At 32.6% G+C, this 70,700-nt stretch overlaps 4 protein-coding genes and 3 pseudogenes across 4 annotated transcripts; 5 read left to right on the top strand and 2 right to left on the bottom strand.

Moving 5' to 3' along the window:
- The first annotated feature begins 5,986 nt into the window (after positions 1 to 5,986).
- LOC146900357 (uncharacterized) lies at positions 5,987 to 6,824 on the top strand. Its single transcript, XM_085738580.1, has 2 exons — positions 5,987 to 6,014; positions 6,244 to 6,824. The coding sequence occupies exons 1-2, from the start codon at positions 5,987 to 5,989 to the stop codon at positions 6,675 to 6,677; spliced, it is 462 nt and encodes a 153-aa protein (XP_085594706.1). The 3' UTR covers positions 6,678 to 6,824.
- Positions 6,825 to 10,010: 3,186 nt separating this feature from the next.
- Positions 10,011 to 18,163, bottom strand: LOC146900356 (endoribonuclease Dicer homolog 2-like). Its single transcript, XM_085735928.1, has 22 exons — positions 18,075 to 18,163; positions 17,812 to 17,989; positions 17,568 to 17,681; positions 16,865 to 16,999; positions 16,663 to 16,747; positions 16,471 to 16,535; positions 15,698 to 15,838; positions 15,478 to 15,606; positions 15,258 to 15,390; positions 15,062 to 15,161; positions 14,769 to 14,964; positions 14,528 to 14,688; positions 14,196 to 14,414; positions 13,837 to 14,051; positions 13,437 to 13,708; positions 12,938 to 13,332; positions 12,709 to 12,812; positions 12,354 to 12,547; positions 11,812 to 12,021; positions 10,993 to 11,400; positions 10,633 to 10,911; positions 10,011 to 10,501 (listed from the first exon to the last, which is right to left on the bottom strand). The coding sequence occupies exons 1-22, from the start codon at positions 18,149 to 18,151 to the stop codon at positions 10,148 to 10,150; spliced, it is 4,164 nt and encodes a 1,387-aa protein (XP_085592054.1). The 5' UTR covers positions 18,152 to 18,163; the 3' UTR covers positions 10,011 to 10,147.
- Positions 18,164 to 19,079: 916 nt separating this feature from the next.
- LOC146900355 (uncharacterized) lies at positions 19,080 to 23,471 on the top strand (annotated as a pseudogene).
- Positions 23,472 to 31,342: 7,871 nt separating this feature from the next.
- TKI1 (TSL-kinase interacting protein 1) lies at positions 31,343 to 38,121 on the top strand. Its single transcript, XM_085739412.1, has 14 exons — positions 31,343 to 31,497; positions 32,009 to 32,200; positions 32,295 to 32,380; positions 32,466 to 32,513; positions 32,651 to 32,760; positions 33,991 to 34,075; positions 34,174 to 34,453; positions 34,594 to 34,728; positions 34,821 to 34,972; positions 35,076 to 35,314; positions 35,886 to 36,246; positions 36,578 to 36,988; positions 37,073 to 37,207; positions 37,510 to 38,121. Exons 2-14 carry the CDS (start codon positions 32,068 to 32,070, stop codon positions 37,729 to 37,731), a joined length of 2,397 nt encoding a protein of 798 aa, XP_085595538.1. The 5' UTR covers positions 31,343 to 31,497; positions 32,009 to 32,067; the 3' UTR covers positions 37,732 to 38,121.
- Positions 38,122 to 47,400: 9,279 nt separating this feature from the next.
- Positions 47,401 to 49,260, top strand: LOC146900353 (uncharacterized; annotated as a pseudogene).
- Positions 49,261 to 58,343: 9,083 nt separating this feature from the next.
- Positions 58,344 to 65,202, top strand: PHO1;H1 (EXS (ERD1/XPR1/SYG1) family protein). Its single transcript, XM_085739350.1, has 14 exons — positions 58,344 to 58,824; positions 58,930 to 59,233; positions 60,220 to 60,595; positions 60,876 to 60,924; positions 61,028 to 61,099; positions 61,654 to 61,786; positions 62,584 to 62,704; positions 62,836 to 63,085; positions 63,225 to 63,329; positions 63,443 to 63,487; positions 63,687 to 63,839; positions 63,929 to 64,207; positions 64,643 to 64,779; positions 64,895 to 65,202. Exons 1-14 carry the CDS (start codon positions 58,603 to 58,605, stop codon positions 64,986 to 64,988), a joined length of 2,340 nt encoding a protein of 779 aa, XP_085595476.1. The 5' UTR covers positions 58,344 to 58,602; the 3' UTR covers positions 64,989 to 65,202.
- Positions 65,203 to 70,409: 5,207 nt separating this feature from the next.
- The window catches only part of LOC146900351 (uncharacterized), a 2,541-nt pseudogene continuing 2,250 nt past the window's right edge, over positions 70,410 to 70,700 (bottom strand).

Here is a 70,700-nt window from a genome sequence, read left to right as displayed (position 1 = left end):
TATATGTTCCTTGTTTTGATCACACGGTTGAATGCATATGTTGAGTTAATATTTATATTCTAGGTCTGTTTGTTACGGTTAAGCTATTAATTTATGATGATAGATATATGTTCTGAATATAAATTCATATGTTGAGTTGTTTGGTAACATATTTTTCTCAAATTTATCCTATGAAATATTTGATATTTGTTTTCTAACAACGGAAAATGCTATTTCTCTCTTCTACAACACATTGTATTTGATCTCGTTGTAGAGTAAAGATGATCTTACCCATAATAATTTTTTATATTCTTCTCTAATGTAGAGTAAAGATGATCTTACCCATAATAATTTTTTATCTTATTCTCTAATTACACTCCACTTTTGTTCATCAAGAACACACTACACCAAAAACTCGTGAATATATACTGAATTGAAAGTTTTATTTTCTTATCAAATAATTGAATCTCAAACTCATGTATAATTTCCCGACGAGACAAAAATTGATTCAACATGTATTCACAAGAGAAGATGCGAGCAAGATCGGATTACTTATCTAGTTATATGGTTTTACTTTTAGTGTGAAATATATAGTCACATGTATTAGGAAAAACCTGAATCCCACATCGGATAGATAAAAGTTTATATAGAGGAGGCAATCCTCACCTTACAAGCCGGTTTTGTAAGGATGAGTTAGACCCCAAATTTCAACAACATGTATAGTTGGAAAATGTTTTGTGTACACCTCATGTGGGGGTATATACACCTTAAAACAAAGAGAAAAAAGTGAAAAAAGAGTGATTTTTTTTAACAGCAATAGTAATTTTATTAGGAAGGACCGAGAAGTGAAAAAAGAGTGATTTTTTTTAACAGCAATAGTAATTTTATTAGGAAGGACCGAGAAAAGTGCAAATAGTACTTGAACCACCAAACCAGGGATTCTCAACCTTGCAAGAGAAAAAAAAAACTACCTCATAAAAAAGAAGACACATGAGAGCAAGGTTGTCAAAATCGAGATTTTACCTCTGGTTGAAAGACAAGATAAAAATCAACAATCGTAAAATCGCAACCAAAATCGAAAGATTTTACTCAACTACTTTGGTAGAATCGATTTAAGAAATTATAAAGTCGTAATCAAAATCAATGAATTTTACCAACAAAAATAATACTAAATATATGTTAAAAATGGTATATAGTCATAAATGACTTAATTTATAAGAAATCATAAAATTGCAATCAAAATCAATGGATTTTTCCTATTTTGGGATTCTACTATGGATTTGAGTAGTTGAAGGTGAAGAAAGTCGCAAAATCCTAGATTTTAAGATTTAAGTCGGGATTTTGACAACAATGCATGAAAGGGTACGAAAACCAATCATAGTACATACAAGGAGCCCCCTTCATCCTAGTAAGAAACCATTTTCAAGTACTGGCTTTAATATCATTAACTGAATCATGTCTCGAAACTTCCTTATTATCTGTAAAAATTCTACCGCTCCTAGCCTCCCAAATTTTCCAAACAGTAGTATGCGATATAAGTAGTAAACCATGCCGACGTTTCTTGTTGAGAGAATAGGTAGAGAAATAAACACAAAGAGTGGTAATAGAGTCGAGAAGTACCACACCCGTTCACACCCATTCATATTTACTTATCATTCTTTGTTGGGATCGATAGTGTGTCTGTGTAGAGGTCGTGTTTGAATGCTTTTGAGCAGGGTATTTGGGCTTGCCCTTCAGCGTCTTTGATCTTGGATGTAGTAGGCTTGGTTCATCTCCACTTGGGGTTGGGCACTTCGATGAGGGGTGTTTGGATTGTTCGTTCATCTACTTGTTTTTCTTTATGGGGAGTTTTGGCGGTTGCTCAAACATAGAATTGTGCTATCATATCCTCCTGCAATGATACTCTTCATAGTTGATCAATTTGACAGGTGTTACCTCCACCATGATATAAAAATTCTATGTTTGAGCAACTACGTACATTTGAAGTCTCCCAAATATGCATCAAGGAGGAGTGTTGAAACATCATGCACATTTCTAGATATTTCTAGAATACAGTAGAGAAAACTAGAATAACATAAAGTTGCTACATGTTTCTAGATTGTTCTATTAATGTCTAGGTTAAGTTAAAGCCTAGAAACATCTATAATAATCTTGTGTAGATAAGGCAAACAAAGGCCTAGATTATTCTAGTTCTAGAAACATCTACAAGCACCTATAAATAGGCTTATATGGGTGTAATTGTATTCAAGTCTTTAGGCCTTTGAGATGAAATGTCAATAATATCATAGGCTTCACCATATAATATTCTCTCCTCCTACAATGAGCTAATTCATAATGTATTTCCTCTTGTCCAATGCTCCTAAACACTCCACCACTTTAGCTCAACTACGCTATAATTTTCTAACAAGAAGGTTAGTTTTTTTATACCTAAACCCTTTTCATTGTAATGTTGTTTGCTTGGATTGATGAGTTTTTTTTTTTTTTGTTTATGTAGCTATCAACTTGAAGCATTGGATAAAACGATTTGCGAAAATATTATAGTGTACTTAGAGACTGGTTGTGGAAAGACTTTGATAGCCATATGAGCATGATGGCTATCAAAGTCTTTCCACAACTAGTCTCCAAGTACACTATAGTATTTTCGCGAATCGCTTTATCGAATGCTTCAAGTTGATAGCTACACACAAAAAAAAAAAAAAAAACTCATCGGTCCAAACATTACAATAAAAAGGGTTTAGGTTTAAAAAACTAACCTTCTAGCAAATGGAAGAGTATCAGGCATGATCTGCTCCTGATAAGAGTCATCTATTTCCATCAGAGCTTCTTCCATTGTATTTGATGAACCTACATTAATCAACTCAATAATTATAAAAAATTCAAAATACTAATATAAATATGATCAGCAATTGACAATAACATGGACTTCAGACACAACACTAACTCGTAGACAACCCTAATAATTTCTGAAAATATAAATGATCAAATGGACACCAACATGGATCAGACACAACACTAACTTTAATCCATCTGATCTTAAATAGAAAGAAACAAAAACGCCAATATTAAAGAAAATTGTTGAAAGTGAAATTAAAAAAGATCATACCATTGCCTGTTGAGTGGTTGGTTACTACCACACCAGCAAAATACAAATGAATGAATAACTAATGAAAAGCCCTAAGTCAAAGACGAAGACACATGACAAAGAAACAAAACAACACGGCTAGGTATTAGGTTTTTGTACTACAGACAGTACTTGCACACTATTTATTGTGTGATTCCTAGTACGTAGGTGATGCATAGGGTCTGCGTGAGCGCGAATTCATCATGTATTTTTTTTAATGCGTATTAATCGTATATAGAAAAAATATCACCATTATATATGTTTGATTTTAGTCAATAAGATAAGATTGAATAAACTTTTTGATATTGTCAGATATTGTTCGATCATGTTTCCATTTGAATGAGATTTACTTGTTTTTTTAGTTAATGATTTAAATGATCAGAAAAGATATACAGCCATGTTAAAATCAGAAAAGATATACAACCTTGTTACAATTGAGTATTAGTATTTCTTTGGCTCAAATTTTGATTTCATTACACAATTAAAGTGCCTTTAGTGTTGCATCCTTTTAAAAGAATTTCGAGTTTAATTCTTTTTGTTTAATACAATCCAAAACATTAGAAAAAGTCTTATTGTTTAATGCAATCCAATACATTAAAAAAAGGGTTGATAATGTTTTCTAGAATCACAATGAATTGAATAGTATTAATCGTGACAGTGGGAGGCATGTATATAAAAACTAGTATGGATACATGTGTCAAGCAGGAGTTAGAACTTCGTCATATTTAAATTATTGGATGAAGATGTTGTATCAGTGCATCGATCCACTTCAGTTAGCTCTCCCATGAGGTCCGACGATGTTATCATTGCCCGGTTCGATGAATCAGTCTAATTCTCATCGCCATCCTGGGATTATTAGGTTTATGTCTCAACAAGCTCATATAGCAGACGCCACAACAAGTAGCGCTCAACCATCATATGCATCAACCACCGTTAAAGCTGTGATGCATACTTTATCTATGGCAATTTCTGATGATCAGTTGTACATGGACACTGGAGCCACTTCTCACTGCAAATAGAGGTAATCTCACTTTTTTATTCCAATGTGAGCAATATATAATATTATTGTCGGTAATGGTCATAATATTTCAGTTATTTGTCATGTAAATGCATAGCACCTAATTCTCATCATCTCCTAACCCTAAACAATGTCATACATGCACCTCAGTTGATCGAAAATCTTGCTTCTATCAAAAAATTTACAATTGATAATTATATGTCGTTGAATTTTATCCTTTTGGTTTTTTAGTGAAGGATTTTCATATAAGGATCCTTTTAATGAGACGTGATTAGCTCAGGTGACCTCTATCCAATTACCACAAGACCAGCCACTAACAACCCATCATCATCCACCTTTGTCACTCTATCCAAAAAATTATGGCATAACCGCTTAGGACATCTATGTTGGAACAAAATTGGATTTGTATAATACTTTTAGAGTTTTGATGATAACAAAGTACTAAAGAATAATTAGATATGCTAATATATATTCAAGTGAGCAGGACCATAAATTAAAATATATAGTATAAAATCAAGTTTTCATCCTGAAAGAATATATATATATATATACAAGAGCATTTGGAAACAAGGGAAGCTGAAGATCTGCATCAGACTTTGTAGACCATCAGACTTTGAAGGCTACCGAACTCTAAAGATCACCAGACTCTGAAGACCATCAAACTCTGAAAGACATAAGAGTCTGAGGGACCCAGAAGCCACGTCATACTTTGTCCTCTTCTAAAGTTGTCTCTATTAGACTCAGATAATACAGTTTGTCTTTTTCTGATCACGTGCAAATAGAAACAAAGAACTTCAAGGACAAAAGGAATGAACAGATAATTCCAATTGCAGTAAAGGAATTTTAAATATCCTATCAACAACATTATCCATATCAAGCAATATTCCAACATTCTTTGATTGAATCTTCTCAAAGACTCGTAATGCTCTAACACTCTCCAAGGTCTCTCAAATCCTTGCCTATATAAGGAGTTGAAGACTTAGAAGAACAATAACAAGACTCTGCAATTTTAAATGTGCCCTTACTCTGTCACATTCAAAAGCGCATAGAGCACTTAAGAATTTCTTACTAAGTTCATATATTAGAAATTCTAAGTCTTTAGAGTCAGTTCTATTTTGTAATTTATCACACCTTTGATTGTATATCAAGTGTAAGAAAACTCTTTTATTTGTAAACTCTGAGAAGTCTCTTTCAGTTCTGATTGAGCATTTGGAAGTCTCTTGCTTGTGTGCTTGAGCATAGAAAGTCTCTTGGTTGTGTCCTTGAGCATTTGTGATCAGTTGTGATTATAGTGAAAATCCATTGAAAGTGCAGGAGGACTAGACTACTTCTGGATTGTAAGAGGAACCAGTATAATTTCTTTGTGTTTGCCTCTCTCTCTCTCTCTCTCTCTCTCTCTGTCTCTCTCTCTCTGGGATTTTTTTCGATCTCTTTTTCCATGTTGCTCCTTCCTTTGGGATTTTCTTCTCGGCGGCCTTCTTCGTCGCTGGTTTCTTACCAGCTTCTCTTTTCTCTGTGGCTTTCGCCATCTTTGAAGGATTTTTTTTTCTCAGCTGTGTTTTGTTTATATATAGGTTTGAGTTTCTGCGATTTGATTGGGTGATTTGGTTTAGGTGTAGATTGATGATGTGGACGGTTAGATCTTTTGAATGGTCTTTTAGAATTGATCATACGAAAGATATATCAAATCCAAATCTAAACTAATTATTCTAGCCGAAAAAATCTCAACACATTACTTTCTTGTCCAGAAAGCAACCTCAAAAACAAACCCTAACCTCATTATCTACAAATAGGCTTGCAACCATATGAAAAAGTGCACAAAAAAAATCCAACGAGAAGTTCAGCCTTCAGAAGAAAAAGAAACGATCATGTCTTCCTCCTTCTCTGCACAATCAGGTATGATCATATGAGAAATATAATTTTAAGAAAGTTAGTATATGCTTTGTGACTATGGTGTTATCGATCGTAACCATTATTTAAATTACACGTTGATTAGAATTCTAGCATGAAGAATTTAAGGCTTTAAAATCATTATTTTGATTTGTAAAATTGTAAATAGTTTTATATTAATTCATCATACATATACAGATGACTTATAGTATTATTTTTTATTCACAATGTTTAGAACCAGCAAGTTGCTATTATGGACTATCTGCACAATATCAAGAGCAATATGAATATCTTCAAAGCATGAATTACAATCTAGAGGTGCAGCGCCCCCAGCTCATGCCCACCGATCGGTTAAATTTTCATATCGATGTTCTCTCGCATTCAGTTGATTCTAACTCAGTTACACGTCTTAACACCTTAATCCACAATTATCAAGAAGTTAGCTGCAAAAGGTTCTTTCGAGAGGGTAGAGATTGGTTTCAGTCTATCTTGTTCCACCAAGACTTTCCCTCTGATTCACTTGAGCAACTAGCACCGAAGCTCGTGTCAGAAGTTCTTGAATTGTTCGATTTCGATGAGAAATTATTTGGCTCTGATCTGGCTAATGGAGTTGGACCTTCAGATGCTCGTCGGTTCACTTTGCATCTTAGAATTGTCGTGGAAATATAATTAGTTAGATATTAGATATATAGTAGCCATATTTTGCAAATTAAAAGCTATTATGTTCCTTGTTTTGATCACACTGTTGAATGCATAAAAGCTATTATTTTCCTTGTTTACATCAAACTGTTGAATGCATATGCTGAGTTGATAATATATTCTGGATCTGTTTATTAAGGTTAAAACCATTAATATATGATAGATATGTTCCACATATAAATTCGTATGGTAACACTATTTTTCTGGAATCTTTCCTATGAAATTTTTGATATTTGTATTCTTCAACACATTGTATTTGATCTCGTTAAGAGGATCTTACATATAATAATTTTTTATCGTCTACTCTAATTACACTCTCCTCTTTAGTTCATCAAGAACATACTGCACCAAAAACTCTCGAATCTATGGTAATATACTAAATTGAAAATTTTATTTTCTTATCAAATAATTGAATCTCAAACTCATGTATAATTTCCCCGTCCAAAATTGATTCAACATGTATTTATTAAATCACGAATGTCAGCACAAAAAGAGAAGATGCACATTGAAAAGAGCAATATTGGATTAGTTAATTTTTTTTTTTAGGGAATATTGGATTAGTTATTTAGATATATAGTTTTCGTGTGAAGTATATATCTGGTCTTATTTAGATACACCATCCGTTCCTTTTTAAATGTTTTTTAGGATGAATTTTTTCGTTTCTACTTAAATGTCTTTTGCTATTTTAACTTTAAAGGTACGATTTATCAATTATATCATTTGTCAATTACTTTTATCTTTTTCAATAAAACTAATTAATGCTATCTATTTGGAAAACCATTTTTATTAAACAAAGTTTGTTTGTTTATTTTTTAAACAAAGTTTGTTTCTTGTTATCATCAAATGTAAACAAAATTTTGTTACAAACAATGGTTCCAAGAAGTGTTAAAATTTTATAAATTAGATGAGTAGCAATTGTTAAAAATTTCAAGTGCAAAGTAAAAGAACAAATTTGAGAGAAGAAAAATGTTAAAAATTTCAAGTGCAAAGTAAAAGAACAAATTTGAGAGAAGAAAAATAAAAGACTCCATAAATAAGTGGAAGACTCGTTGGAACTGCTGATGAGAGGTGAAGAGGGGGAAATATTTAGAAAATTGACAATTGTTTGTTATGAGAAAAATAGTGCGCAAAAAAATAGGAATTTGTTGGAGAAAAAGATAATAACTAATGTTTGTTACGAGAGAAAGATAACCTATTAATTTTATTTGAAAGATAAAGTGTGTGCAAGAAAATAGGAATTTCTTGGTGGATTAAAGTGTATACATAAAGTGTGTGCAAAATACATATCCTAATTATATTTGATGTTAATTTTCTAAAAAGAAACTTAAAAAGGAAGAGTATATGGTTTTCGTGTGAAGTATATATCTAGTTACATATATAGTTGGAAAATGTTTTAAGTATACCTCATGTGGGTGTATACACCTTAAAACAAAGAGAACAAAAGAAAAAGAGAGTGATGCTATTTTTTTTAGGGTTAATAATGTCTTACCGCCTTGTAATATAGGTCAATTCCGATTTACCCCAAAGAAATTTTCGGATTGATCATACGAAAGATATATTAAATCCAAATCTAAACTAATTATTCTAGCCGAAAAAATCTAAGCAAATTATTTTCTTGTCCATAAAGCAACCTCAAAAACAAACCCTAACCTCATTATCTATGAATAGGCTTGCATCCATATGAAAAACGTGCACAAAAAAAAATCCAACAAGATAAAGAAGTTCAGCGTTCAGAAGAAAAAGAAACGATCATGTCTTCCTCCTTCTCTGCACAATCAGGTATGATCATATGAGAAGTAGAATTTTAAGAAAGTTAGTATATGCTTGTGACTATCGATCGTAACCATTATTTAAATTAAACATTGATGAGAATTCAAGCATGAATAATTTAAGGCTTCAAAATCAATATTTTGATTTGTAAAATTGTAAATAGTATTATATTTATTCATCATACATATACACATAACTTATAGTCTTATATTTGATTCACAATGTTTGGAACCAGCACGTTGCTTTTATGGATTATCTGCACAATATCAAGAGCAATATGAATATCTTCGAAGCATGAACTACACTCTAGAGGTGCAGCGCCCCAAGCTCATGCCCACTGATAGGTTAAATTTTCATATCGATGTTCTCTCGCATTCAGTTGTTTCTAACTCAGTTACACGTCTTAACACCTTACTCCACAATTATCAAGAAGTTAGCAGCAAAAGGTTCTTTCGAGAGGGTAAAGATTGGTTTCAGTCTATCTTGTTCCACCAAGATTTTCCCTCTGATTCACTTGAGCAACTTGCACCGAAGCTCGTGTCAGAAGTTCATGAATTGTTCGATTTCGATGAGAGATTATTTGGTTCTGATCTTGCTAATGGAGTTGGACCTTCCGATGCTCGCCGGTTCACTTTGCATCTTAGAATTGTCGTGGAATGCAGTGGTCAGTATTCAAGTAAGGTGGTAGTCGTGTAACATGAAAGATTAACAAAAAAATTATTAATAGAGTAACAATTACATATGAAATCATATGTACGATGCAAGTAAAGGAGATATAAATGGTTGAATGTGAAAAAAATTTGTGTAACATCTCAAAGTAATCGGTTATGAAGCATATACACTATGAAACATTCTAATTATCCCATGCAAAAAAATAAAAGCAATCGACAATATAAATAATGAAAATTAATTAAGGAGACTCAAAATATAGCCAACAGTACTTGGCTGCCACTCACACACTATCCATACCAGTTTCAGGGTAATCAAAAAGATCCTAATGGGATCCATCCAATTCCTCAAATGTGCATGGTTGAAAAGAAAATTTCAGTAGGTAGGTATATGCTGGTGTAGATGTTATCAAATAAATGGACAACACATCTTTAACCATGTTAATTGACAACACAAATTTTAGAGAAATCTGAAAACAATAATGCCAAGGAAAATACACCTCTACACTTGCAAGTTGGCTAGAATTTCTTCTCAGAGAAAGTAGTTGTCTCCTTTTATACCTTGCATTATGGAACGCAGTCAGTTTCTGTTTTTGCCGTTTCTTAGCTTTCGGGGTTATGTAAAGGAGATCTCAAAGAAGATTACAATTTACGACTGTTGGAGTGTTGGTACATAGAAGACGGAAGAGGAGAGTTGTTGGTCGATGGCGGTAAAACATAGCCAAAAGAATAGATGAGGTATGTACAAACCAGAAAGGTACGCAATATTTTTTCTGTTGTAGAGAAATTGAAAGATGAGGTATGATATTGTGATTTAAGAATGGGAAATACAAAGGTAATAATGTAATTGAATCTCAAGCTCATGTATAAATTGATTCAACATGCATTCACAATCACAAATGTCAGCACAAAAAGAGTACACGCACATAGAAAGGAGAAAACCTAATACCACAGCTAAAATATTACAGCCCTGTGTTTTTACAATTCCACAAGTCAAGTATATCACTGGCCTTGTGTTTCCTTCAACTGCAAGGAATTCAAAACTCCCTTGCAGGCTAGTCTTGTAGCTGTTTTCTTGTCAGTAGAACCTTTGTACTCATATTGATGAATTACACCATCTGCATTTACCTCAATTCTACAGACAGTAACGCCGTCGTTCCTGGACAAGTCCTTCTCCATAGTATAATCCATTTTCTGGCACAGTTCAGTTAATTCTCTGATCGGATGGATCGTTAATGTATCAGGTGTCACAAGGGGTTCCAAAAGAGGCCTTATGCTTTTCCACACAACCTCCTTGTTGTATCCTGAATCAACAAGTATAGCACCAGCTAGAGACTCTATGATGTCTCCAAGTACCTGCAAACAATAGAAACAATCTTAGATCATCAGATTCACAACATAGAAAAATGCACCAATAATCTGAGTTTTCTCGGCTCAAACACTACTATGACAGTTATAGCGTTATTCCAAGATTTTGACAAACTAACCTTGGGGAATGAAGCCTCGGACTCCCATCCAAAAGTTTGTAATGCAGACTGTTCGTCAAATTTATCAAGGGTAGCTGCAATGTGTTTATGTAACTCCTGAGAGGCATGAAGTACATGTTTATGCAGTTGAACCTTGATGGCAGACATTGCGTAACAATCGTTATTCACAGAAGCTGACCGCATATCAGTTAACTGCCCAGGTGTCATGCCAGGATATTCATTATACAAATGTGTAGTAATGAGATAATCCAACACTGAGTCTCCTAAGTATTCAAGTCTCTGCAAGGAAAGGAATATATTATTTGAAAAATTAGGCAAAAGCAAAACACATATAACAAGAATAATACCAACAGTAAGTACCTGATAGCATCTAGGCACGTCAGGCAGCATGTAAGAACCGTGTGTCATAGCTTCTGCTAACAGCGAACGGTCCCTAAACGAGTACTTCAAGAGGGATTCTAGATAGCTGACATTAACAAGATTGTCTGGACAAGAATTGATTTGCCTCTCATAGGGTGTAATATTCAAATTCACTTTGATGCCAACCCAATCCATAAACAACAATGCAGCCATCTCACCACCAGCGCTAAGGAATGCCCCAATTAGTGCTTCAACAACATCAGCAACAATTTTCCGTTTCAATTTTCTATTCCCTCGAGTATATATTTTTGTCCCCTTGAAAACTGTCTCTTCTAATTTAAAACATCTTGATTTAACTCCAGGAATGATCCAGGTCTTTGGATCAAAAGGCTCATTCCGTATGAAGCCCTGCAACTCAGAAGAATAGATAATCAAAAACAGAATTAATATATTATTCGCAAGTACAGTTTCAAAATAATAATGCAGAATGAATGGCCAAAGAATGCGACATAACTTCATAAGCATTACAGTTTGTAGAACATAATACTTATTAGGGTAAATAATGAATATTGTACTCTTTTCTTTTTGATATTCAGTGCTTCGAGAAAGCAAAAAACTAAATAAAAAATGATACCGACATAATAATCGGCCAAGTTAGAAGCTTATTATAGGATAAAATTATAATAACTATAATCTGCAACCTTCTAAAAACACAATATCAACTAATTAAGAAATCAGTCGAAAGACAGCATCATAAGAGGTGTAAGAATACAAGATTAAAGACTAATCTATTTAAAAAGAGAGGGAGAGAAAGAATACCGGAAGTATAGAACTGCAACCTAACTTACAGAGGGCAGCGTTACAAATGATCTTCTCCCTCTTCACACTTAGAAGACCCTCGTGATGATTTTCATACATATTAAAAAGTTGCTGACTAACAGCATATTTTAAAAAAGAATCTCCAAGTGTCTCCAGAGACTCATAATGAAAGGTCTCCTTGCATGACTTTGTGGTCATTGCTTCCAAGACCTATAATGAAAAATGCAGATACCATCAGTGCAAATATCTCTAAAATTTTTGACAACTAAATATAAAAGCACACATTCAGATAGCGCCAAGACAAATTTACCAAACAAAGCAAGAGGAGAAAGTTCCAAAAGGAACTCTTTACATTCATTATTCAGTGTCTTACCGTTTTCAAGTACAACGTTTGTGTCTAAACTACTTCCATTATTTAATAAATTATTTTGTGAGAAACATACAATAAAAAAGAAACTGTTTTTCTAAGCTTATTACCTATTAAGGATAAAAACCAATAGATACAGAATTCTTAATTCTGGAAAGAAGAAAAACTAGCCCACCTTGAATGTTTGAATCACGTTCTGCGGACAATGATTCAAATGCATCTTTTTAAAGTTCAAAGCTACAAGCAATGACTCAAGTCTATGCATGATCGATGGAATAAATGAAAATGAATACAGAGTTCGGACTGATATTGGTGACATGATTATTGAGCAAAGTTCAGCAGGTAACTCAACAAAGGTCTTGCTCACATCTGAAAAAGTAAAACACAGATTACACATTATTAGTGTTTGACAGCGATAATAGAAGAAACTATATCTTCCGTGTGTTTGTGCAGCCCAAAGGTTTGTATGGTACTCACTAAGTAAAGATCAAGGTACCGCAAAAAACAAAATAAAAATTTAAAGCTCAAACCTCTGTCTTTCGATTTCCTATGTCCATGACAATAATTTTTTACGGGAAACATGTGTCTTGCCTTAAGTAGGCGTTGATGTTCAAAACGCAATCGAATGCCATGTCTGAAACTCGGAAAAGGATAAATTAGAATAATGCCCTAAAATAGATAAATTAACCGGACAATATATAATGCATCAGAGTTGATAGATTATCTTTACACTAACATCTACCACAAAAAATTACTTACTTTTGTTCAAAGTACTTTCGGTACGTAGTTACTTCACCATCTCCTACTTCCAGAGGTGAATTTCCATCCAATTCCATTATACCGGTGGTGATGTAGGTACGACCATTATGAGGAGTAGAAATCAACGCATTCCGCAATATGCAAGGGCAAACTAAACCCTTTTCAGTCCATATATTGGCTTCATGATGCAGACACTTAACTATAGATGGATGTATGGAATTAATAGTTATCCAATCAACAGATAGTGTTTCCTCTATAGCAATAGATGGCAGCAGAAGATAATCAATCTCAAGATCATCTTCCAAACAGAATTTGTCGGAATCAGTTTCCTTGTCCGTTTTATGGTTCATAAGAATTCCAAGGACATTAACTTGGAATCTTTTACACAAAAGAACCTGGAAAATGAAAACAAAGCATAATTGTGATGACTTTTTCCAACACTTGCGAATATGTCAGATACAATTAAAAAAAACCAATTAAAGGAGTAATAGAGAGATACCTGATCCGGCGAGAGATTAATGGATCCTTTGTATCTCAAGTTTACAGACAAGCTACCTCTATCGAAACACATGTCGAATTGCATGCATTCAGTTTCTAGATCAAGCTTGACTCTAGTTGCAAGGAAAATGTCTTGCACAGTAATATCGTAGCTAAAATTTTGTTTTAGCTCGATTAAATAACAATAGTATATTGTGTTACTATTGTTTGGCATACGATTCACCAATTCAAGCGGTACATAACTTGGTTGATCCTCATCATATGGTTCATTCCCTGTAAGATTTTGTTTGATGTCGACGCCATTCATAAAATTAGTATATGGTTAAATAGAAACTTATATTCACGTAATATTAAAAATTAAAAGGCAATAATAATAAAATGAATAGAAGGCATGAAGTTACCAAAGTCCTCCACCTCTGCTTCTTCAGCAACTATAGAAGGAACAAGATTATCTGTCAAAGCTCCAATCATATGAAGTTTTTTGCATGCTTCAAGACATGCGATATTTTTTAAGAACTTTGAGTCACCATGTACATTAATAGCCTGTATAGGACAACTCTTAGGAAGATACAACGTTCCAGTCTGTTTGTCCCACCTTGGAGTCGGTTTAAAGTACCTGGGAGTTTAGACAAAATGGGGTGAATGATGAACGAGATAAAAAAAAAAACTTATAAGAACCAGATTAACGCAAAAGAAAACATATCTTAACGTTCATTAAATGGAGAAGAAATGGAATAAGGGTAGCAATAAACAAACTAACCCATCTGCAGGGAGTCGTGAACAATACAAGTATATCAAAGTAATGCTAGAACTAAGATTGACAACAGCTTCAGTGCTTGCAACACGATAAGCATGCTCATTAAATTCATCACTTTCAAGACTTTCACATGGAAGGGAAGAATGACGCAAGGACTCCTTCCTCATCATTTCCACACCATCAAGGTATTTCTCTAATCGAGAACGTGTAACTGAATCCCCACTGTAATTTTGGAACAAAATATGGAAGTTTTAGTTAAGCTTACCTCAACATATAGATTTGATATTATAACTTTGTCTCTTGAAAAAGGCTAAATATAAATAGCACTTGCCTACCTCTTAACCATCAATATATAATCTGAATTTTGCATTCTGGCACGGCCACGGGACTGTACAAAACTGCACACGGTGGGAGATGGGTCAAATCTAATAACCAAATTGCAACTTTGAACATCTAAACCCTCCTCAAGAATTGATGTCGCAACAATGACATTGACCTATAGATTAAAATGTTTCCTTAATAAGTAACTGCATTTGCTTATTACAATACAGTGGATTATATAAGAAAGTAGCATACCAATCCCATACGAAAATCTTCCACAATTTGATTTTGATTTTTCCTTGATTGGTTTTGTAATTTACTACCGTTTCCTGCAATGAATTTAGCCGTCCAGCTATTGTATTTCGGAAGCAAAGTGTTCAAAAGAACCTCAAGGACAATAGCTGTGATGACCCTTTCCACAAAAACTATGCATCTCATTTCAGTAAAATTCCTGTAATTGTAGTATGCAGTAAGCACAGTATATCAATTAAAATAGATTTATTTATGATACATATAAAATATTTTTGAAATAATCTATTTATGATAACCTGTACTCAAGTAGGCAGTCCATAAGACAGCACACTTTGGAGGTCAATAGCCCCCTTTCCATATCGGAATTCATATTGTCACCAATAGTCCACTGAGGATCTGAGTAAGAAGACACTTTCTAGAATTAATAAAAGAATGCAAACAAAATATTAAATTGAAATATCATGTATTTTCTCAAGATTGTAGAATTATTACCAGATGGTATGTAACTTTGCAGTGTGAGAATAGTGGACGAACAAAAATCTTTCACAATTTGATCACCCGAGTTACCCAAAGATATTTGCAATGTCCAAGTTTCAATTTCAATGGATGATAAAGACTCCGCGGCCTATCATGTAAAACACAGTTGATGTCAATTATACAAACATGAACGTAAAATAGAGCCAAAAAATCACAGCAGAAGAAGGGCAAGAACCTTCAAAGCCAACCAAACACCAAGCTCTTCCAAGCAAAAAACTGAGTGAGTATAAATCCTTGCTATTTTCTTGTGTGCAGAGTCAACAGCTGCTTTTGTGAAATTTGAACTTGTGACGTAAAGCTCGTGCTGAAGAACAAATTAGAGGCATTGCAAGTTAATAGTCAACTATGATCGGACAAAAACATGCACTACTAAAGAGAAACTTCTGAGTACACACCTGTTGTTTTAAACTGCTGAGTTTATTGGCTAATTTTGCGAATAAAGCATATGAAATTACATTTTCATTGTAAGACTGGAATTTTGGAGTTGATGTCGGTATAAATTTGGAGATGACAGCATCACTCACACATGTATAAACCTTCAATTAAAAAAAAATATATCAGAGAAATAAAACATAACAAGAATAAACAGCTATGAAACACGGACACGGGCACGGACACCGGACACGACACGGACACTGACACGCCAACACCGCTAACAATTTGAGAAAATTACATAATTCAGTGTAATTACAAGTGTCGTGTCGGTGTCGGACACGACACGACACGTGTCGGACACCGGGACACGCCCTTATCCGAGGAGTGTCCGTGCTTCATAGGTAAACAGTAATGTTGAGTTGTACTTCAAAACAAAGAAGAGTATTACTCACGAAGGAATAAATTTTTCTAACAACCTATTCAGAGTATTTTCAAATAACAACTCTAGCATACTTAAAGTTCCGATGACTCTAGGCTACACTAACAAGAGTCTGGAGCAGAGGATCTTTAATTGCTCCCTAAAATTAACTAAAACAGGCAAATAACAGCTAAATCTGTCACTTATGCTAGCATCCCTAACAGTAAGACCTATCAATCACCCTGTAATGTATTTTCTCATGGTAATATTCACCGAGAAGATAAGGGGATTAAGTATTGCTACTGAACACAATAAACGTATATAAAGACTAAAGTAAGAAAAATTGTACATAAAGAGAATGAAAGTAAAAACAACCTTTGAATTCATTAGAGTCATTAGTTCCCGAATATTTTTCGACAAGGTCGACTTAGAATTTGCCGCTGTATCAAAAAATAAAAGTGAAGGTAAGGGAAATTGAACACGAGAAAATAACTGACACTGATAAATAAGCAGGAAAAAACTAACAAAGCAAATAAATGAATAGAAACTTTCTCTAGGCTTGTATACCTTTCGACTTAATTGGGGATGCAGTCATCCCAAAAATTCGAGGAAGCTCGGTGATACCAGATCTTAATTGATGGTGATAAAATTCCTGCACGCAATCAGACAAAACTAACATATTACGACCAAAATATATGACGGTAATAAGTTCAAATACACAAAGAAGTTAAAAGAAAAGGCAAGTAAAGAGTATATAACACAAACTTACAGTCATGATACAAGCATATGGGTGTCTACCAGCAGCATGATGGCATTCATCCATTATTAAAACCTTTATCATTTTCAGTTTGATAAAGCTATGCCTCAAGCAAGAAAGCAATATTGCAGGAGTCATAACAAGCACCTGTACATTCCAAAGCATTACCAGCAGTGATTACCAATCAGTTAAAGATAACTTTAAGAAACATAATAACAAATGATAATGTGTATATTCTAGTCAACTGAATATTAGAAAAACAGAAACTGGATGTCTTGTTTTTTTGCACACCTAGCCCGTCTTGTGCTTTGGTTTGCGCCGTTAATATATTTTAGCCGTTTCAAAGAAAAAATGTACATAGAGATTGAAGCCACAAAAACCATCTATGAGTAGACTACAAGCTTTCCAACAAATACAAGACAACTTGAAAGGAATGAATTCCAGAAAGAGCAATATTAGTTAGTTGGTTAAATAGCTATATGTTTGTTTAATATAAGGTAAGATTTCATTGACATAAACAAAATTAGTAAGAAAAAATTGTCTATTTCTTGTTTCATTGGAATCTGCATAGTACAAACGAATAAAGTTTAGATGAATATTTCATATATGACACAAACAGATAGTTCATGTATATGCAAAGATGCAAACCAGATTAATATTGATATAAAATAACAATGACGTATCCTAGTCGCCATTGAAATGCAAAGACTCTCACTTCATGTTTCTCCATTTGTTCTTTCCATATAGCTCCATCCCAGAAGTCAACACCCATGTCTCCCCAATACATTCCAACTTTCAAATCAGTGTGATTTCTCAAAGCCTGAGCTTGCTAGAATACACAAGTAAATAAACAAACAAGCACAGTGAATCCTCAATCATCACATAGAAATCATTCATCAGAGAATGCATCTGAAATTCGCAAAGTTATTATAAAAGAGATGAAAGTGGCAGCATAATACTTGAGAAACCAAAACAACTTTGGGAACCAAAAAAACAGCAATGTAAGGAGAAGGCTTTCGAAGGTGATAAGCGTAGCTTCGAAGAAGCATGATGGCTATCAAAGTCTTTCCACAACCAGTCTCTAAGTAAACTATAGTATTTTCGCGGATCGCTTTATCCAATGCTTCAAGTTGGTAGCTACATGCACAGAACAAAACAAAAAAACTCATCAATCCAAGCAAACAACATTACAATGGAAAGTGTTTAGGTTTAAAAAACTAACCTTCTAGCAAATGGAAGAGTATCAGGCGTGATCTTCTCCTGATAACAGTCATCTATATCCATAAGAGCTTCTTCCATAGTATTTGATGAACCTACATTAATCAACTCAATAATTATAAAAATTCAAAATACTACTCTAAAGATGATCAGCAATGACAATAACACGGACGTCAGACACAACACTGACTCGTAGACAACCCTAATAATTTAAGAAAATATAAGCGATCAAATGGACACCTTCAAAATACTACTCTAAAGATGATCAGCAATGACAATAACACGGACGTCAGACACAACACTGACTCGTAGACAACCCTAATAATTTAAGAAAATATAAGCGATCAAATGGACACCAACATGGATCAGACACAAAACGAGTCGGACACCACTTCAATCGAAAATTGTTTTTGATTGAAGTGGAATTGAAAAAGATCATACCTTTGCCTGTTGAGTGGTTGGTTACTACCACACGAGCAAAATACGGATGCATAAGAAAAACCCTAATGAAAAGCCCTAAGTCAAAGACAAAGACAAAGGACAAAGAAACTATTTATTGAGTGATTCTGTTTGGACCACCGTGTTTTTTTCTTTCGACTGGGGACCACCGTGTGTTTCTTATCAATATTAAAATCAATTATGATATTTTTGTCAAAAAATAAAATCAACTATGATTTTACCAAATAAGAATGTATAAACTTTTTAATGTTGTCAAATTTTGTTCATGTTTCTACTTGAACGAGATTTAATTGTTTTTATAAGTTAACGATTTGAATCAAAGAAAGATATACATCCTTATTAAATTCAAGTATTATTTCTTTGACTCAATTCATTACACAATTGAAGTGCATTTACCGTTGCTTCTTTTTAAAAGAAAAGAAAAAAAAGAATGTAATCTTCTTGTTTAATTTGAACGAGATTTAATTATTTTTTTAGTTAATGATTTGAATCAAGAAAGACATACATCCATATTAAATTTGAGTATTATTTCTTTGACTTAGGGATGGCAATGGGTACTCAATGGATATAGTACTATAGTACTCTTCCCCATGCCTGTGTTTGTAAAAAATGCTCGTACTCGAGCATGTACCCTCGTGGGTAACAACTTTAGTGCTCTTTCCCGTACCCGGTGGACACCTAAGTGCCTATACCCGTACCCATTACCCACACTTTAATTATAAAAAGACAATAAAATACATCACAATTGAAATAAAACTATGCTCCAATTTTTTTTTTAAAACAACTCATAAAATAGTAGAAATCGTAGTATTTAACCAAATAAAAAAAATCCAAAATATTCCTCGAAAATTAAAATAAAAACATTCAAAATACATATAAAAAAAGTGCATGATAAAATAAACATCAAATTGATTTTAAATCATAAATTTGTAGCTCTTGAGCTTATGAAGGTAAGGATGAAACGATCTGTTTAAATTTATCCTTAAATAGCTAAATAAATTCAAGGCTTAGTTGCAGTTTTAGCCCCCTAACTTTTTCAAAGTTGCGATTTTGGCCCCCTAAGAAAAAAAAAACTACAAAACCGCCCCCTATGTTTTGCAACTGTGGCAGTTTTGGCCCCCCAAGGCCAATTTTGACTCGGTCTACGCTGACGTGGCATCCTAAGTGAGGTGCCACGTGTCATTTTTTTATTTTTATTTTGGGTTAATATGTGTTTACCCCCCTGTAATTTGGGCGAGTTCCGGTTTTCCCCCCTGTAATAAATTTTGTTAAAATTCAGCCCCTGTAATTTGAAGATTCCGTCGAAAACCCACCTGGTCAAACCTGGCACACGCCAGGCGCTGATGTGGCGTGCCACGTCACCTTTTTCTGATGACGTGGCACGCTGACTGTATAATTATTTTATTTTTTATTTTTTTATATTGCACACGTGGCATTTTTTTATTTTTTATTAAAAAATATTTTTTTTAATTAAAAAAATATTATATTTTTAAAAAAAATTAATTTTTTTTTTTTAAAAAACGAAAAAAATTCTTAAAAAATAAAAAAATGAAAAAAATTCTGAAAAAAATAAAAAAAATACCGAAAAAATTAATAAAAATGAATACAAAAATCTGATAAATTTTAAAAATAAAAAATAAAATCTGGAAAAATTTAAAAAAAATGAAAACATTCGGGAAAAAATAATAAATTTCGAAAAATTCATATTTCCAGATTTTTTTCAATACCGGAAAAATGAAAAAAATTCTTTTTTTTACGGAAAGTACTTGTCTTTCAACCGTATAACATGATTTATATACCGGAGTCAATCAATATACATTGTATCCTGTTATTAGGACATGATTTTTATAAATATGATTAATCTTGAAAATTTTGAAAATGATCAATCTTGAAATTTTTGAAAAAAGATTAATTAGCTCTTTGGGACTGGTTGTTTCTTTTCAAAAATGTCCTCAATTTTCAATACAAATAAAACATGTAACACATCGTAAATATTAAAAAAAATTCCAGATTGTTTTTATTTTTCGAAAAAGAAGTTTTTCAAATTTTCTCAACAAAAAAAAATCTTGAAAATATTTTTATTTTTAAAAATCTGTTTACAAATTTATTTAAAAATTTAGGAAAATTCAGATTTTTTTTTCAATTTTTTTTTACGATGTGTTACAAATTTGAGAATATTTTCTAATATTTAAAAATTGAGGATAAAAACAATCTGGAAATTATTTGTATTGAAAATTGAGGACATTTTTGAAAAGTACTTTCTAAAAAAAAAGAATTTTTTTCATTTTTCCAGTATTGAAAAAAATAAGGAAATATGATTTTTTCGAAATTTATTAATTTTTTCCCTAATGTTTTCATTTTTTTTTAATTTTTCCAGATTTTATTTTTTATTTTTAAAATTTACCAGATTTTTGTATTCATTTTTATTAATTTTTTCGGTATTTTTTTATTTTTTTCAGAATTTTTTTCATTTTTTTATTTTTTAAGAATTTTTTTTCGTTTTTTTAAAAAAAAAATTTTAATTTTTTTTAAAAAATAATATTTTTTTAATTAAAAATAATATTTTTTTAATTAAAAAAATTATTTTTTAATAAAAAAATATAAAAATGCCACGTGTACAATATAAAAAAATAAAATAATTATACAGTCAGCGTGCCACGTCATCAGAAAAAGGTGACGTGGCACGCCACATCAGCACCTGGCGTGTGCCAGGTTTGACCAGGGGGGTTTTCGACGGAATCTTCAAATTACAGGGGCTGAATTTTAACAAAATTTATTACAGGGGGAAAACCGGAACTCGCCCAAATTACAGGGGGGTAAACACATATTAACCCTTTTATTTTTGCCTTGAGGGGCCAAAACTGCTACAGTTGCAAAACTTAGGGGGCGGTTTTGTAGTTTTGTTTTTCTTAGGGGACCAAAATCGCAACTTTGGAAAAGTTAGGGGGCTAAAACTGCAATTAAGCCTAAATTCAATCATTGTACACCAAAAATAAATAAAATATTTATTATATTACATAAATATGTATATGCGGTTTGCGGGGTTGGGTAGTATAGTGCCCTTACCCGCACTCATACCCATCTAAATTTGCGGGTAGTTACCCGGACCCAAGCCCATACCCATAAAAGAAGGGTTTTACCCTACCCATTACGGGTATCCATCGGATCTGGGTCCAATTGTCATCCCTACATTGACTCAATTCATTACACAATTGAAGTGATTTTACGATTGCTTCTTTAAAAAAAAAATGTAATCTTCTTGTTTAATTCTTTCTGTTTAATGTAATCCAATACATTAAAAAAAAGGGTTGATTATGTTTTCTCATAGAATCACAATGAATAAAATGGTACTAGTATTAACGTGATAGTGGGAGAGGCTCGTATATAAAAACTTAATTGGAAACTATCAAGCACGGGCTAAAATCATTTTTAAACAAAAAAGGTACGGACTAAAATTAGTCATACTTAAAAGAAAGAAAGTTGTGATATATTAATTGTCAGTTAGAGTCCAACATTGAATAGAAAAGTGAAGTTAGAACAACACATACTTAAGAGAGAAGATTCGTATACATAACGTCGTAAAATATCCTTTATTATAAAAGTTAGAGTTGATTAGCTAGCATGTTTGCCCTAATCACTAGCTTTTTTCCCTCCTAAGCGTATATCTAATCTCAGCCGTTGATTCAAATTCATTGTTAATCTAATCTCAGTCGTTGATTCAAACTCTATTTTCAAACTACTCATTTCCTCTTTCATACAGATACGTCATAATGGCCATTGAAAACGTAGCTAATGCTAATCAAATCACCATAACTCTTAACGATTAGCTACTCCTACCATTCTCATCTCCTACCATTATCATCTCCTATCATCTCTTATTTTTTGTTTCGTACATATTTTTCAACTTGCACTAATTTCTTTGAATCTTTGATCTTTTTCAGCTCCATTAGATCCAAATCCTATAATTGATCTGGACAAGTTTGATAACAGATTGCGAGTTCAATATAGAACTCTTCGACTTGAGTTTCGTGTAACAGATGTGTGTGCAAGATTACTAATATTGTCTTTTTATAGATGCGACAATTCAAATTAAAAGTTCATTTGATTAGCATTTTCACTTACTAATTTCGGTTGTATATGTTTAACAGGATGCACTTATGTTGCCAAAAACCTTTGTCTCTGATTCTGGTGCATCGCTAGGTGATTACGCAACTTTTTTCAACCTTAACAACAACCAGTTTGAGGTTATGGTTGAAAGGATATGTGGTAGTGTGTTTTTAACTACTGGGTTCAATGCCATACACGACTTTTATGATGTCCGTTTGGGTGGAACTATTGTGATGGTGTTTACCGGTGCTGGATAGTTTGGGATTAATGTGATTGATCGATCAGGACGTGTTGTGGATCCTCCTCTTTTTATTCCTTCTATGAAATTTGAGATTGAGAAAACTATCGTGCCAGCCTTTGCATATGAAGGTGTTCCGGTCACAAGTGAAATCCTCACTTTCCATCATGATGAGAGAAATTTTCAAATCTCGTGGGAGAAGTATTTAACTGGTTTTGATGTCACTTCTGGATTTATGGTATTTTGATTTTGCATTACATTGCTTTTTTTGGAACATTTCTATCACCTCATTTAAAAATTTGGTTTTACAGTTGTAATTTTTATGCAGATGCTTATTTACAAGGGCATGTGTGATTTATCTATCGGGAAAAGACCACTTCATTGGCAATGATTGATGACTGTGGAAACAAGTGGAATTGTATAACTATATTTGGATCCAGGCCACATCACCACATCAAACTTGGTGGAGGATGGAAAAGAATGATACTGGCGCGCAGACTTGATGAAGGTGTCATGGTTAAAGTTGGATTTCCACATGCTGACATGAACGACACCGTATACATTCATGTCAAGCGCCCAACTGTTGTGAGAGTTTGATGTCTGCATGCCAATTGATGGAGTTCAATTTTTAGGGTTTATGTAGTTGGATCCATTTTGATGTTTTCGAATTATATTTTCGTTTTAATGAAATTTATGTTATTGTCTTCCCAGTTTAATGTGCTCTCCTTTTGAATTACAATCTAATTTATGGTTGATAGACTACAATAATATGAGTCATGAAGCCTCCATCAAGTAGTGATTGTTATTTTAATACTTACATTTACGTGCAAAGATGTCTTTTTAAGGAGACACATTCATTGTGCAATATAGGAGTACTGTCATTTTCAACTTAAGTTATATTAGATGACATTCAGCTTATGGTTGTAAAAATGCAATCAATTATGTTGACATGATCCGAACAAATTTAGGAGATATATTGTAAAGAAAATTCTATACATGTTAATAATTAACTAAAAAACTTCATCTTCCTCATGCAAGTTATTTATTGATTCGCATGGCTCATCGTCACTTTTGACATGTCCATATCTACCATACTTCAGTAGAGGTCATTCTTGGAAAAATACATTTAATTTTCTTTATGCACCAATTTTCTACCATACTTTTGGGTCATATATTCGAATAAGAATTGCTTTTATGCAGTATGCACTAATTGCTCTGCCAATTAATACCTATTGAAAGCATTTATGACTGCAATGATTATATTAACAAAAAACTTTATTAGAAAATACATTTAATTTTCTATATGCACCAATTTTCTGCCATACTTTTGGGTCATATATTCGAATAAGAATTGCTTTTAATTGCTTTTATGCAGTATACAATAATTGCTCTGCCAATTACTACCTATTGAAAGCATTCATGACTGCAATAATGATATTAACAAAAATCTTTCTTAGAAAAATACATTTAATTTGCACTAATTGCTTTTATGGCTACAATAAATAGGTATTAATTGCTCTTAATAAGAATTGCTTTTAATAGAAAAACTTTCTTCAAATAAGAATTGCTTTTAATTGCTTTTATGCAGTATGCACTAGTTGCTCTGCCAATTACTACCTATTGAAAGCATTCATGACTGTAGTGATGATATTAACAAAAAAACTTTCTTAGAAAAATACATTTATGGCTGCAATAAAAAGGGATTACTACCAATAGAAGACTATGGTCATTCACATTAAAAACACGCGAGTGAATATATCAAGCTATAATTCCTTTAGTATTAAAAGCACTAATAATTACATTTAATGACAATGATCATATCCGTACTATTCGCATATCAGTTGAATCCTCACTAATAATCGACAATATGATTAAACACTATCAATTGCAGACAGGCTGACTTGCCTTTTATATGTTCACTCGATCATTATTGGCAGTCCATTTTAGGGCATGCCATGCGCACAAACTTAAATGACATAGAGGGAATTGAAAGTTTGTTTTCATTAGCTAGCATGTTTTCATCACAGTTACCTCATAATGTAGTAGAAACCATCCTTAGAAAAAAACAATGGTAATAATTCAATAAAAAGGTTAAAAATTATATATATATATATATATATATATATATATATATATATATATATATAGAACGAAACTTGCGCGTACTTATTGCTCATTATTGATATTTCATTGTGAATAAAAGAAACTTATTGCTCATTATTGATAATCGTTATTTTATTATGAATAGATGGTAAATTAGTAAACCTGTGTCAATCATTATGCATTACTAGAACGCCGACTCGTGCGTCGCACGGGTCTTTTAAAATTACAAACTGTAGTATATTTTGAACAATCGGTATTTAGTTTTTTTTAATGAGAATAGATTTCTTTTAATGATGAAGGAATATAGTTTGTTATTAACATATGAAACTATATCATATTTTTTGTATTAATCATCTGGTTCGAAGAAAAAAGGAGATATGGTAATCTGGAGTTCGGTCGAAAAGTAAGAAAAGTTTGACCAAAAATTGTCCTCCTAAAATCAAATTCAAGTTCTCTTGAACAATTCATTATTTATGGAATTCATTAACCATTCAAATCCAATTGTTTGATTTATGAAACATTATCATATGACATTTACGATTGCAATGAGAATAGAAAATATAGAGGTGGAAGACAATACATTAGAAGAATCGTCTTTAAAAAAAAAAAAATTGATGGAGAGCATGAAGATCCATTCACTATGCTCGTTTACAACACAATCTCAAACATCTGTGTTCCACCATCATCGATTGGTGTGACCTATATTCTCTTTTCTCTTCTCTTTTCACTTGACTTGTTTGATGGAGTAATCACAGCTTTCAAACAATCCTATACAAAATGATAAAATTAAAATTAAAACAAACTTTGAATTTCCTTTGTGTGTGAGATGGACACAAACTTACATCATAGCCTAAAAGCAGAGTTGGATTATTGTAGAACCATTAAATATTCGGTAAAGCACCCAATATAACAACATAACATTGATTTCAAATAAGAAAAGAATACACCAAGTCGATCAATATCATAGTTGATTCTTAGAATCTCCTAACAATATGAATATTAATTGATACCACAACATATAGGAACAGATAAACAAAATATTAAGCACTAAACAGAACAAACAAAACTATCATGCAAATGTATGGAAGGAGGACAATAAACATTGGCACATTGCAGCAACGTTTAAGAGTATGGCTTTGTACAAAAAATGTATGACATAACACAACCAAGATCCTTAAAGCACAACTTACACCAGGTATTGAGGAGAGGATGAGGATATAGGACGCCGAAGTTTGGCTCACAAAAGACTCATGTCCACATTGTACACACCAGACAAAAAACATATTGAGCTATCAATTTCTTTCGAAAGGATAATCACAACTAACTATTATAACACCTTTAGATCCTATTAGAGAATCAATGTCAACTGGTCAACACAACTACTATTAGTTACTATGCACATCGTTTTACAAATTTTTCTTCGCATGCTTCTAGTTTTTGATAACCCAATTCTTTTGAATTTCTTTTTAAGTTATGAAGATACTTTTTTATGGAAGAACACTATAGTTAAAACTATTAACTCCTCAATGATAGCTGTATAAACAAAAGTAGAACCAACAGAGTCCTCAAAATAGTTTCTAAAGAGCAATACATATTACAATATTTGACCAAAAAAATAAAATATTTGTGTGACAATATTATGGTCTTGGTCACACGGCTAAAGCATAGGATCATAATAAATTACTTTTAAGTTAAATAAATATGCATAGATATAACATGGCTTATAAAAACATACACGTACATAAGTTAAATGGTTAACATATGATAACTTTTGTAAATGTATTTTGCATCACATTGACTTCAAGCATATGACAGTCATAGCTATAAAGGCTAAAATTGTTTCCATAAAAATAGGGGAAAAAGACTAAATAAATTCAAAAGCAGCAGAAATGTTTCTTAATTAAGCTAGAAATGAAGCAAAAACAAAAAGCAAAGATTATACATGGAAAAGGGTAAGAAAGGCATATCATTAAACTTTCGATCAGAGGACCTAATGAAAATGACAGGCTGATACATAACTATTGCAAAGGAGTTAACATATATTCAAGTAGAGGAAAGTAATATAGACATACCATAGTCCACAAAAGACTTGATGGAAATGAGTCATTACAACAGTCATGTTTACCAGAAACTTCATTGAGGTATCAAATATCCAATAAGTTATGTTCTTGCCAACCATGTCCTTGATAATAATGCCAAATTGACTGATGCCAAAAAAAACATAGGGATCCCATTAAAATCATGTAGTGTTTGCCATCCATTAGTTAAAAAAATATGACAGCATGGTTAGCCAAGCATTTAGCCAACATGACAGCACCCTTAAAAAAAATCAAAAATATCAACAAATATGAAAAACATCGTATAACATACTATTAAGAATTTAAATGATGTAAGTCACCAAAACAATTTACCAATGACATATAATAATAGCGAAAAGATTCAAGTCACCAAACATTTAATTAGCACACTTTATTTCATATGGTACAAAAATTTAAAAAAAGTAACCTAGAATTGCATACTTTGTTATATACTTGGTTCTATATATGTACAACAGCAGAAGCTAATAACAACAATGACATTCGAAACTTAATAGAACCAATGTTAAATAAAAAGGATTCAAGAACAAACACTTCAAGATGATCATCTCATCACTTAAACAATATAAATTCATGTTTATATATGATGCAAACAACCACACTCTAATAAAACTCATACACAACACAAAAATTACAACATTTGAAGAATTATTGTATAAGGCAACTGGACATGATGAGTTTATACTTACTTCTTCAGTATTGTACTCAACGTAATACAATACTTGATCCACAACTTGTTAACTAACTTTTCTAACTCAATGACTGGAAGAATCCTCATGTGATTACACGAAAGAACCTCAACCACCATCAAAATCCTCCCTACCTGCTCCAGCAAATCTGCAATCCCTTGCGGTCGTATCAGATTCAATTATATAACTGATATAGCAAAACCGCACAAAAATCTGAAACCAATTTAAGATTATTTAAGAAAATAATGTGAAAATAATGACTAAAACTGAAACCAATTTAAGATTATTTGTGAGGAATTGTCACCTTCCGCCACCGACTTCGCTCCATCTGATCACACATTCAAGAATTCTGGTAAACTATCACTCCTCATTCGATTCTGCTCCATCTAATTACATATTCTTGTAAACTATCTTTATTTATTTTGTAAATATCACAGAAACAAATTTCTAAACTCACAGTTCTTAACCAATAATCAATTGCACCATTCTTGATGGCACCAAACATTCATCATCAATTCCCAAACCATTCCGAAAATCAAAACTCAAAAACACAACAATAAACAAATGTCGTGAAATTTACTAAGAGAGGAGAAGAACTCCCCAAGATCGATACCAGAAACGCAACCGTTTGTTCATGACAAAGATACTGATAGTGAAACAGAACCAAACAGAACACCAAAGGTGAGACAGAAGGCGAAATCGAAACTCTGCTGGAGGTGTGGAAGGGAGCAACCGCAGGTGCCGGCGGCGGTCAAATCCTTGTGGGGTACTGTTCAACGAAATCACCTAATCAGAGATGTCATAATCAAAACGTGAGATTAATTCAAATGAAACGTAACCAAACCAATATTTTTTTTAAAAAAATAAAAAGAAAACAATTACAATGATTACTAAAAAAGACTTTGATAAATCGATAACCAGGAGAAAGGGAATTAGGTCATCAAATCCAACAGATGAGTATTCTGAAGAATAACAATCTAGATCATGATAATCACCGTCCGATGAATTTTCTGAAATCCCTCTGATTTCTCTTCTCGGTTGAACAATCACCTTACACAAATCTCTTCGCTCCATCAGATTCAACATTTAAAAAAATCCGACCAACCATCACTCGATTTCCTTCGCTTCAGCTTCGTCATGTTGCGTTGCCGTATCAAATTTGCGATGCATACCGATGAGAGGGAGAGAGAGAGAGGGAGGGGCGTTAACAATTGATAAGAGAAGAGATTGTGGGAGCTGTTAAGAATGAGAGAAAATATGGTCATGGGAAAGAGAGAAAATTTGAATATGCATGGAGAACACAAATGCCACGTTGGGAATAATTAGGAGGAAAAATTAGGGTTAATGATAGCTTTAGGGGATAAGCTTTAGTAAGTAAGATAACCAAGTTTACATAGAAATTAGGGTAGAAAATATTTGCTTCATAAAAAAAAAGGCAAGAGGATAGGAATAAAATTGGTGCGATGCATTTTTTTAGATGGAATTTGTTATGTTAAATAATTGCAAACCTGAAAGTGTAGAAAATATTTGCTTAAAAAAAAAGGAGGATAGGAATAAAAAAAAGGAGGATAGGAATTCAAAAAAATAATAATCAGGATTCGGCTGGCCAAAAGGAGGATAGGAATTCAAAAAAAAATAAAAAAATAAGGATTCGAAAAAAAAAAGGAGGATAGGAATAAAAAAAAAGGAGGATAGGAATTAAAAAAAAATAATAATAAGGATTCGGCTGACCAAAATTATAGCAAACTTGATAACAAAATTCGGCTGGCATTAATTAAGTAAGATGATCAATGACTAAAATTGAATGGCGCCTAAATGTGCAAGATCCAATGACTCAGAAAAGTGGAGGGAGAAATGGGGGAAAAATATTAGGGTTAGAAATAGCTTTAGGGGTTAAGCTTTATTATATAAGATTCTACCATTATGCTAATCGAAACTAATTGCTCATTAAGGCTAATCAAAATTTCAGGTCGCAAAGCATTACAAATCAATATGCAATAATTGCTTTTATGGCTGCAATGAATAGTAATTAGTACCAATAGAAGACTATGGTCATCGACATTTAAAACTTTCAAGAGTCAAGGGCAATCACTTAAAAATGTTGGAATTTATTTGTCGAGTCCTGTGTTCTCGCATGGTCAGCTGTACGTTGCAATTTCCAGGGTCACTTCAAGACAAAGTTTGAAAATACTAATCATTGATGGAGATGGAAAGAACACTAATACGACCTCAAATGTTGTTTATCACGAAGTCTTTCGTAATGTATCTTGATGTTCAAACCTTTTTGTTATGTATGCTACTATTTCATTTTGTTGCTATTGTTGTCTTAGGAGGGAACATATTTTTAAATTGTTATAAAACTTCTATTAACTAAATATGTTTTACATTATTGCGATTGAATTACACTCCCATCCACTATAAAATGCTTGAATTACACTTTGAACCCTTGATAATTAAGTATGTGTAACACTTTAACCCATTTTACTATGAGTAAATATTTTTATAACAACTAGCGTTTAGACAGGCACTTCGTGCACATCTGTCTCGTCTTTTTATTGTGCTAATGCGTATAAATTACGAACAGTAATTTTTATGAAATTTTGATTAAACTTATTTTGATTCTGATTAAAATCATAGGAACAGACGATATATATTTTGCACTTTCATATTGTTACAAACTATACTTATCTTTTCAATGATGCTATACAAATATAATATTTTTTTTAAAAATATAAACAATATAAGATACATTCTTATCTTTTTGAATGACATCAACAAAATAACATTTTTATATTCAAATTATTTTAGGGTATAATTGGAAGAAAAAAGTCATCCTTAAACATTCTACTTTCTTTATATATAGTATATATATAGTACAGATAAAATATTCAATCACTGATTTAAGAAATCAATTTTAATTTCTTTATTATTTCAAATGTCGATAAACATTTATTTTTTAGTTTTAATCAAAATCAAAATTTCATAAAAAAAGAAAACACCGTTCATAATTTTCAAACGTTAGAACAATAAAATGAGCAGAAAGACGGGGCACGTGAGTGCCCATCTTTTCGCTAGTGTCTTATAATAAGGAACAAAGGTAGTATTAATTTAAGAGATATGAATTTTTTTTGGCTAGTGTCTTATAATAAGGAACAAAGGTAGTATTAATAATATTAAACTTGTGGTTGTATTGATGAACTATATAAATTTGAATGAATATTGTTTTTTTTTCAATAAAATAAAATATCTTCTTATAAAATTTGAAAACATAAAAGTTTAATTTTAATACACCACTGATATAAAAAGATTTATATAATTAATAAATCACAATCATTCTCATGATCGGATAACTAAAGTCAAATAATTATGATCAAACGATTGTGTGACTTTAAACATAGTTACGATTAAAGTCAAACATTAATGAAAGTAGTTATTATATGAATTAAATCTTTTCCGTAACGAACAAACCCTTATTTATTTGAAGGACCAAAGCATAATATAATTTGAAAGAAGGACTAAATAGAAAATAAATAAAATAAAAAAATTGTTGACAAAACTACTTTAGCAAAAAAATATTTGCAATTTGCAACCACTGGAAACGCTTCGTTTTGATTTTGAACATTGAATGAATCTTCATCGTGGATCTTGTTGCTTCATCTTTCATCTTCCTTTTCCTTCGAATTAGGGTTTTCAGAATTTCAATTTCTCTTCCTTTCGTCAACGTTCATTCTTCAGGTACGATTTTTCGTTACTGTAATATCTTTCTATTCGTTGTTTCCTTTTTTGGAACTTGTTAGATCAAAAAATTATCGATCAAAATTTAGAAATTCGTTGCTAATTGTGTTACTTTTGTGAATTTGTTACGTAATTTTCATTGAAATTTTCAATAGGAATTGTTTTTGAGAGTTTATTTCAAATTTGTTTGAAATTTGTTTAGGTATGAAACTAGTAGAAATAGAAATTAAATCTATGTGCTGTAACCTACATTGTGAATTGCGATTTTTATCTGTATTCGACGATGAAAATCGCTGTTTGTTGTAAGTTATGCTTGTGAGTTGCAGCCTTAGTAGCATCAACACTTCTGATGGAAGGCGTGTCTGGTGTCCGATTAGTTTGTTTTTTCAAATTTTTTACTGGTATCCGCGTCAGTGTTGTGTTTGGTGTCTGTGTGTCTTGGCTTAGTTGGATGCAGTTCAGGCGTGATTTTTGGTTATCTGATAGTCTTAATCTTTGTTGATATTCTTAGGGAACTGTGTCTTTTGGTGAATTTGGATTTGAATAGCAAGAGCATGTGAGGAAGAAAAAATGGAGGCTGAGGCGGAAATCTTGATTGATTTGAACACTCAACTTCATTCCGAGACTGCTGTTTCTGTTCAAAATGAGGACCCTGGTGTTTCAACATCTCTTGCAAATGATGTTATTATGCCACAGCAGCCAGGTCAGTTTTTGACGCTTAATTTACACATTCGTATGATTTTTGTAGGCGTGTGTAGTTTTTGAGATGTGTTTGCCTGTCTTTCATTTATATATAGCTCCGAAGAAACCAACAAGGCAGTGGGCTGCTTGGACTCGTAATGAGGAGGAAAGCTTCTTCACCGCATTACGGCAAGTTGGGAAGGTACACTTGTATGCTATTATTATCTTTGATGTTTTTGTTTCTTTTGGTACCATAAAGCTGCTAATTGCAATATCCTTCAATGTAGAATTTTGAGAAAATCACTTCCCGTGTACAAAGTAAAAACAAGGATCAGGTATGCTATACAATCCTGTTTTACCCTTTCAGTTTTCCCATTCCCTTCCTAATGATAGTGTTTCATTTCATCTCCGATAATATCTTGGCTTGTTTTTCCTTTCTCACCTCTCTTTTTCTTTCGTGGATGACTTACAGGTTAGGCATTATTACTATCGGCTTGTGAGACGGATGAACAAACATCTTGGTCCAGAATTATGTTTGGATGCCAAAAACTCAAAAGATACCAATGCTGCAATGCTTCGTTGGTAACATACCTTTACTTCGAGTGGTTGTTTATTAAATAGGTTTATACATATAATGGAAAAGATGTAGACTATATATTTTTGCATCGAGTTAAGTTCATTTTGGCATCAGAGACCATCATCTATGAACATAAGGGGAATGTTTAAAAGTGCATATTTCTTTAAAAAGAATCAATTGGGTGTCTGATCTTAGTTCAAGTTTGATGTGTTTTATTATACAACCATTCAATGATATATTGCCACGTTAGTTTGAGAGTTTGACTATAATAAGTTAGCTACTTCATGAGATGTCAAGCTGGCTTGTTAAATGATATCACAACTCATAGGAATTGGGAAACCAGTCAAACTGTTGAAATAAAGAAGACTAAGTTCCTTAGATGCATAGGTAGCCCTGTGTATGACTGAAATTGGTTGAGAAATGAAGATGAGAAGAGAATGTTACTGGCGAAGTTCCGCACAAAAACCTCTCACCCATCCCAAGTGCTTTCTGTTTCACTCAGTTCATGTCTGCTTACCTTTTCCCCCCTCCTCTTGTTTTCTTCCTCTCCTTTGCTCGTAACATCCTTACTGATTCCTTATATTTTTCCTCACTACTCTCTGGTAGTACCCAACCCCCAATTAGGAATGTTTATGGGCCGAAGAATCAAGGGGTCAGGCCTTGTTAGTTTTTTACGGAATCTTTTCATTTATGAGAATTTTGTATATACCAAAAAGGATTGAATGAGTTAGTTAGTTAGTTGGTTTATCATTGTGTTAGGGGAGTCACCATTCAAATACCCTGAGGACTTCTATTGTAAGCTCTTTGTTTCCCTTGTCTCAAGGTAGGGGAGCATATCAATAAAACTCTCCCATTTTCTTTCTATGATGGCTATTTTTCGTAATTAGTATCTCATCCTCCTGCCACTTGGTCAGGTGGTCGAAGTTTGAGTACCCTTGCTTAGCCAATTTTCTCATTCTATGTGAGTCAATTATTCCATGCTATTCTGGCTTCTCCTTCTAGCTGAGCCCGTACTTTATAAGCAACATATCATTGGTTTATGGTGTAAAATCTTTTTACATTGACTGCAAATTTTCTGATTTTATCATCTTTTAGCAATTTTCTTAAGAATTGGGTTTTACTTTGTACAATTTTTTTTTGGGGTATTCTACTATTGTTCTTAGGATTTTTTGCATTGAAAGTTTTTCACGAATTATAGTATGATTTGTTCTCAACTTATCTGACCTGTGACACAGGTGGTCTTTATTGGAAAAGTACAGGTTCAAAGCCTCAAAGCTTCACCTAAAGCCCCGTAGGTTTAAAATATTTTTAGAAGCCTTGGTAAGTCAACTATTTGCATTCCGCTGGAAACTTTTGCATTTCTAATTTTAATATGCTCAGTATATGCTGAAGCTGACCTATTTTATTCTTCCATGAAGGAGCACCAACTTTTGAAGGATCGGAAGAAGAGTGTAAGGAAGCGACCTTTGCAGGGTGGAAATTGTCAACCTCCTGGTCTTAACACTGTCTCAAATCAAGCTAGAGCATCAGGGAATGATAGTCGTGCAGTTAAAATGATTCTTGTTGAGAGTCAAAATATTATAAAACTTGGACCTTCTAAACCACCATTGAAGCGCAATGTGAGCATGGGTGTTAACCGTAGCAGTGCTAAGGGAGATTCAAATAACTCAAAACCTACGAGGCAGCGAAAGAAATCTGGTGATTCTTTTTCAATTCCCTTCAAGATCTTTTACTAGTTTTCTGCTTTAATCTAGTTTTCCATTTCATAATAATATATATTAAATCTGCACATTTTTTGTTTTACTCTTGTCATAAAAAGTTTGTTATGTTTCTATCAGGCGTGATCACATCAGCTGCATATAAAAAATGGGAGAAGGCTGCAATTGCTGGCGTTTCTTTAGTTGCAGATGCTGCCGAGCATTTGGAGCGAGCTGCCACCGTTAATGAGGTTGAACATGACCAGGAGAATCCAGGTAGCTATCACAGTTGTAGTATTTGTACTTGGTCCTTACCCCAATGAGAACAATGCTGTGACTTAACTCTGGTTTATCAATGTTAATTCCAGGGGAAAAATGTTCTGATCCTGCTGATCATGTCCTGCCCTCTTTACCCACATTTCCTCAAAATCACTCTGTTGATAATAATGTGCAGAATATTGTGAAACTTAAACTCCAGTTATTCCCAATTGATGAACCCACTCGAAGAGCCTTGGAAATGGTGAGTACGAGATAAATCCAAAAGCATCTTACTGTAGCAATGTGAAAGTGCTTCTGATTTGTGAAATTACATATTTATGGTTCCTCTTTCTTTTCCCTCCTAGGAAAAGCATAATCCATACTTGGAGCTTACACTTAGTACACGAAAGAAGATATCATCAATTTTAGAACATCTAAACCGTAAATGGGGCGATTCAAGCATAGCAGTTGGAGAGTTGATGCTTTTTCCTTATGGCGTTCAAAAGGAAAACTTGAATAATTATCAAAGATGGAACCAGGAATCTACTCTTAGCGCAGCTGATATATATGCAGCGATAGGAAGTCCACCTATATTCCGTTTGAGGTATCTCTTTTCCATGTTGCAATCTTGGTTTTGTTCATAGCCAAAGTAGGTGTGAAAATCCATTGTTCTATTATTGATTGGTTGGTTAGTCAGGCTTTATTATATTGAAATCTTGAATTGACGAGGGAAAATTAAACAAGATGGTTTTAAACGTATAAAGTTAAAGAAATCAATAGAATATTTTGGTATTCTGTGCATACAAGTGTGCTATAAATAGAAAACCATGTGGGTTATCTTTCCTTCTTTACCAGTGAACTAATTCAAAATTGAAATTTGGGAAACCTGCTAGAGAAAAGAATACAGCATGAAGGGCCTTGTGTGCATGGAATAAGGTCATCTAATTTTTATCAGACCTCTAGGGATGAATAAAAAATAAAGCATATGTATAGAATTTGAAAAAACTTGGACTCTAGCTGGAGACAAAATTGAGATTGAATTTTCATGTGGGAAAGTTAAAATACTTTTAGTAATGTATGGGTTTGTATAAATTCAAATATTTGAAGCAGTTTCTCCTTTTTCTTCACTAGGAAAATCCCATAAACTTATTTGACATTTACATATCTTTTTGAAGGTATGGTTGGTTCTCTTATACTGAGCATGGGGTATTGAATATGCAAGCACCTGTAGCATCCAGCTGCATGGTTAGACTATCCAAAAATGGTGGTGATAATATGAACGACCGGATTGTGAATTCGCCATCACTTCCTACGCCATCAACTAATAATTACTCCAAGGAGCACTATGTAGACTGTGGAACATCCACGAACATAAACGATGCTCTTACCTCTACCTCAACTTATTTGCCTAACACTAGAGATGGAAGTATATACCATAATACAAGCACCGAGGAGCCTTGTGGACCTACAGCCCAGATATCATCGCATGGAAAAGATGCTACAGATGGAGCTGTAACTAGACACTTGGAAGACATGGTAATTGTCACCCTCTTATATCTTGCTCACTTACATCTATTAGCTCTAAGGTGCTACTGTAGATTTTCATTTTCATGTCATGGATCTTGAAATTCCAATTTAGTGTACTTTGTTGGCTAAAACGATAAATATTTTCATTTCCTGGGGACTGTGGTCTTTACCATACCTCTCCTGTGTTTTAGATAATGTTCAATTAAGCACTGCTTTGAATTTCTGTTTGGCATTTTAATCTACTGTTTTTGTTTGGTTTGTTAAGTTGCGTAGTGTATCATTGTTATGATCCTGTCTATTATGCAATGATTTAAGCTTTAAGCCTCTTTTATGTATTCAGGATGGGTTGAAATCAACCAATGGATCAGGCCTGTCAGCTGGTGAGTGGGCTGACACCCTTACCAACATTAGCGTGGGGGACCTACTTTCAGGAGTGTCCCAGGATCACAACGATAACTGCATTGATGCTCTTATTGCTGAGAATTGCCGCAGTGTTCATCAAATCCCTTTTAGTTGCGACTCATTTGATGCTGCTATTGCTGCTCACATATCTAAACACCAAGACAAGATGGGCCAATCAACTCTGGCAACTCATATGTCATCTATCTGGGATGCTGAAGAAACACGTGATGCTTTCTCATTTAAAAAGGATTCTATTATTCGTCATGAAGACGGTCCTTGTTTATCTCTCATTGCTTCTTTAGATTCTGATAAAAAGGTTCCTGAAAGAAGCTTTGAAAATTTGGATAAGGTAGTATTTATTGATTTTGTTATCTATTACTGAATGTTTGCTTGTGAAGTGTAATGATGTTTAACCTTCATTGTTTCATGGCAGATTTCACCTGAAAAAGAGAGCCTTGTGGACGATATTGCTCAAACAGACCCTTTGCCTATGGACGGTTGTGAGTCCGATGCAGATAACAAGTATCATTTAGCCAAAGATTTTACTGGGCTAGCAGATATGTATTGGGTACTTTCCTTTCTATACTCTTTTTTTCTGTTTAGATTTTCTTGCGGCAAGACAATTTGGACGAAGTTTATCTCAGGGAATTGTCACAAACATAATTGTAATACTTTGAACATCCTCGCATTTAAACCGTCCATCAAAATTATAAAATATTTGAACCATTATATTTATTACAGCGGTTGAACTATTATTTTGATCTCTGAAATGTTTCCATTGGTGTTGTCTTACATACTAAACCTTTTGAAGTATTTCATACAATTGACTTTATTTACCACCTCATCTTTCCTTTTTTTTTCGTGTGGCAGCCTGATTCTTTGGGACCGCTGGACTTGGAAATACCATCTACTAAGTACCACAGCGATGATCCAATTCTAAGTGATAGCGGACTTAATCGCTTGATAGCCAGCAGCCTGGATGCCTTCCAGAATTGCTCCTTTTTTGGAATTGACAAGAAGGAAACACCATCGACAGTTGAGGCTCAAGAAACTGCCACTCTCTCAAATTTTAAAATTGGAAGTGGTATTTGAGACTCTTTACATCATTGCTTCCTGGTAACGTTTTCTGATTTCGGCATGTTGTAGTATGTCGTGAATAACTTTTTTTCTTTAAACTAACTTGAGGTGCGCATGCCAAAAAGTGGTTTTAGCCGCTTCAACTCCTGATGTATATGTTCATCTATTTGGGTCGATTCCCTTTTGTACAAAAAAATTGAGCATAGAAGGATCTACACTGTATCTATCTCGCGGGTTTCTGTTAAACTCTGTATAAATATCCCTTTACTCAGTAAACACATCCTTTCTGGTTTATCTCTCATTCTCCCCGATTAGAACCGATTTTTGAAGTTAACGGAACTCTTTCTGGTTTATCTCTCATTATCCCCTGCACCAAGTTAATGAAAACTATCACTTATTTGATTATCTGATTTATCTCTCATTCTCTCCTTAAGTTATTTGCAGGATAGATCTTGGACTATGTGCATAACTAAAATGTATTGAACTGATTTTAAGTGCGATAATGTTTTTAATCTAATTCTCTTTTTGAACAAAATGTGTCTCGTTCAGTTTATGCCAATGATAAGGGAAGAAATGACATTTTGTGAGGTTGCTTATTCTATTAATATAAAGGTACAAAATTATAAAAACATTTTCATGTTAAATTTATAAAATTATAAAATTTTATAACAGAGTGGAAGAAGATTGTGACCTACATCTAGAGTTGCTCAATTTCTTGATCAAGGAATTCATCCCAGATTTTTGGGATATGCTTCAAGCAATAGAAGCTGAGGAGCAAAGAAATCATGTTCGCGTTTTATGAAGAGTGCTATGAACACTCTTTTCAACACTCTTACTAACACTCTCTTATTGGATGAAATCAATATGAATCCCAAACTTTGCAAATGGGTTCCCATAAAATGGTGTGCTCCACATAAATTTCATCCAATGAAAGTGAATGTTACCGAGTGTTGAAAAAAAAGAGTGTTCATATCATTCATCAAAGTTCTAAATGATATAGCAGAGAATAATGAGGAGCCGAAGAATGGTGGGGATGAATCAATGCTAAAGGCGATTGACAATGATTGAGAAGTTACATATAATAATAAATCATGACATTTGCCTGAAAAGCTCGATCATGCAACAATAGGGAAAATCAAAATGGTGATAGGAGAATATGAAGAAAAGAGAGTGGGAGTTAAGGTTAATAATGAAGCGAGAATGGAGAAAAGAGGGAAGAAAGAAAAACTTGTGACTACCTTTCTCGAACCCAAGTCCTCGAATTTCAACTTGTTCACAACATCTATTGTGTCACACTTAACTAGCTAGGCATGGACACAATGACCTATTCATTTCTCCCGAAGAAGGAAAACTTTGGCGTAAGAAATCGGTATTCTGCAAGTTGATTCTAGTTTTAAATATGGTAGGTCAAGCTCAAATGGATGATAACTTATGGTTTTAAGAAGAAAAGGACATTGTTAGCCTAACCCTTCGAACTTGATACAACCTAAAATTTCTGGCAAACTTGGTATGACAACGCAAGTGAGATGCCATATGTGGCAACAATCTATCGTGTGCACACCAGAGATAGTGGGAGCACCTTCAATGCCATTGTTATTCCCACAACAAGTTCCTCTTTCTTGTATGTTGTCTTTGTTCTTTCTTTCTCTTGAGTGTACCACATTTAGACGACAAAACCATCTTGCGCGTATGACACCTAATGAAAAACCACAAATGGGATGCCACATGATGTTGTAGTTTTTTGTGCAAACGTTGTCGCCACGAATGTATTTGCAATCTCCTTCACGATGCCTTTTTTTTTCTGTGTGCGCCCTTATATGCCAAACCCTTATCATGTACTCATTGTAGCTAGTCTTATGATGCCCTTTTTAAGCTGCTCAAACCACTACCAAGGGAACCCAACAAGATGGATATGGATCTCATCGTGTAAATGTACAAACAAAGTATGAGTAGCCCTAAGTAATCCTCCTAAGAGACTCCCTTACAAAGAACAATATTATTTAACGTGACTCAACAAAGGTAGCCATAATCGTTATATATTAGTACAATGAGACTCTACTTAGGACTTTGGGTGGGTGGAGAGGACTTTGGGGGAGCAGGCACGGATCTAGTGTGGGGGGCAATGGGGTCAAGCGACCCCACTTGCCTTCACATGTGTATTGTATTTTTAATCTAAAATTAGATATATATATTTAATTTGACCCCTGTTTATATAATATTATTGTCTTCACATAGTCTATTTATTATACTATAAAAATTACAAAACTAAGAAGGATCCTAATGAGTGTTCTAAGAGCACTAGTTAATAAATCAAAAGAAATAGTTTTTTATTTTTTTTATTTTTATAAAAAGTTATAATTATTATATCGATACAAATAATGCTTATTTTTAAGATAAAATTTTCTTTTATGAAATTTTTAACCAATTATCTCAGAGCATATCGTTGGCAAGACCATACAACTACTATTATAATATAAACTATTCTTATATTTGTTGAAAAAAGTTGTGACTGACACTACGCGTTATAAAGTTTTATATAATTTTCGCACGCTTACGCGTTTATAAAGTTTTATATAAATTTTTATGATATAACTTGACCCCACTTATTAAAATTTCTGGATCCGTCACTGTGGGGAGGAGAGAAGATGATAATAGATAGAAAAATTCACCTTATTTGAAAGAATGATTATGATTAATATATTTCTAATTCTTAGAGTATTATATAACGACATAGAAATGATTTGAACAATTTATCTAAACCTTCCAAAACTCTCTAATATCATCCTTAACTACATTTAGATTTCATCCATATTAGGAAAAAGTAAGCCATGTTTGGGGGGCCATCCCTCCTTCTTTATCTCCAAAGCCCCCTTTCCATTCTAAACTCCAAAACATACCCTTAGTTTATGTATCCACAGATTGTGATATGTAGCAATGTTTCCATTTATGTCTCGGAAAGTGAAAGTGTAGCTGAGGGATGAGTTGGAACATTGAAGGAGTATTAAGGAGGTCCATGATATAATCCTTGTTGCACAAATCTCCATCAGTATTATTTGAAGATATGAGATTCAACTCACAAATGGTTTTGAGCTATGAGATCCGAAATAGCGTTTGATCCACAAAACTCCAATATTTGAAGATCTTGGAAGGGAGGATAAGGATGAAGTTCACATGTTGGACGTTTTTTTTGTTTTTTTTTTTTTGATAAAAAAAATTAGGGTGAGGGATAACGCTCCGGTCCAAGGCAGAGAAAATCTTCAGGCTCAAAGAATGCTCACAAAAATATTTACATTTATCTCCTTCCAAAAATGATGGGGCAAAAGATTTATTTGTTAAGAAGGTTGATCAATACTTAACATCTGCTGACACATAACATGTATGCAAAAATTGGCGTTGTTTAAGTAATTTGAATGGAAAAGGCTAACAACATAACATAACTTAATAATATTAAAGGATCAATATGGCATTTTCTTTATTGCTTGGGACAAAAAAAGTCCCCGAAATTAAGTTAATAGACTAAACGTTAATTTAACCAAAATTTACTTAGAATGCGTAGGACTAATCCTCAAAGCGTTAAAGATAAATTGCCAATTTACCAAACTTTTTTACTTTAACACATTCATAGTGTAGGACTAGCTATAGCCCATAGCATCAACATTTATATAACATATCCCCACGAAAGTATTCTAATATCTAGCTTAGTCCCACTCAAATATATTTGTGAACCCAACAAAGAAAAAAGCATGTCATTTTCATATACAGGCTTTCATCAACATGTGCAAGATCATAGGGCATATGTGGGGTCAAATTTATGTTAATGTTAAAAAACGTAGTCGAGTGTAAGAAGGGTTAATTTTAGTTTGGACCAGTGGATGTTGGGGTTCAACTTGGACCAGTTGAATTCTGGCCTTTGATATAATATTAGTTAATATACACAGTTGTGATTGTTTGTCCACTACCTGATGTCCAAGTTAGATACAATCCAAGCCTATTCTAAGACGGTCCGCACAATAGTACTGTTGTCATATTTTTATCTTATTTATGTATTACAATATCAATATTAATTAAAAAAAATTCTTCGTCAAATCTTCATCTTCAACAACCACATACACATTCGTCATCTTCATCTTCAAATCTTCATCACCACCATCACGTTATATCATCATCACAACTAATTTGTTTACACTTGCAACTAAACTTCACCACAACTCTGTTTTTAGTGAATCTTTCATGAATCAAATTTTATCCATTCTCTTCATAGCAAGCGCTATTGTTTTGGAATCATGGTTCGATAACCATAAAAAAATTCAAAACCATGGCTTCAGGACAAGAAATTACAGATTTGGGTTTTATAGATTTCTTACATTTAATTCTGCAACAAATAGAAATAAGAAAGATATGAGCTTTGCATGAAGCAATTTCAAATATGAGTTTTTACTAAAAAAATTGAATCTATGGCTTCCAAGTATAGCTTTGGCCACTACCTTTGCCTATTCTCTCATCGTCATTCAACAATTTCGTTTTCCACATCAACTTTCCCTTGCTTGTGATGTTTGCTACAAACAGATATGAGTTTAATGAAGTTTGATGTGAAGATTTTTTGGGACTTTATGGGTAAGTTCTTGACTTTTTTCTTCGTTAAGTAGAATATTGGTGATGAAAACTGATGAGTTTGACAAACAACAAGAGCACTTAGTGAATCCAATAACTACCTTTTGAGGATGGTGTTCTAATTTTAGACTTGGGTTGAGTTTTAAGGGTGTTGACGATGGATTGTGATGAATCTATTGGTAGTGTTGTGGTGAAGATGGAGGAAGTTATTTAATTTTAATTGATTTTTAATGTATAAATAAAATAATTAATAAATAATAACTTTGTAAATTAAATGAAGAAAAGAGTTTGCTAGTGTGTTGTTGGCTTATAGGGTGTATGGTATGGGACAACTGAAACACAACCTATGATACCGGGTAATTTCATTGGTTCAAGTTGGACCAAAACATATACTGGTCCAAACTAAAGGGACCCGTGTAAGAAGATGATAGTACCAATCATGATGAACAAGGAAAGAAGACAAAGGTGGAATTGGGACGAGGCTCTACAAGCAAGGACGCACCAAATATTTATGCTATCCTAATCAGACCATTATTTATATTTCATGGCATGTCATTGGTTCCTTGTACCTAAAGCCATAGATTTCGTGGTACACTTTTTTCTTTTCTAACGTGAAAATTTCACTAGATTTTAAATCCTCTAATTGGCCTAATATTTGTAAGTTTCTTTTCTTAGCATAAAAGTTAATAGTCTTTTTGAGTGTATGTTTGGATTGATAGTGAATTTGACAAATTTATCTTAGCATATTAATTTTGTTAAAATTACAGTGGTACAATGTGATTTTGACCAACCTCAACATATACATTGCTGTAATATGTTTTTGTTTGAGGAGATTTATGTAGATCACTCCCTTCCTCCCTTTTAAGACCATACAAATACAAATAGATGATCTTTATCAATATTGAGGTTGCCTAGAAAGGAAAATTATACTTAAAAATATGTGTACACAACAATGTCGCAGAGTCTCGTTGATGTCATTGAAAAGAGATAAAGATAAATCTCTTTATAAATGTTCATTGAATCATATAATATTCTCTACTTTAAAACGGAGCATCATATTCTCGGTCTAAATTGTTAAAGAAATAATAATTAATAACAAGACAACCATTTAATTTGTATCTTGATATTGAGAGCAATTTTACCCACTCCAAAGTTCTTAAAAGTTGTACATGATTAAAAAAAAAAAATACACATTCAGTTGGAAAAAAAAATTGTGTTTTTGTCAAGAAATATACACACTCGGAGAATAAAAAATAAACAATTTTATCCCGATGTATTTTCTTTTTTGTGTGTTAACCTTCGGTTCTCAGGAGAAAACACTCTTGATAATCCGAAGTTTGAATGAAATGTAGGCAAGTCTTGTTAAAAATTGTTTTACATAGGAATTGAAGCTTATTAAGCACTTCATGCAAAAAACTATTTTATTCAATGTTTAAAAATACTTTTTGGGTGGAAAAAGTTCCTCCTTCTTTGTGGCGTAGGCCCTCCAATGGTTGCTTGAACCAAACCTAGGCGTACACAATTTTTCTTTTGAAGGGTATAGAGTGATTAATATTATATTTTTTTTTGAATGGCAAAATATATTATATATAAAAAGGGATTAAATCCCAAGTATTACACCAAAAAGAAAATAAAAATACACCAAAACACTTAATGAAAAATCAACAACAATCAATTTTTCAAACACCACCAACAGAGAAAGCAGCCGACGACGATATATTGATTCAAACGATCAGATACGTCCACCACTCAACATCCGATAAGCCGAAGGAGACATCAAAAGCCTAAGAGAACATGCGTCAAAAAAACTAGCTCCCAATCTCGAATCAAAAGCGATTGGCCCACCAGGCTCCCGACACAAATCAAAAGGCACCCCTCAACTCAATACCCATCTGAGTAGACACCTAAACTTATCCAAACTCGGCCCACCAAAATCCCGATGCCAAATTCAAAGACGGAGAACAGGTGGAACAGTAGCACAAATCTAACCAGCTCGAACCTAATCATACCAACACATAATATTATATATTACTTGAAATAATTGGTGGTCATGTATATTTTTGGTAATCATGTATATAAAATTACTTTAAATGATTAATACATTCATATAATATGCACTTTCATAATCAGTATTTATTTCTTTTCAAAAAAAATAATATAATCATTATTTATTTCTTTAAAAAAACGATAAAATAATAATGTACTAAATACATATAGATAAACCGTATAAGAATTATCAAAAGTATATCTATACCAATATTGATTCCAATGCATCTGATTCTCTCCCCCCTACACATAATCCATTGTGTTTTTTTTTAAACCAAATATTATTTGCATTCAATTGTATAGATTAATCATTTGAGTTTTGTGAGACTCAAATGAATGATAAACTTTTTATATGAATTTTAGGCTTGTTGAATTCCCTAGTTCATATTCAAATATCAGATCTTACTTAAATTTAAAGAGACATATGTCGTTATATCTAAACGTTCTCGGATACACACAATCATAATTTGTTTAGTGAACAAATAACTTGCGACAAATACCTGGTTAATATGCTTTGTTGTTTTTATCACGTTTTAACTATACTTTTACTATTCTTCAAAAAAAACCTATACTTTTACTTTTTCCTCAACAAAAAAGAAGAAACAATTATACCTTTACTAAAATACGGTTAGACATGCAAATTCAGATGGACCTACATGTGTCATGCAGTCTACCAATTATTACAGCGGTTAGATTTTGTTTTAAAAAATAACCACCCAAAATATATAAATGTATGATCTTTATTAGACAACTGAGATCTTTGGTGGCATCAACTCATGAACGTAGGGTATCCTTTTCATATTTAGGGACACCTTATATAGAGTTTACCTACCATATTATTATATAATTTATTCAGTTTTTATTTTTGAAAAATTATTTTCTAACCCTACTGTTTCAATATAATTTGATAGTTTTTTTTAGAGTGAACCATCAAATTCGTCACTGAATTTTCACGCGTCGGCCAACTTTGTCCCTCAATTATGCGAAATATCAACTTAGTCCCTGAATTTGTCAGACGTCCATCAAAAAGGTCCCTCCGTCCAGGTGCTCCGTTAACCATGCTGATCTGTCGCCCTGCATGCTGTGTTGTCTTGTACACGTGGCAAGAAAGAAGCCACGTGTTCAGAGACTAATTTGATTGAATTGGAAAAGGTTGAGTTTTCACTTTTAGTTTATTTTTTTTCTGCTTTTCCCATTTTGCCCCTGCATTATCCATACCTCCTTCTTCACATTTCAGAACATCAAAAACGTCCTTGACCCTTCTTCTTCCCGCTAAAACTTCCTCCATTTTCACCCCTCCAAAATCATCATCATCTCCGGCGATTCTGACGTTTTTGAAGTTTGTGTGTTCGGCTGTGATTAAAGGTAACGTCTTTCCTGTTGTTTATCAAGTTTCTGTGTTCGTATTCACCTTGTTTTTGTCCCTTTTTTTGTGTTTTCGTTTTAAGTTTTGATCATTTTTATTTTGTAATTGTTGAGACAAAATCCTTATTTGATGTTTTAAAGATTACAAACATATCATATTTATTTAATCTTGTTATCTACTAATTCATTTTGTGAGAATTTGTTTCATGAGAACAATCTGAGAACGTTCTGGCAAATACGATGAAAATGAAACAGTACATCAAAAGTGAACAAGTCTGCACAGCAAGAAAGCATGGCAGAATATTATTTAATAAATGTCTCTTGGGCCTTAGGAAAAGGGTTCGACCCATTTGGAAAAGAAATCCCATTAATATCTCATGAATAAAATGCACATGACTTATTAAAGCATGACATCACTAAAGCAAAGGACAATGACATCATCTGCATTGGGCAACAAGTTATACAGCTCATAACAGCTGGTTTTCTCATGCGCAAGCAAGCAACAGTGCTGTCAAAGTCAGGCAAATCAGACAGAACATTCTGAGAACGTTCTGGCTATTTTAAAGAAGAAAAGAGAAATCAATTGAGACTTTGGACAGCTATCAAAAAGGTGTCCAACAGTTCTATTTTCTCCCTTGATCACCAAGACACTCCTCACCTATAAATACAAGGGCCTTTGAAGGTTATAAGCAAGAGTTTTGCAAGGTAATATCTCTCTAAGTGAAAATCATCACTACAAACAAAGCATTTCGCAAACAAAGAAAATTCCAAGCTCTCTCACTATATCTCTTGGATCTTCTCTTTCGAATTTGCTATTGTAAAACTCAAACAAAGAATTGAGTATTTATTTGATCCAACCAAATCTCATTATACAAAGTGTGTTGTTTTTCTCAAAGTCTATTGGGCTTAATAGTTTTGAGATAGAAAATTCCAACCTTTCTTTTGCTAGTGCGCAAAGAATTGTAGAAGCCTGCTGAGGTTGATAATACAGGTGTAACGGACTGATCTGGTGTGATCAAGATCTTATAGTGCTAGTCAGAAGTTTATGTTAGCAAGAAAACTATAGTGGATAATCTCACACGAGGTGTGGGGACTGGAAGTAGCCGGGTTTGGTGAACCAGGATAACTCTCCTGTGTTATTCTTCTCTCTCTCTCTCTCTCTCTCTCTCTCTCTCTCTCTCTCTCTCTCTCTCTCTCTATTTAAAGTTACACTACACACACTTTATCACATCTATATTGATCTCCAGAACATTCTGGTCCAAGATAAAACAATTGCTTAAATATTTAACTAAAGATTAAAATCAACATATAACATTGTTTTATCATTCTGTCATCATTCTCCAGAATATTCTGGTCCTTGTTAAAATAATCTTATATTTTAACTAAACATCATTTTTCTCATTCTGCTTATAATCATTCTTCAGAACATTCTTTTTTTGATTAACTAATTGTTATATACTCTAATCTTGTTGAACTAACGTACACCAAGAACATTCTTGAGTATATAAATCTAAACTTAACTTTCAGGAATAATTTTTAAAAGGGTCACAATTCAAACCCCCCCTTTCTTGTGACGTTTATTGCTACTTCAATTGGCATCAGAGCCCGGGCTCTATAAAAACACCTAACAAGTGTTGGAGGAAAAGATTCAGGAAGAAGGCAATGTCAAAAGAAAAGTATATACCAGAAGGTCTATCATGCACAAGACCACCATTCTTCAATGGAAAGAACTATTATTTTTGGAAAGGAAAAATGGAACTATTCCTCAGATCCCAAGATGTGGATATGTGGAAAATAATCACAAATGGGAATCATGTACCCATGACAACTGATGCAACAACAAAGGTGGAAACAATTACACCAGAAGCATCATGGTCAAAAGAAGATAAAGAAAAAATACTCCTAAATTCTAAAGTTCGACTCTTTCTATCATGCACATTAAGCATGGAAGAAAGTGAAAGAGTTGACGAATGTGATACTGCAAAAAAGGTTTTGGACACTCTAAAAATTCATCATGAAGGAACTAGTCACGTAAAAGAAACAAGAATAGATATCGGTGTAAGAAAATTTGAAATCTTTGAAATGAACGAAGATGAGAACATTGATGAAATGTACTCCAGATTCACATCCATTATGAATGAATTAAGATCACTTGGAAAAACTTATACCACTCATGATCGGATAAGAAAAATATTAAGATGTCTTCCAAGCACATGGAGACCCATGGTAACTGCAATCACACAAGCTAAAGACTTAAACTCTTTAGCCCTTGAAGATCTCATTGGAACATTAAAGGCTCATGAGACTTTACTTCAAGATGATAAACCATCAAGGAAAGGAAAGATGGTTGCTCTCAAAGCATCTCAAAGTGAACAAGAAGATGCCATTACACAAAGCGAAGAAATCAAAGAATCCAATGAAGAAGAAAACATCCAAGGAGAAGCAGAAGACGAACTAGCTCTCATCACAAAGAAGATTCAAAGAATGATGAAAAGAAGAGATCAGATAAAGAAATACTTTCCTAACAAGAAAGACAACTCAAAAGGAGAAATTGACAAAAGTCAAGTAACCTGCTTCGGATGCAACAAACTAGGGCATTACAAAAATGAATGTCCATTAAACAAAAAGATTCAGAAGAAATCTCCCTACCCAAAATCAATGTTTACATGGGATGATCTTGAAGAACCAAAAGATGAAGACACCGAAGCCAACATGGTTCTAATGGCAAATTCAGAAAACGAAGAGGTAATTCTTTTTGACCAACCTCAAGTATATAAAGAGTTAGAAAATAAATTTGATAGTCTTTTATTTGATTCAAACTTTTTAACAAACAAATGTCACTCTTTACAAAAAGATATTTCTGATTTAAAGGAAGAAAAAGAGAAACTTCAAACTTTGAATAATGATCAAAAGAAAACCATTCAAAGTCTACAAGATTCTTATTTTCAAGCAACTGAAAAAATAAAAGCTTTTGGAAAAACCAAACTTCCTGAAAACCCTAGGAATGAAAATTTTATTCTTAAAAGAGAAGTCAAAGAACTTAGGAATGATCTTTCACAGTTTATAAAATCAACAGAAACATTTCAAAAAATTGTAGGTTCACAAATGGCAGAGTTTGACAAATCTGGTTTAGGTTTTAATCAAATTTATGAAAAATGTCTTATACCGCAAAAATTAAAATGTTCATTCTGTAATAAACAAGGACATCATGAATCTGTCTGTTTTCATAAAAAGAGAAAACAAGAAAATAAAATAGAACAGTCTATCTCAGAACATTCTCAAGAACATTCTTCTTCATTAAAAAGAAAAGAATGCTCATATTGCAAAAGAGTAGGTCATCTAGAATTAAACTGTTTTCTTAAGATTAAACACTTTGAGATTTATGAAACTAACCAAAAAGGACCCACATCTTCATGGGTACCTAAGGAACCACTAACTCAAAATGCAGGGATCCTCACAAGATGCAAGAACAAAGCCATGGTACTTGGACAGTGGCTGTTCTAGACACATGACCGGGGATAAACAATGCTTCCTCTCCTTCGTAAAAAAGGAAGGAGGTCCAGTAACCTTTGTAAATAATGACAAAGGACAAATTCAAGGTAAATGTATTATTGGTAAGAAAGACTCTACAAAAATTGAGGATGTTCAATATGTTGAAGGTTTAAAACACAATCTACTAAGCATAAGTCAATTATGTGATAGTGGATTTGAAGTTGTTTTCAAACCTAACATATGTATAGTAAAACACACATCCTCAGGTAAGATTTTCTTTACTGCATCTAGAAAGAAAAACCTATATGCTTTATACTTAGATGATATTCCAGCTGAAACCTGTTTTATGACTCTTGAAAAAGATAAATGGATTTGGCACAAAAGAGCTGGACATATAAGTATGAAAACTATTTCAAAAATATCTAAACTGGATCTTGTAAGAGGACTTCCAAAAATTGATTTTGAAAAAGATAGAATATGTGAAGCTTGTACAAGAGGTAAACAAGTTAAAAGCAGTTTTAAAACAAATGATTTTGTTTCAACCAAAAGACCTCTTGAACTACTTCACATAGAACTATTTGGTCCTGTTAGAACCACCAGTTTAAGTGGAAAACAATATGGTTTTGTTATTGTTGATGATTTTTCCAGATATACTTGGGTTCTATTTTTAAAACATAAAGATGAAGCGTTTGAAGCATTCAAATCTTTTTGTACCTTAGTTCAAAATGAAAAAGAATCCAAAATCATTTCAGTAAGAAGTGATCATGGAGGAGAATTTGAAAATGCATTCTTTAAAGACTTCTTTGATGAAAAAGGAATTTTTCATAATTTCTCATGTGCGAGAACTCCACAACAAAATGGAGTCGTTGAAAGAAAAAATAGAACGCTTCAGGAAATGGCAAGAACAATGCTAAATGAATCCAACGTAGAAAAATATTTTTGGGCTGAAGCCATAAATACTTCTTGCTATATCATAAACAGGGTTTCAATTAGAAAAATTCTAAACAAAACCCCATATGAACTCTGGAAAAATATAAAACCTAACATCTCATATTTTCACATTTTTGGATGTTATTGTTATATTTTAAATGATAAAGAAAATCTAGGGAAGTTTGATTCAAAATCAGATAAAGGAATATTTTTGGGATATGCAACAAATTCCAAAGGATATAGAATTTATAATTTGAAAAATCAAACCATGGAAATTAGCATGCATGTTATTTTTGATGACTTCGATGATTTAATAATCAACAAAGAAGATGAAGAAGAAATCTCTCAAAAAGAAGGTAATGACCTTCAAGAACATTCTCCACAAGTTCTTCCAAGAAGCTGGAAAACCATTGGTGATCATCCTCCTGAACAAATCATTGGAGATACATCTGACGAGATAAGAACAAGACGATCATTCATAAATAATGATGTCAACATGGCAATGATCTCTCACATTGAACCAAAGAACATACAAGAAGCAATATGTGAAGAATCATGGGTAAAAGCCATGGAAGAAGAACTCTCTCAATTTGAAAAGAATGAAGTATGGAATCTTGTTCCAAAACCGCAAAATCAATCCATCATTGGAACAAGATGGGTATTTAGAAATAAACTAAATGAAGAAGGAAAAGTTATTAGAAACAAAGCTAGATTGGTAGCACAAGGGTATAAGAAGGTGTTGATTACGATGAAACTTTTGCTCCGGTAGCCAGGTTAGAAGCAATTAGAATTCTTCTTGCATATGCATCTCATAAAAATATTAAGTTATTTCAAATGGATGTCAAAAGTGCCTTTTTAAATGGATTCCTAAATGAGGAAGTTTATGTTCATCAACCTCCTGGTTTTGAGAACACAAATAAACCCAATCATGTGTTTAAACTCACAAAAGACCCCCCAATCACAACGTCATCAAACTTGTATGTATCTCCTCAAAAGCATGAGTACTCTGCTCTATTTCAACCAAACTCAGTGGACAAACTCCTTGCTCCACAAGGTTTTGATTCATCTGTCCAGATGGATTCTTTCAAGTCTCTTCAAACTAATCTCACATTTCCCTCAAGATTCACTGAGCCTCCTTCAATGGCGCAAAGGATTGTTGAGAACAATGAAAGACCAACTAAAAGGTCTAAGGTTGAGAAAGACTGCAGCAAGACACGCAGTGATCTAACCAGGGTAATTGAAGGAAACAATGCAATTCTGCATTACCTATCTTGGATGACCTATGAAATGACTCTGTCAAGGAAGTGGAAAAACACCATGAGTGACAAGAATGAAGTGGCTAGACCAGAACAGAATCCCTTCCATGTTCCCATGTATCCCTTGTTTATGCCTATCATCTCTTCATCATCTGATGCTTCTTCTCCAACCATACCACCAGCTGTTGCTCCTGCTGCTGCTGCCCCTTTTCATGATGACAAAGGGGGAGATGATTTAGGGGAGTTAGGGGAATATGAGTTAGGAGGACCAGGAAAACAGCTAGGATCTAGGGAAGAATAGATTGTTGCTGCTATGCTGTTTTACTATGTTATTTTGATGTTTAAAAACTCTTCATTTATTTCTATGTTTATGCTCTTAATTATGTCTGAACAAGGATCAAAACTAGTGCTAGCATGTACGCATATGAACAATGCTTTTTGATGTTTTGAAATGCTAGGTTTGATACCTAATAATCCATGTTCTAATGAATTATGTTGTTTATGTTTATATTCTCATTTTGCATATAAATCTTGAATGCATGAATTGAGGGGGAGTTCTTTGATAAAATTATCAAACTCAATTGCCATAAACAAATTCTGGAATACTCTAAAAAAAAAGGCACAAAATTTTAGTTGCTAAAATTGAGGGGGAGTTTTTAACAAATTTTCAAAAAACTCAAATCAAAATCAAAATAAATTATAAATGTTTGTCATCATCAAAAAGGGGGAGATTGTTGAGACAAAATCCTTATTTGATGTTTTAAAGATTACAAACATATCATATTTATTTAATCTTGTTATCTACTAATTCATTTTGTGAGAATTTGTTTCATGAGAACAATCTGAGAACGTTCTGGCAAATACGATGAAAATGAAACAGTACATCAAAAGTAAACAAGTCTGCACAGCAAGAAAGCATGGCAGAATATTATTTAATAAATGTCTCTTAGGCCTTAGGAAAAGGGTTCGACCCATTTGGAAAAGAAAGCCCATTAATATCTCATGAATAAAATGCACATGACTTATTAAAGCATGACATCAATAAAGCAAAGGACAATGACATCATCTGCATTGGGCAACAAGTTATACAGCTCATAACAGCTGGTTATCTCATGCGCAAGCAAGCAACAGTGCTGTCAAAGCCAGGCAAATCAGACAGAACATTCTGAGAACGTTCTGGCTATTTTAAAGAAGAAAAGAGAAATCAATTGAGACTTTGGACAACTATCAAAAACGTGTCCAACAACTCTATTTTCTCCCTTGATCACCAAGACACTCCTCACCTATAAATACAAGGGCCTTTGAAGGTTATAAGCAAGAGTTTTGCAAGCTAATATCTCTCTAAGTGAAAATCATCACTACAAACAAAGCTCTTCACAAACAAAGCAAATTCCAAGCTCTCTCACTATATCTCTTGGATCTTCTCTTTCGAATTTGCTATTGTAAAACTCAAACAAAGAATTGAGTATTTATTTGATCCAACCAAATCTCATTATACAAAGTGTGTTGTATTTCTCAAAGTCTATTGGGCTTAATAGTTTTGAGATAGAAAATTCCAACATTTCTTTTGCTAGTGCGCAAAGAATTGTAGAAGCCTGCTGAGGTTGATAATACAGGTGTAACGGACTGATCTGGTATGATCAAGATCTTATAGTGCTAGTCAGAAGTTTCTGTTAGCAAGAAAACTATAGTGGATAATCTCACACGAGGTGTGGGGACTGGAAGTAGCCGGGTTTGGTGAACCAGGATAACTCTCCTGTGTTATTCTTCTCTCTCTCTCTCTCTCTCTCTCTCTCTCTCTCTCTTTATTTAAAGTTACACTACACACACACTTTATCACATCTATATTGATCTCCAGAACATTCTGGTCCAAGATAAAACAATTGCTTAAATATTTAACTAAAGATTAAAATCAGCATATAACATTGTTTTATCATTCTGTCATCATTCTCCAGAATATTCCGGTCCTTGTTAAAATAATCTTATATTTTAACTAAACATCATTTTTCTCATTCTGCTTATAATCATTCTTCAGAACATTCTGTTTTTGATTAACTAATTGTTATATACTCTAATCTTGTTGAACTAACGTACACCAAGAACATTCTTGAGTATATAAATCTAAACTTAACTTTCAGGAATAATTTTTAAAAGGGTCACAATTCAAACCCCCCTTTCTTGTGACGTTTATTGCTACTTCAGTAATTTCTCAGACTTATGACTTATGCCTATGTAATATTTCAGTTTCAATTTGTGTGTTCTGCCTTTTTTACTTTATTTTGTACACGTAGGTTTCAAGGATAAATTTGATATCTGATTAAACAATTCAGGGACTTATTTGATGGTTTTTTAATATAACGTAGGGATCTATTTGATAGATAAAGAAATAATTCAAGGACTAATTTGATGGCAATATTATTATAGAAAAATTACATTTCTCAATCATCTTCAACCTTTTTTCATTAGTTAAACCAACCTTTGGCAGAGGGCAAGCATAGAATGACCTTCCTAGGTTTTTTGAAGTATTGGATTTTCTAACAACACAAATTGTAGGACACCAATATTCAAGCGCTCTCACAACACCATTAAACTTGGAGCTTGAAAATGAAGCTTGACTTTCATAACCGTTTTTTCCATATTCCCACCCCTCATCATTTCAGATTCAATTTCAATAGTTTTGCTTCAAGAAATTTTGAGGATTTTGGCTTTCAGATTCGATACGAAAAAATTAGGGTTTGAAGTTTTTTGAATTGGGGCAAAACTGGACCACTTATTATTGGAGGATATTTTCGTGATTATAGAGTGTAGATTGCAGATTGTGTAATTAGGGTTCCAATTTTATACAATTGGGGAAGAAAGAGCCATTGGGGAAGAAAAGAGCCATTTAGGAAGAAAGCCAAATCATTTTATGCAAATCAATCAATTTAGTCCTTCGAAATGTTTGTTATTGTCGGCCAAATTAGTCCCTGCCTACGTGGCGTCTGACATGTGAGAGGTTAACGACCACGTCAGCCCCGTTAACGCTCCGTTTGAACAGAAGGACTAGCTTGATTGATATTTAACAAATTCAAGGATTAAATTGATATTTCACATAATTGAGGGACAAAGTTGGCCGACCCATAAACATTCAGGGACGAAGTTGATGATTCACTCAGTTTTTTTATAACAATAGTTTTATCTTTAATCTTGTAAACTTTTTTTTTGGGGATCTTATAGACTTAAAGTTCAATAAAAAAAAATATGCATTATTCTTTTTGTTTTGTTATTGATGGCTTTCTTGAGACCATTATATTCAAAATTATCTTCAATGATAGCAGCTCCAACTGCATTCGAGATTTGTGGGTTTCCAACTATATATATGTCTGTATCAGATTCTTTTGACTGGTTTGTATCATAGCTATAGTTATTATATACAAATTAAGTAATCTGATTAACAATAGTTTATATTTATATACTAACAAAAGAGAGTAATAATCTTCACAAAGCAATGGAATCAATAAAAGTAACTGCAACATATATACGGTAAAGTTTAGATAATCACGTGTCAACATTTTATGAATTGCTGATTTTGAAACAACATTTAGAAAAGTTTTTTAAAAAAGTGGAGTTTTGCTTTCCTTTATTTATCATTGCCAATTGATATTATATTGTGGTTTTGTGCCTAAGTTTTGTTTTTTTATATTCAATTAAAAAGACTCATACACACTAAACAAGTGTTCATGCATTTGATCGTATTGAAAATGAAAAATTCAGCTTGTATGACGTAATACAAATTCTTCGACAAAAATTGGTGCGGAAAAAGAATTATAACTTTTATATAAGTTTTATAGTTTAATATATGTCTTCAAGGGTTTCTTAAAAAAAAATGTCTTCAAGGGAAAATAATTTTCTGATGAAGAATTGTTAACTAAGAATTTTTTTCTTTTTTTTTTGACAAATTAATTGTTAGCTTAGATTGAATCCACTATAGTTTAGAGTTAACCATATTAACTTTATATGAAAAATTTATTAAAATTGTCAAAAAAAAATGAAAAGTTTATTAAAATGATAAATATACAAATTTATAATTATATTTTAGAGTTTAATGAATATGCATCGATGATCATCTAAAAAAAAGGATATGCATCGATGATGTAGTATAGTTTTCCATCATCACCAATAAGAACGACCATATTATCATGTAATGTTTATTTTATACTATGAAACGTTCAATTCTTATTGGACGTTAGTATAAGTGTACATCATCTTTTCTCTATATTTTCACCACTTTCTAAAATATATTTATCACTATGACATACTAATGATATATTTCATTAGTATATACTTATAAGGAATTAAATTTTTCTTTTTTACAAAATTAAATTCTACTTTTTGAAACCGTACAAAGTTGAGTTTCTATGCGTGTTGCCTTACTGACCATGAATTTGTATCCATCCGAGTCATCCTCAATCATACATTTCAACCCTTTCACTTATTTTTTTCAATCCATTATATAAGTAATTTTTTAAACATATATAAAACATTTAAATTATATATAGAGAAAAAAGGAAGAGCAATTAAAACAAGAAGAAGAAATACAAACCGTATATTTGAGTCAGCTATGATCTTAAAGACGCTGACAGTTCTCTACAATATTCATAGTGGCCATTTTGCAATCATATATTGTGAGTAATATAGATAGATTGCACCCTTTTTGTCAAAAAATAAGCACCCTTTGAGAGAAAGGTCATAATCCTTGACCATCTTAGGACTATACATTGCTCTAATTTTATGTCTCAAATCAAGACAAATCAATAATGTTTTAATATATCTTTATCTTTAGTTATTTCTAACCTTATAATATTCTCATTATTTTGAAGTAGATCTCATTGAGATAACCTAGCTTTACTTTAAAGCACATCTTCATATATTTAGTATATATAAGAACTTTTAAATGACAACAGTAAACCCAACAATATAATATATTGATTAAGAAATCATGACCTTGGTGACTTATTTTGATAGAAAAACTTTACTGAATTTCCCATGACACTAGATTTGAAAATTTTAGCTTTAACTTTATTTATATGATAAATTTCCATCACGTTTGAAAGGGACTAGACTAAGAACTAAAGGAATAGAACATGGAACCAAGGAATAGAACTAAGGAATATTTTTTATTTTTGCCTAATTTTCCTTTTTAATTATCCTAAGTACATCCTATATGCTGTATGGATAAATTATTCCATACATCAAATTGTATAAAATTAGCTTGAGTTAGGAGCTCAATATGCTCCACCTTAGGTAGCCAGGTACACAGATTCTACCAAATAAATCTTGAAATTCGTTGAGCATGTTTCTACCAAAAAATATATTTAATTTATATAATCTTATTCTGCAAGCATCAAATTCTTTTGTATAATTTTACAAATTAAGGGTGACCATTGTCATAGTTAGCATGTTTAATAACACTTTCTAAACATTAAACTTCACAAAGCACGCTATTGTCTTCTTTTTTTTGTTACAAGACACAATAAAGACATAAAAGGGAAACAAGGAGGAAAAAACAACAAAGACTACCGTGCGTCCTCTTTCAAAAGGTGCAAGAGATCTTTCGAAGGAGAGACATGAATAAGCAAATTAAAATCCTACAATACTTCATGTTTTGCCATAAAGTCCGCACAATGATTCCTCTCTCTAAGAGTATGACAAATAGTGGCATTACTTTGTTCAATCAAATCTTTCACATCTGCATAGACATGAGACCGTATGATTGACCCCTTGATGAGATTGATACTGAGTAAAGCATACTATTGTCTATTAATATCGTGATATTATTTCAACGATCACGCACATCAAATTTTTAAAGAAGTTAAATTAATTTTATGATCATATATATAGCCTAACATCTACTCTTCTTTTCTTTCTTTTTGACAAAAAACATAGCATTTACTTAAATATTGAAATTATGATATATGTTGAACTGAAGTTATATTTGATGAATATTAGAAAAAAGAAGAAATTAGATTTGATGAAAAATTAAAATTGTACATTATTACACCACCACAATATATTATGTACATTTGCATAGGGGAATAGAACAATCCCCTTTTTCTCATAACAAGAATATAATAGTGGACATATTGAAAATAAATAAATAAATAAAGAAGTTGCAAAATGAAAGTGGAGATCGTGAAAATAATTGAAACCTTTTCTAGTTATCAGAAATTAGTGGAAATCATTCTACCAAAAAAATTAGTGGAAATCAGGCTGGTCTAATTAGAAAACATCTTTATGTGGTAGCATACAAATTTAACCAATAACCTTAGCTTTACAAGCATGATCAATTTCTTGACTTAAACTTATTGAACACTATCACATGTAAAATCTATCCAAAATCAAATGCGTTTGATTGTTTACTAACACATCTTTCTCAAAATGGTTTTGTTTGTAAATTATGTGGCCACCTTTATGTGACAAGGACATGACCATTCTATATCGTAGATTGGTACAGTTGATAAAAATTCAGCTCAAATCTCACAATGATCTACGTTTGAATTTCGATGTTAATGTAAGAATATCATTAATAGTTAATATAAAAGTATTTGTATCAACGCTCTCTAAGCCTTGAGACTTTCCTTTTTCTTGCCTTATTAGTCTCCAAGACCCTACTAGCCTAAACGGTTAAACTTTGTTTTTGGGTCGATAGACGAAATGAAAAGAATCATTGGAAACTCAGATACATAAATGGAGGAGCTGGGGTTCCTACCAGTCCGACCTAACAATTTCGATATTTTTGTCAGTTGTGCTAAGACTTGTGGACAAAACGGTTAAACTTTTATTTATTAAAAAACAAAAAATGGCCACCCTCTGCATGCAATTTGAATAGTAAAATTTGTCTCCACTTCAAATTTTCTTTAAATTGAAACACACCCTTTCAAAATGTTCATGTTGGCTGTCAAGTGATCATATCCGGTGGCGGTTTGGTCACTTTCCTGCATAAACTAGCCACCACCATATCTTCCAAATTTCCTCAGTGGAGAAGCATATAGTATCTAAGTATATTATAGAATTGTTCTTCAAAGTATAAGTTCCAGCATATCAACCAAAACTCACTTTTTGTTCCAATATATAACACCATCTTGTGTTTCATTCAACACTCATCAACAAAAACACATCATCATCTATACAAGAACAAAGAGAGAAAATGGTGAAATTCTCTAAGCAATTTGAGGGACAACTCATTCCAGAATGGAAAGAAGCTTTTGTTGATTATTGGCAACTTAAGAAGGATATTAAAAGAATTCAACTTCTTAACAATACCAACAAAAAACCAAATAATCATCAAATGAGTTCAGTGGTGAAGTCACCTTTTTCATCACTAAGAAAGTTCTTTTCATTTCAACAAAGAGACCATGAACCAATTCAAGTAAACTTTTTTTTTTTTTTTTTTTTTTTTTGCTTTTGAAGATATATGATTATGTTTGTTAAATATTGCGTATATATTTGACTTATGATAATTTTTTTTTTCCAGGTTCACAGGAAACTTGTTTCATCAACTAGCAAAGGTGACATGTATGAGACACAACTACTAGACCAATTTGCTGACACTGATGCTACTAAAGAATTTTTTGCATGTTTAGACCAAAACCTCAATAAGGTTAATAAATTCTATAGGACAAAGGAGAAAGAGTTTGTTGATAGAGGTGAGTCCTTGAAAAAACAAATGGATATTCTTATTGAGCTCAAATCTGCATTCATGGATAAGAAAGGTAAAGGGAACTCTTCTCACTATTCCAAGGAGGAGGAATCTGTCTCATCCACATTCTCTATTAATGGTAATTAATCAACTTTATCTTCTTTAATTTAGCAATGTGAACATTAAATGTGATTGAATTGACTTATTTGTAAAACTGTTAATATTTTATTTTCAGAAAATATTTATAGAAGTAAAACTGTTTGAGAATATTTTATTTTAAGAATAGCTTATAACTTTATTTTATCTTAATTTAGCTTGTAGATAGGTACATATAGGATAAACACCTATAACTTTAGAACATTGTCTAGATAAACGATTAATTAAGTTGTATTTATTTAAATAGGGTCTAAAATGGTGTGGTTTGGAGAGAAATGGATTATAAATTAAGAAATCTATAGACTATACAAAATGAATATGGGTGACAAAAATATTATGTAGTTCTCTCTAATTTGAAAATTATCATAAAAAGGAAATATCACTTAAAAATGAAAAATTAAACTTCACTTCCCTTTCCTTGTAAAATTTAACCAAGAAAAGAATAAGACAAGTATCATCATATCATAAATTTTGTTGTCATTCTAAAATAAAATACACCAACCACAAAATTGACAATGACACATAGACACCTGTAATAGTTTAATAAAATATAAGTGATTGAGTGTAACTAAATGTGTTAGTGTTGTGTCGGACATCGACACATGTTGGACACTGAACAGACCTTCAATAAGAAGTTTCATGGCATTGACATTGACACATAGACGTTAGTTATAGTTTAAGAAAATAGAAGTGATTGAATATAACAACATGTGTTGGTGTCGTGTCAGACACCGACACATGTTGGACACCGAACACGCCTTCAATATGAAGTTTTATGACATGACATTTAATAGTTTTAAGAAAATAGAAGTGATTGAACGTAACAACATGTGTTGGTGTCGTGTCAGACACTGACACATGTTGGACACTGAACACGCCTTCATTATGAAGTGTTGCCAGATAGTATTATATGTTTTCAATTTATTTATGATGTGAATGTGAATCTAATACTCTGTATACTGGATGCAGAGGAAGACTCTGTTAGGAGCAGAGAACAAACAGAGGATTTGGAGAAAATAGAAGAGAATTTTACCGAATCAAATGAAGAGGATAAATCAATGGATTTGAAATGGGAAGATGGTAAATTGAGGACATTATCCGGCCATTTTCTTAGTGGGCAAGGAAAGAATGTGAGGATAAACATTCCTTTGACAACACCTTCTCAAACCTTTTCAGAAATTAGTTACCTTGTAATGGAAGATTTGTTCAACAAGTCTTCAAGAAAATGCAATCCAGAAGGTGGTGTGCTTCGTGTTAATAAAACAAGGTTACATCATGCTGAAAAGATGATCAAAGGTGGTTTCATTGAGCTTTATAAGGGCCTAGGATATTTGAATGATTATAGGTATAATTCAAATTTTCTTTCATCACAAATACAACTAATTTTTTAAGAGTTTTTGTTATTTTGACACTCAAATTTGAAATCAAATTTCGACGATATATTGATAGTTAATGCTGTTTGAATATGTGGTTAATTACGTTTAGTAAATGTTTAGTGAATATAAAAAGGTGTCACAACTCATTAATCATCCATTGAACATAATTAATCATGTTTTCTATGTGTTCAATTTGATATTTAAAAAAAAAGTTTTGTAACTGTTTGCTTCATGATATTGATTTTTTAGGAATTTGAACCTGCTTGCATTTATAAAGATTCTGAAGAAATTTGACAAGGTAAAGTGAATTAGAGTCTCCACAATTTATATTAAAAAAATGAAGTTTTTCATATTAGAGGTGTTAATAACAAAAGCAATTCTTATGATTTCTTCTCCTTCAGATCACAGAAAAGCAAATTCTTCCAATCTATCTCAAAGTAGTTGAGAGTTCATATTTCAACAACTCAGACAAGGTAAACAATAGACACAAATCAAAAATATCAACAAAAATGTCTTACTTCTATCATGTCAACCTTTGATGAAAGAATATATTTGGTGCTGACACTATAATAAATCATGTTGAGATGTTGGCCACTAGTTATCCTTTGCAACTCAAAGTGTTACCAACAATATCAAGTGGCCAATAATCATATAATCATGTCTTCACCAAAGGATGGTCTAAAATCATTCACATGAAAATTAGATATGCTTGTCTAAATATCTGTCTTTTTTTTTCTTCAATATTTTTACAGAATTTATAGGAATTTAATTTTTTAAAGATTAATTTTGATGCACTATCAACCAATCATATATATCTTTAAATGTAGTTATGATTAAAGTTGAACGTTTTTAATTATCTGACGCCTAAGATTGACCGATGGTGTAGAAAATATTTACACTGACAATGTATATATAAATTAAATCATTTTCAAACCTTAAAGATCAATGAATAAGAGAGTGTGTGAGAGAGAGTAGTATTTTACTTTGTGAACCAACTTTATTTACTTGTTTGTCCTAAAAATTACAGGTGGTGAAGTTCATGGACGAAGTGGAGGAACTATTTGTCAAGAATTTTGCTAAAGGTGATCATAGAAAGGCAATGAAATACCTTAGACCAATTCATCATAAAAAAGAATCACATGCAATTACTTTCTTCATTGGTGAGTAACTTTTAGCCTTTATTATTTTCACTTTTTCTATTTTTATTTTCTATTTGTTAATCATTGTATTAAAGAGCCTTTAGTTTGTTTGTTTTGTGATCACTACAATCCAAAGAAAACACAACATGGACCCCCTTAGTCACTAGCTCCTTGTATGAACAAAAATCAATTGATACCACTTTTCTAAACACTTACGAATGCAGCCATGCATATTTGCATAACCCCTTTATGTAATTTTTTATTCTTTTTTTTTTTTAATAAGAAAAGGCAATTGGCACATCATGACTTTTTAATGTTGACCATTAATATATATCTCCTATGGTTACTTTTAATATATATCTCCTATGGTTACTTTTTTTCTCTTTATTTGATATTTTGAGATTAATTTTCTTGCACTATCATTGTAAAAATATTACATTGACATCACATCATAACTAATCATGTGTGTGAGTATTTGACTTAGAAGTTGTTATATTAAAAGTCACACGTTTCTAATGGTTTGATGGTTATGATTGATTGAAAGTGTAAAAAATCTTTATGCTGACTGTGTATTTGAATTAAATCCATATTTTATTTTACAAATTCAAATGCATAGAAATGTTGTGTAAATATCATAATTTGTCCATAAAAACTTATGGAACTTCATGGAGACGCACTATCGTTTAAAATAGTTTTGCACGGACTTTTAATAAAAACTCATGATATATGAAAAATGTTTGATTTTTTTTATTAGATATCAGTGTAAATTCCTTAGCAAGTTACTCATAAAATTAACTAAATCTTCCAAATAAATTCAGGACTATTTACTGGATGCTTTTGGGCACTTTTTGGTGCATATGTTTTAATGGCTCATCTTACTGGACTGTACAAAAAACACCAAAATTCACTCTACATGGAAACTGTCTACCCTGTGCTTAGGTAAGTAAAAGAATTTTCATTGCAGCACATTGTCTTCATATAAGTGTTTTTAGAACCGGACCAGCTGGTTCAACCACGATCGGATTGTACTTGCACGAAATGACTCAAATGTTTCTGTTTTGTTTTTGCAGTGTGTTTAGTCTCATGTTTCTACATTTCTTCCTCTATGGCTGCAACATTATTGCATGGAGAAAGACTCGTATAAACTACAGATTTATTTTCGAGATAGTTCCGACTAAGGAACTAAAGTACAGTGATGTATTCTTGATTTGTACAATGTCTATGACTGCTGTGGTTGGAGTCTTGCTTTTTCATTTGACTCTACTCACAAAAGGGTATTCCTATGCACAAGTTCAATTCCTTCTTGGCCTACTTTTTCTGGTAATTAAGTTGTTGATTTTGTACATTGCATCAACTTGATTTTGTACATTTGATGGTATAAAAAAGTTTTACACATGCATTCAATCGTATCTCGTCATGATATACAAGAAACGTAACATCTTATTTATTGCATGTACAGGCCTTCTTACTATTACTTGTATGTCCCTTCAACATTATATACCGGTCAAGCCGTTACCACTTCCTTTGTGTGATAAGGAACATAATTTGGTCACCTCTTTACAAGGTACATTTTTATTTCTTCTCACACTATATTATCATATCATTAGTGATAAAATCTAGTCCGAAGTCATATATTGTTTTGGTTATAATCTCATTGAAATTTCTATTTCTCCCTAGGTTCTGATGCTGGACTTTTTTATGGCTGATCAACTTTGCAGTCAGGTAGTGTGTTTTTTTTTTTCATGGAAAATTACTAATCAATCATAGCCGTTCGATCATTAAAAGTATTTGACTTTAATCATATCTACTTCAAAAGTCATATACATGATGGTTTATGATTGGCTGATAGTGTAAATAGTTTTACACTGATACTACATCAAAATTAATCTCTTATACTAATAGTTACATGATTTCTTTATAGGTTCCAATGCTAAGGAGCCTAGAGTTTATGGCATGTTACTATATATCTGGGAGCTATAAGACTCAAGACTATGGATACTGCATGAGGGTAAAACAATATAGAAATCTTTTCTATGCAGTGTCCTTTCTGCCATATTATTGGAGAGCAATGCAGGTATAGTTAAACCTTTCTTTAAGCATATTTTCAAGCTTTTTTTCAATTATGAAATATGAAAAACTAATGTCTCTTATTTTGATTTCTAGTGTGCAAGGAGATGGTTTGATGAAGGGGACACAAATCACCTTATCAATCTAGGCAAATATGTTTCAGCTATGTTAGCTGCAGGTGCTAAAGTTGCATATGAAAAAGATAGAAGTGTTGGATGGTTATGTGTTGTTGTGATCATGTCAAGTATAGCAACTTTGTACCAATTGTATTGGGACTTTGTAAGGGATTGGGGTTTGTTACAAAGGAACTCCAAGAATCCTTGGTTAAGAAATGAATTGATGCTAAGAAGAAAGGCTATTTACTATTTGTCAATGGTACATAAATCATACCCTTTTGCTCTCTCTAAAGATTATGTTAGTCAATAAGATAGCACCGACACTTCTGATTGAAGACGTGTCTGGTGTTCGATACGTGTTGGTATTGGACATTGACACGATACTGACACATATAGTTGCGTTAATTACTTCTATTTTTTCAAACTATTATATGTGCCTACATGTCTGTGTCGTGTCTGATGTCCATGTCTATTTCAATGTCTCGTAGATAAGGATTAGTCCCTAATTATCATCATATCCAATCAACTTTAATATAACATGTTAAAGATAAAATGTCACAAAATGTGGTATAGAATTTTGATAAGACAATTATACCACTTAAATTGAGATTCCTAATCTAGATTAAAGAATTAAAACATGAATTATGATTTCCTTTCAGATTATAAATATGGAATATTTTTTTTGCTCATGCAGGTATTAAACATTACTCTGAGGCTTGCTTGGTTGCAAACTGTTCTCCATTCAAGTTTTGAAAATGTTGACTATAGAGTAACAAGCTTATTTTTAGCAGCACTTGAAGTTATTAGAAGAGGACTATGGAATTTCTACAGGTAGAATATCATTGACTATAAATGCATAATTTGTTTTGTTTGATACTTGTAGCATTTGCATGATACATCACTTTCAACTATTTTTTTTCAATAAATAAATATTTTATTGGTTCAGATTGGAACATGAGCATCTAAATAATGCTGGCAAGTTTAGAGCAGTGAAGGCAGTGCCACTTCCTTTTCATGAAGTGGAGGATGAAGAAGACTAATAATGCCAATTGGCATATTTAGCATTTGATGTAGGGGATGATTCCACCCAAATACTTGAAGGAGCAGATTAGTTGTCCTCATTCAAGTTGATGTAAACATTGATCAACTTGATTATTTTTTTCTGTGGATTTGTAGGAACATTGTCCACATATGTATACACAATTTTCATTAACATTAAATAAAAATTCAATGAGAAAGTGCAATGTTACTAAATATCTTAGTATATAGTATATACCCTCTTGTCATGTATTTTCTTTCCTATTTTTTTCCCACATGATGTAGAATTTTGCAACTAGAGATGGTAGAGTAAAGACCACTCTCTTTTTACCAACACAATTCTTGCCACACAAGAAACAACAAGAAACCATAATCAAACCTCTCTTTCTAAAACTATGTAACAAACAAATTATTTTCGGGACTTGTTGTTCTCCTTTATTGAATTGCAGCAGAGCCGGTTTTGGCACATCAAAATTGGGCTGATGGTGAAGAGAGGTGTTGCATTTTTAGCATACTAGGAGGTAGTGGGGTTGTTAGTCCACGAGGCTATTACTAAACTACCTTCATGAAAGAGTCGGTTGGCAAACCTACTTTCACTTTAGGAGTAAGATAGCAAGCTCCCTTTAAATAATTTAAAAAACTTTATTGTAATACCAATTAGGAGATAGTGTTTTGAGATTTAAGTGGGGTTTTTCAAAAAAATTAATTCCTCTTAGCGAAACAATCCCAAGAACATGAACGGACCTAGACTAATCATTAATCATAAATTAAACACATATGTAAACACCTTCAAATATTCATGCGTTTACCTTTGATTCCTCAAGGAGAATGATGCAAGGATGCATCACAAATGCCACAAGAACAAAAACACCTCTACTCAATCCACACAAGCACAAATCGAAACACGGTGATAGCCGTCATATGAGAGTAATTGTGATAGTTAGGGTAAGCCTCTTTTTGGTGAGTGTGATTCTCTACTATTTATAAAGAGTTAGCTGCTTAAACCGTTTTTTTTTTTTGAAATAGAGCTACTTAAACCTTAAAGACTAATTTAAGCTTCGCACAAAATAAGCCCCATAACATTTACATTTAATTAACCTCTTTTAATTAAATACCACTCTTATTTATTTAATTAAATAAATATAATTAAATGAGATCTTATTTAATTTAGTTAATCGTTTCGGTGTCAAGAATTTATGTGTGTGACCATGTATGTTCTCGTAATGTTGATAATGATATTAAATCTTATGTTTATAAACGATGAGAGACATCTAGCAACACATCATTTCTATTCAAGTACAACTCACAAAACTTGTATGTGATAAGGATCATTTGTATAATTATTCTTTTACCCTCATGTCTATATTGAGCACAAGGCATAGGTTGACTCCATAGATATTGCCGTTGTTCTGTAGGAAGGAAAATTTTACCTAGGTAACTCATGTCCCTCAACATGATTCGTCGAATACCAATCAAATGACTTTATAGTCATCCTTTTACAAAAAAAACTTTTGAACATCTACAAAGAACTCGAATCCTAGATCTAGGATACGTAGGTGTTTCAGGTCAAAGGGTGAAATACACCACAATCACTATGATAATATCTTACGACACTTTGAATAATTCGTGATGGGTCAATCTAGTAACAAATATTACTCCTAATGTTTATACATATGTGAAGACTTGATAAATCTTTATGCATGACCCGTGAGATGTGATCATCAATCTACCCACATAATAGTTTCCATGTCTTACTACCATTCCCATTTTATTGTAAAGTTTGACTACAAATACTCTAAGAATAACGTTCTTATAAATAACGGGGTTTCACGATTAAGTCACACTTAATATTCCATTAATCAAACTAATTAATCTATGAAATTTATTCCTTTAAAACAATCATAATAAGGAAATGACTTATAAGTGTTATATATTCATAAATATACACACAACAACAACATCCAAGTTGTTTCCCGATAAGCGTGATCGGTTATATATATGGATCAAATTATGTCAATGTTTTATCATACACCATATTTTGGTCAAACTCATTAATTTACAAATATTTTTTAATACTTCTCTGATAGTTTTTTAGGTCTTCATGTGTCTTTAATGATTCGAGTATTCTTCATTTGATCTACTATCCTTACAACAAAATCTATAGGTCTTCTCTTTACATGTCCAAACCAATTAAACCTATTTTCCACCATCATTTATACTATAGGTGATACTCTCTCTCTCTCTCTCTCTCTCTCTCTCTCTCTCTCTCTCTCTCTCTCTCTCTCTCTCTCTCATATAATCATTTCTAATCTTATCACATTTAGTCTTACCACGCATCCAACACAATATCCTCATTTACGCAATATATATATCTCAAGGTCAAGACACAAAACTACATCCATTCAAAATATATAAATTGACTATTACAGCTTACTCTAACATGTAGGTGAACAATGTGACACATTATTTCGCTAGAGCAATATCATCCACAGGGACAGATCCATTCCTAGGCTATGTGCGGCTAAAGGCACACATCTAGGGGTGGCAAAATGGGCCCGGCCCGTCGGGCCAGCCCGTTTAACCCGTCATTTTAGCCGGGCTGGGGTAAGATTTTAAGCCCATCTCTCTAGTTTGCCCGCCCCTGTTAAGCCCGCTGAAAAAGCGGGTCATAGCGGGGTGGGGCGGGCTGGCCCGCGGGCTTATTAAACATTCTTTTTTTACTATTAGTGACCAAATTTTTAATTTACACACCCCATAAACAATTGGGCCAAATGATATCAACCCACCTCAAATTGCCCCACTCTCTCTGATAGTGATAAGTGATAACTGATTCACCACTAGTCCACTACCTCTAGAAAAAAACTGATTCACCACTGCATTATATTGAGACTTATTTCATGTTGTTGGATTTATTTTGTAATTTGTTTTATGTTGAATGTATGGTGGATTTATTTTGATATTTGTTTAATGTTAGAGTCTTTATATTGAATTTATTGTTTTTATAATATCAGTGTATTTGTTAATAACAATCGACAAAAAAATATTTTAAAAAATAGACAGGCCAGCCCGCCAACCCGCTAGTCCACCTTTAGGCGGGGCGGTGTGTGAGTTTGAGCCCACCCCCTCAAGTTGGCCCGCCCCGCCCCAACCCGTTTTTGGCGGGCTAATAGCGGGCTGGGGCCTAAACGGGCGGGCTGGCCCGTATTGCCATCCCTTGACACATCTAACTTCCCAATTTTTTTTATTATAAATACAGTTAATAGTTATTTTGATCTCTAAATGTGTAACGAGTAGTCACAATGATCTTTCAATATATTAAAATTTCAAAATAGTCTCTAATTTTGCACTTTGTTAGTCAAAATAGTCATTGAAGTGACAATAAGTAAGTATATTGAAGGACTAATATGACAATATTAACAAAGTATTTTAATGTTAGGTACTATTTGACTAACAAAGTGCACAATCAAGAACTATTTTGTTACATTGAAAGACTATTATGGCTACTCTTTACACATTCATGGACCAAAATGACTATTACCCTTTATAAATAAAACTCAATATGTTAAGAAAAGAACAACAAAGTCAACAACGTGCAAAACTTGTGGAAACAAATAAGTGCAACACATTTGCTATGATTTATAAGCTTTTGAAGTTGGCTTTGCTCTTGCCCATAGCAACTGCAAGTGTTGAACGTGTTTTTTCAGCTATGAAAATTGTGAAGAGTCAACTACGTAACTAAATGGATGATCAGTGGCTAAATAATCGTCTTGTAACTTACTATATAGAAAGAGATGTTCTTTTAACAATTAGCAATGTAATCATTTTAGCTCATTTTCAACAAATGGATAGGAGACGATTTTCATTGTAATGTATTGTATCAACAATGTTATTTTTTATTTTTAATATAGTTTGCATTGTTTCTTTAAAATTTTAGCCCCAGATAAACCAAATGTCTAGATCCGCCCCTGATCATTCGTGGCTAGTCTTCAATTTTTTTATCATGTTCTCTGTGTTGTATTGATATTTCCACTATGAATGAAATATCTTGAATTCCTGTGGTAAAAAATAGAAATAAAGGTCTATTATTTGTTTTTTTTAGGGAATGTTTATTATTAGTTTTTAAAACATAATTAGTTTCATACTTAATTTATTTTTTTAACAAAGTTTAAAACTTCTTTTATTAAATGTTAAACTCATTGAAAATGTTCTTGTGAGCTTAGCTCAGTTGGTATAGACAATGCATAATATATGCAAGGTCCAGCGTTCAAACCCCGGCCACCACCAAAAAACTCATTGAAAATATCCACATGCGACACAACTCACAATTAAATAAAATCATAAAATTCTTATTTAAAAAACAAATTAAATAAAATCATAAAATTCTTATTTAAAAAACAAAGAGTAAATGACACTCTCCTCTCTTGAAAGAGACATAAATTACACTTCCCTCTCCTTTTATGTTAAAATATTTACTCCTCTTCTGCAAATAATATTAGAAAACATTTCACTCCCCTCTCCTGAAATAAGCTTGAATTACATCCCTTTATTCTCTTATGTTAAAATCTACAATTTCCTCCCTTAATAATTTTTTTTTATTTCTAATAATATAGCAAAAACAATCTAACGCACCCCGGAGAAAAATAGTACTGTGAGTTTATTTTAATATAATCAAAATTTAAATCCATATTTTTCTCTATTTTTATTTACAATTTCATTTGCATATAGTTTTAAACCCTATTATAAAATATAAAATAACACAAAATAAAATTAAAATGAGTGAAAAATTACTAAAGTTGATATAGTATGGTTATTTAAAAGTGAATTCTATATTCTAAATTATAAAATTAATAACAAAATATTTAAATTTAATCATCATTGACATTTAAATTATAAGGAAATGAATTTATTTTTCTTAAATGGTGGTTCAAAATTAATAGATATAATGAAAATATTTATTTATGTAATTTAGTCAAAAACAAAAATAAGATCATAAATTAGGTATTAAGTCCCCGTGAGCTTAGCTCAGTTGGTATGGACAATGCATAATATATGCTTGGTCCGGGGTTCAAACCCCGACCTCTACCAAAAAAATTAGGTATTAAAATTTGTGTTTTTGCAGTATATAATATAAATATTTATTTGAGAATAAAAATAGAAAATATAATAAAACTAAAACATACATATGATTTTTTTAATGTTTTTCTCAATCTGTGCTAAGTTTCACCGAATAAAGATTATTAATTGCTAACTTTTTCAATAGAAACAGAAAATATTTTTTTATAGGAAAGATTATTGATAAAGAGTAATGGGTAAATAGAAAATTATGCAATTAATAATTTTTATTTTGTGCAATATTGCATCAATTAGAAATACCAGTGAATCATACATTATTTAGGGCTGATACAAAACCTAATAGGCTCGAACCAAGAAAGCTATTTGAGTTAGACCAGACTAAGAGAATAGAGCACCACTATTGATCTGGTTGAAGTCCATCAAGAGATCCTCTAACATAGGTGTCATGTTTGGTATCAAAATGACATCGTCATCAGAGCTTCCCAAAAACTCCATAGACGTATCGGTAAGAACTTGAGCCTCATTGCTCTCTGGCTGATCTAACGGCAACATAGCCATATTAGGCGATTCCAAGTTTCTGACATTTGCGCAAGATCCAGCTTCTTTGCCAATGCATAATCTAGTCTTTGATGACTTGTTTC

This window comes from Medicago sativa, chromosome 8, assembly GCF_051527215.1.
Source record: "Medicago sativa cultivar Bolivia chromosome 8, Bolivia_mono, whole genome shotgun sequence".
Lineage (NCBI taxonomy): Eukaryota > Viridiplantae > Streptophyta > Magnoliopsida > Fabales > Fabaceae > Medicago > Medicago sativa.
Note: the sequence above shows the minus strand (reverse complement) of the source record. Positions and strands in the feature narration are given on the sequence as shown.

Coding starts and splice junctions, on each gene's coding strand:
- LOC146900356 (XM_085735928.1), bottom strand. CDS start 18,151: ATGGAAGAAGCTCTTATGGATATAGATGACTGTTATCAGGAGAAGATC. Junction 16,536..16,662: donor ATCCCCAATTAAGTCGAAAG/GTATACAAGCCT, acceptor TTTTTGATACAG/CGGCAAATTCTAAGTCGACC. Junction 13,333..13,436: donor TTAATCTCTCGCCGGATCAG/GTATCTCTCTAT, acceptor TTCATTTTCCAG/GTTCTTTTGTGTAAAAGATT.
- LOC146900357 (XM_085738580.1), top strand. CDS start 5,987: ATGTCTTCCTCCTTCTCTGCACAATCAG. Junction 6,015..6,243: donor CTCCTTCTCTGCACAATCAG/GTATGATCATAT, acceptor CACAATGTTTAG/AACCAGCAAGTTGCTATTAT.
- TKI1 (XM_085739412.1), top strand. CDS start 32,068: ATGGAGGCTGAGGCGGAAATCTTGATTGATTTGAACACTCAACTTCAT. Junction 32,514..32,650: donor AAAGTAAAAACAAGGATCAG/GTATGCTATACA, acceptor GATGACTTACAG/GTTAGGCATTATTACTATCG. Junction 32,761..33,990: donor AATGCTGCAATGCTTCGTTG/GTAACATACCTT, acceptor CCTGTGACACAG/GTGGTCTTTATTGGAAAAGT.